A 71,791-nucleotide genomic window follows, 5' to 3' on the forward strand; every position below is an offset into this window, starting at 1 on the left:
GGGTAGACTGGCACAGAACGGGCAGCTAAACAGTTACGTCGGGCAGCGCTCTTAGCGGTAACTTCGGCGTCGTCTTTTGCGGAGCGATCACGATGCTGCTACTGCTGGTGGTGTGCATCATCTGCAGAACATATTGCACGTCTTCTTCATCACACTTGTTTTACTAAACGTACATTTTACCGTAGCACCGGTAGAATGCAATGACTGTACATTTTTCTTTTCAACGAAAGTGGTAAGCTCCCAGTCAGGATATGGCAATGCCTGCAGTATGCACTCCAACCAAATTTTATTCTTCTGTAAATTTCCTTCTCATGATCAGGGTCCTCTGCGAGTAATTGACCTAGATAAACGTACTCCTTTGCAAACTCTAGAGGCTGACTGACGATCCTGAATTCGTTTCGTTGCCAATGCGAAAGCATTGGAAAGCATTGGATATTAATGCGAAAGCAATAATATATCCAATTCAAGGCCGCTGAGCTGTCCTATGACTGTTGCGCTGCGAATAATGTTTTCGAGTTTTGCTGCGTGGTATTTTATGGAGTTTTGCTATTAAATAGGTGCAGGTTCCTTTAATGCGTAAGCATTCTTGGACGAGCACCCCAGCCCCATCACGCGAGAAGTCTGCACAATAAGCATAATTTGTGAAGATGTTTAATTGTTATAATAGTGTAAATGTAGATGATTTGTAGCTTTATAAGCGATAAGTAACAATGGGAACACCCACAGAGAATACCCACAGAGATACATAGGGCTCCGTAGAAAACGCATTGGGAAGCTTAAAGTAGTGCTAGGCCAGCTGAAATTTGGTGGGCCAACTTAAATTGGGGGTGGGCCAACATGAAATTTGTGGGCAGGCCAACTTGAACTTTGGGGGTGGACCAACTAAAAATTAAGGGTGGGGGATGGACAAACTGAAATTAGGGGTTGGGTAACACAACATATTTGGTGGGCCAACTTACATTTGGGCATGGACATGTAATTTGGACGTGGCCAAAGCTACATGCGCAGATGGGCTAAGTTGAAATTTGCAGTTAGGCAGGCTAAAATCTGTGGGTGGGCCAATTTGAAATTTGCAAGTGGGCCAACATCAATTTTGGTGGGGGCCAACTCAACATTTGGGGTTGGCAAAACTGAAATGTCGGGTTGGGCCAACTTAAAGTGTGGCAATAAAATCTGCGATAAATACTAAAGTCTAAGCATCCTTTGCCAACGGAAAGGCCATGTGTAGATGCGCATTAACTGGGAAAAGCAAGTAAGCAAACGCGAAGTCACAGCCTGCCCAAACAATGCTTACGCATTAGCAGACAATTATGAGAACTTCTGTAACCTTTTTCTTACAGTTTCTACGTTAGCATGCGAGCTGCAGACCGGAATAGTTTGGACGATATTGCTGAGAAATCAAGGACGCCGCATGACAACGACTTTCAGCACGATGAGAGACCGAGGTAGCAGCAGTGGCCACTAAGGCCGGAAGGCGCCCGCACCAGCTCAGCCCAGTGGGGGGTTAGAAGGAGAGATACGGCAGAACTAACATATCTTAACAACCGCGATAGTTCGAGAGAAATGTAATCGGTCTCTCACTCTTTTTGGCCATGCGCAGTGATGTACCCTTCTTTTTTAGGTGTATATTTGTGTTCCTTTCGGAATAAAGAATTTAGTCGTCCGTCAGCGCTGGTATGCGTTTTCCTCCTTGTCTTTCGTGTTTCTTGCGCTGTTCCCCTGTCAAGTATGTACCGACTGGCCCAAGCCTATACGCTTTTACAACCTGGACTCGTTCGCGTGCACCTACCGTGTCTGTTATCGCCGGTTCTGTGCTGTTATCGCCTGCCTGTGTTCGGCGTGTGACGTCACGACAGATAGCTGGGCGACAACAGCGTGCGCCAAGCTACTTTTACCACGTGACGTCCCTCTGAGTGTATATTATCGGCCAGTACAATAAAGAGGGGTTCTTTCCTTTCGTCACCTAGAGCACAGCTCGTCGACTGTATTCCGACACGCATACGCGGCGCACTAGTATGCAGTGTCACCACATGGTGTCAGAAGTGGGCGGTGGTCAACTATCTCGCTGAGGCCGTGGGCGGCAGCATTTCCAGAAAATGGCGAACAAGCCCGCAACGGTAATCCCTGGGCTACAGCAGCCACCGCCGCTGGACTTTGACAAAACGTCAGAGTGGCCGGCGTGGATCGACCACTTCGATGACTACCACTTCGCCACAGCACTCAACGAACGTTCAGGAGAGGCCCAGGTACGCACGCTACTTTACACAATGGGACGCCAAGCCTGCGAAGTCTTCGCTACATTTGGGCTGACCGACGAAGAAGCAAAAAGTTATGATGTCGTGAAGCAGTAGTTCGACAGTCATTTCGCGGAACATTGTGTATGAAAGTGCCTGCTTTCACAGACGCCAGCAACGGCCAGAAGAGTCGGTGGACCAGTTCGCAACCGCACTTCACGTACTGGCAGACCGCTGCGACTTCGGGGATATGAAGAAGAGGCTCATCCGTGACAGGTTTGTCGTCGGTCTTCGGGACGCGCTACTATCCGAAGCCTTGCAGATGGATCCGCAGCTGACATTGGCTACAGCGCTGGCCAAGGCTCGCCTCAACGAAACCGTGCGACAGCAGCAGCAGAGCCTTCGACCGCAAGGTGTCCACATCGGGAGCCCGCCAGAACTTCAGGACCAAGGCGTCATCGTGGACGCCGTGGGCCACCAGAAACGCCCGCAGCACAATGGGGGACGGTGCTCCTACTGCATCGGATTTTGGGGATCCGATGCAGTAGGAGCACCGTCTCCCACTGTGCCCCAAAATTCGAAGGTCGCCACGCTGGTGAGCAAGTCTATAAACGCTCAATTATTAACACTTCCACAAATTGAGGGAGATACTCATTCCAGAGTTATCAGTGTGATGTCAAAGAAACGAAGTAAAGCACACACAATAATCACAAACTTGTACAGTCCTCCTAAAAGCAAAGGGGACGATCTACCACAAATTCTCTCGGCAACAAAAGATTTAACGGGCACCAGGGATAAGGCTGGTGATAGTGGGGGATGTGGGGATGTGTAGCACACACATCTGTAGGATGTGTGTGCTAGGGTCTCGGCTAGACCGCCTAGAGCAAGACAAGGATAAGTTAGCTAAGCGGGTTGGAAAGCTAGAAAAGGAACTTAAAATCGAGCAGAAGCAGAGGAAGGAGGCAGAAGAAAAGCTAGCTAACGCAGAAATCCAGCTGAGCGCCACCATTCTGCAAAGCAATGATGAACGCATCGAGGCGAACACCGCGAACGGAGCTGGCTCCGATGAGAGTGCAGAGACAGCCGAACCCGCCACGCCGGGAAGCAGTGGCGGAAACGTCAGTGATAGTCACGAAGGGGATACCACTGACGCGGCCGGGGAAGAAAACAAAGCCAAGGGCAAGGATAAGAAAGAAGGGGAGGGCATTGTGACTTCGGGGGCAGCTTTCGGCGGTGAGGGGGAAGGAAAGCGTCGAGTTGTCTTTGTTGGGGATTCCAACATGCGTAAAGTAGAACCGGCGATAGCAGAGAAGGTAGGGACAGACGAACGAGTCCAGGTTAGCGCGCTTCGGGGAAGGCCGATTAGAGAGGTGATAGCGAAGGCCAAGGAACGCATGTGGGACACAATGGAGGAGAGACACCTAGTGATTGACGTACTGAACGGACAAGGAGCATGGATCACAAAGCAAATAGCCAAAGGGGTCACCGACCTGCGGAATGTTTCGAAGGAAGTACAAATCGCGGTGTGCACGGTGCCAGAGGTTGAAAGGCAGGGTTATAAAATTCAAAGGGCAGTTCTTGCAGTAAACAGGGAAATTTGGACTCTAGCTAAAGCAATGAATATTACGGTCATTGACATCAACCGAGAAGTGCACCGAGCAGGCCGCGAAGGCGCTTTTGTGCGTGACGGGATACATTTTAGTGAAAGTGTAGCAAAACCGGTCGGACGTCGATTCGCGGCACGAGCTGTAGCTTTTTTAGGCGGGCCCCAGGCAATCAGGAAGCAGGATTGAGTATTGAACATAGCGAAACACCAGTAAAAGGCAGGATTAGGCAACCGGGAGTCGGGAAAAGACGCAGAAAGGATAAGAATAGAGAAGGTAAAATTTGCTACATTAACATGCAGGGTGGTCGCAAGCAGGAAAAATGGCTGGAAATTCAAACGCAACTGAATGATGAAGTGATTAGCGTGTACGCTTTGACCGAAACGCATCTACGAGATTTGGAGCAGCCGCCTGTTATTGACAACTTTGTATGGGAAGGGTGCAACAGAATTACCGGGTCAAGGAAAGGTGGAGGCGTAGGCGTACTAATTTATTTTTTATTTTTATTTAGAAATACTGCAGAGTTGCTTGACTCCAAGCAGGAGTGGGCACAAGAAAAAAAAGACATCAGAGAACACAGCAACAACGGCAATAAGAACCAAATACGGAAAATTAAGACATGAAACACTGCAATTTAAACAGTACAAGAACACCTTCTTGCCAAATACAGAAAATGAGGACATGAAACACTGCAATTGAAACAGTATAAAAACACCTTCACCCACGCATTTTCTTCAAATTTGTAATAAATACGTCAACACTGGGGCTATCGACAATTTCTTTCGGCAATTTGTTCCAAGCGCTTATGGTTCTAAGAAAAAAAATGTCACAGTTTCGCCCTAAGGGCGAAGCAATGAATGCGATAGCAACACAGCAATGTCATACGAAGTAAGGTGAGCGGCTTTGGTAGCAACAACACGCAGAACTGTTGTCGACGCCATCGGCGTTTTGCCCGCGTTCGCTCAAAATGCGTGCGGCGTTGGTGACTGTTGCCGGAGCCTCTGATATAAATAGGCACTGCGTGCCGCAGCTAAACGTCGCCTCCCTTCCCTCCCCCTCCCCCACGGCCTCTCGCTCGTTGGAAGAAGGCGCGTTTGCTCTACATACATGGTGATTGTGAAGGAGAACAGAGACGCCTACTTCTGCAGCCCTTAAGCGAGCACGGCGCAGAACGCGCGTTTGTTCTCCGCCGTGCGTTCACTCCCCGTGAAAGACGCGCCCCTCGCGCCCTTTCACTCGCACATACAGCGTTCGGCGCGCGGCGACGATTTCTTCTCCAAATGACGTCATACGGAACCTCACGGCGACGGCGACGGCGACGCCGACGGCAGAAATCTGCTTTTGAGTGTCCATATAATTGCTATCGCAATAAAATGAATATTTAAAAATGTCGTTTTGAGCGCTGTATTCCTTGATCATTTTAACATTATCAAAACGAGAGCTTGTGCGCAGAGTGTGGCGGGAAGTAAAGTTGTGATTGTTAATTTGTATTAAGTTGTTATATATTAAGTACAAATATTTTAATCTGCATTCGGCACGTCTCGCTTTAAGTGTATCAAGACCAAGATAATCAATCATTTCTGTCACACTATCAGTGCGTTTATATTTGTTGCAAATGAATCGAGCCGCGGCTCTTTGAACTTTTTCTAACTTGACAACGTTTTTCTGTCTGTAAGGGTCCCATAGGCACGAAGCATACTCCAGACATGGCCGTACCAACGCTTTATATGCTGCTAATTTCACTTTCATAGGGGATTTTGAAAGTTTGCGTTGAATGAACCAGAGAGATTTGAAAGCCTTGGTGCTGATTGTATTAATATGAAGATCCCAACTCAGATTGTGTGTAATTGTAACTCCGAGATATTTAACGGCCGATGATTCCTTAAGTACAATGCCATCTACAGAATAAGAATGTCGCAAAACGGTTTTGTTCTTGCATATAGACCTACACCACGGCGCTACGTCACGAAAATGCGGTGGCGCTGTCGTCGGAATTTAGTTTCGCTTGGTAGGCACTCCGCCGCCGAGCCGCCGCCCGTGTCGCGCCTACCACAGCAGCCACATGGGTTTCGCGGGTGGTTGTGCCGTTCCATCTGTGAGGTCTTTATTCTACGATTTTACAATGAAAGAAACGCAGTATGTGGATGAGCTGAGTTGCGTCGAAATACGCAAGAGACTAAAGTTTTCATAGGTTTCCTGTTGATGAAAACAGTCGCAAGCAATGGGCCGCCGCGGTAAAAAGGGAAAGTTGGATTATGATACCAGATCATCCATTATGCGCAAAACATTTCGTAACCATTAAGCTTCTCTTTTATTTTGATTGGCGTGCATTAGCCGATCTTAGGATCGTTACGATCTTAGGATCATATACGATCTTAGGATCCTTATTAGCGTGCCATTATAATTGCTTGCCGCACTGTGGGAAAGCTAGATTAGGATTAGCCTTGAATGTAGGTCGAGCGAGCAGATGCCCCACAAAACACGTCACATTCGAATTTGTTTTCATCTCAAAGAATTGAGCCACCAGCAGTGTAAATATCCTATCACACGTTCACATACGCAGGCAGCAGGGTCACAGCTGCGTTGATTGCAGTGTGGAAGTCATAAATGCGCCTAAAGGTGTCAGTTAAATTTCGAGCGCGAAACAAAATGTACAGTGTTAGTACAGAGTTGGAGCGATCGGACGGCCGCATACAACAGCTAGCTCACATTGCGCGGGCCTACACAGGCGGCGTCGCCGTAGGGCCGGTACCTTGCCGGTCCCATCACCGAGGCGATCGCTTCTATCGCCGCTCACGGCGACGTAGAAATTGGCTACAGCTTGTTTTTAACATACAATAGTTCTTAATAGAAAAGCTATCTCGAATTTGCGCGTGTTTCGTAAAGCAGCGCCCAGTACTAAACCACTGGCGCGATCCGGAGCAACGACCCGACGGCATTTCGTCTCGCAGACGGAAACCGAAGCACCGGCCGTCTCAGCGAGGCGGCTCGGCTGGCTTGCAAGTACTAAGTTTCGTTTGTTATTCGCACCAAGGACACCGACAAAACCGATTCATTTAAGCCCACATTAATCGTGTTGTCAAAAATAAGCACACAATGATGAGCAGCAGGCCAGGCCGCAAGCGCTGTCGGCCGTCACTGCGGCGGTCAACGAGCTAGGCCTAGCGTCTCGTTCGGCCGTATCCCGATGGGGGCGAGATGCAAGAACGTGCATTGGGTGCACATTAAAGAGTCTCACGTAGTCAAACTTAATCCGGCGCCCCCATTACTGTGTGCTTCATAATGAAATCGCGGTTTTAGCTCTCCCACCCCATTAAAAAAAATTCCCCATTCGCGAGTGCAAGCGGTGGCGGCGAACGTGGGCGGAGCGAAACGTTGGGCAGAGCCTACGCGACGTCGGTATAGGGCCTAAAATATATCGACGGTGCCTACCGCTGTTTACAAACATGGTGTAGGTCTATACGGAGGACTAAGCACTTATCAGCGTTTAAGAACATGTTCCATTTCATGCACCAACATGAAACTTCAGCGAGGGCTTTCTGAAGTGTAATTTGATCAGCAACAGTTTTAACAGTGGTGTAAAGAATGCAGTCATCTGCGCTTTATCTTAACATTACTAGTGTATAACATTCACAATATCATTAATATAAATGAGGAATAAAATCGGACCCAAAACTGACCCTTGTGGCACCCCTGATGTTACTTGTGCCGTCTCCGAGCAGTACCTGTCAACTTGGACATACTGATACCTGTTTTGTAGATAAGCCCTAATGAATTCGATAAGTCTGCTATTTATTCCAATGGCGTATAGTTTCTGTAATAATTTATTATGGGGCACTTTATCAAAAGCTTTTGCATAGTCCAAAAATAAAGCATCGATATGTTCTTTGTTATTGATCGAGAGTGAAAAATCATGGCATACACTGAGCAGCTGCGTAACAGTCGACAAACCATGCCGAAAACCATGCTGAGCATCTGATAACAGTCTGTTTTCTTCGAGAATACGGTCGCCCAATTGGCGAGGTGTGAAGTGGCGAAGGGTAAACGAGACATGTAAAGAGCATTTACGGATTAGTGGTACATGGCAAGGTAAAAAGACGTGGCTGGGAGTAGCTTACCTATGGACAGGTAGTGATAGCAGAGAAAAAATAAGGAATTGGTCGATTGCATCAGAAGCGATATTAATGAGTTCAGTAACTCGGGCCAGGTGATATTAGTGGGAGATATGAACGCGCACATGGACGATTTAGACGGATGTACTGATTACAACGGCTCTCTAGTGCTGGATTTGTGTGATGAACAGAACCTTATAGTAGTTAACCGGGAGAATAAGTGTCATGGACAGGTAACGTGGCAATGCGGAAACAGGCACTCATGTATCGACTACGCCTTAGTCTCAGAAATGGTCTACGAACAACTAGACCAAATGATAATAGACGAAAATGGAAAAAATAGCCTGGGAAGCGATCATAGACGTTTAGCATTGAAGTTTGGGCGAGATACCAGCTCAGAACATGAACCAATAGCCTCAGAATATTTAAAAATGAATGACGAGAACAGAGATCGCAAACAACATAGAGAAGAAAATTGAGGCTTTTCCTACAGCAGTCTGGGAATATAAGGAACTGGTGGAGGTTATGTAGCATGAAATAAGGTGGACACGGCAAAACAATTGTTGGATTGGAAAGAGGAAACCACGTAAGTGGTGGAACAAGGAAATTAAACAAGCTATATAAGAGCGTAAAGAGGCATCTAGGGTTCATCGAGAAGCCAAAAAGTTGGGATTACAAGAAGAAGAGGTGCTCCACAGATGGAATACATACCGAGAAAAGAAAAGGGTTGCGAGTGAGCTCGTGCAAGAGAAAATTAAATGCGCAAGTCAACGTTGGGTGCATAACATTCACAAAAGAGACAAAGGCGCCCCAAATAGATTCTGGAACCATATAAAAGCACTCGGAGCTCGGAGCTCCAACTAGAAACTCAGAAACGGCTATAAGGGATGAAGACGGTAAAATCTATGAAGGCGATGATGCGCTGCGATACATCACAGACGTTATCAGGCATAACATCGGCACGAGAAAAAGCGTAGTTCAGACAACAGATTCAGCAACAACAGAGAGGCCTGAGAGATCAAAATTCAGCATAGAAAGCTTTTATTGGAAAAAGGCAGCAGAAAATGTCCCTAACAACACGGCAGCAGGACCCGATGAAATCCCAATACAGCTAATCAAAAACCTTGGTCCAAAAAGCAAGGCACTGCTGACTAATGCCATACAGCAAGTGAATAGAACAAATAATATTCCCGTTGGATGGCGTGAAAGCAAGATGAATCTCATCTACAAAGGCAAAGGAGATAAGGATAAGACGAGCTCGTACAGGCCAGTTACAGTAACGTCGGTGATATATATAATGGCAATGCAAGCCATAAAATTAGAACTGTCGATGTGGGTGGAGGAAAACGGTGTATTGAGGGAACTACAGAATGGGTTCAGGCCAGGCAGACGCTTAGAAGACAATATGTTTGTACTAACTCAGTGCATAGAGATTTCAGTAGCTCAGAAAAGACCTTTATGGATAGCATTTCTAGATATTAAAGGAGCTTATGACAACGTAGACAGGGAATTGTTGTGGGATATTCTTCAATACGAAGGCATAGATGACGATTTTGTGGAGCTGCTGAGGGAGATATATCGAGACAACCAAGTACAAGTGGCATGGGAAGGCCGAAAAGGAAATGAAATGGTGGGAATTCACCAAGGATTGAAGCAAGGATGCCCTCTGTCACCATTGTTGTTCACGCTTTACGTCAAGGGCATAGAAAGACGACTGGAAATAGCGAATTAGGTTTTGATTTATCCTACATGCGTAATGGACAAATGGTGCAACAGAAGGTCCCTGGACTGATGTACGCAGACGACATTGTGCTACTAGCGGACAATAAAAAAGATTTACAGATACTTGCGAATATCTGTGGGAACGCAGCGACAAATATATGCCTTAAGTTTAGCACAGAGAAATCAGGGATTATGATCTTTAATGAACACACGAGTAACTTCGTGGTGTCAATTCAACAGCAAGTAATACCTATAGTGACGCAATATAAGTACCTCGGCGTACACATAAACGAAGGAAAGAATTACTCAAGCAACCACCAAGATAATCTGAAAATAAAGGGGAAGCGGAATGCAGCAATAATGAAACACAGAGCACTGTGGGGCCACAATAAGTATGAGGTGGTGCGTGGAATCTGGAAAGGAGTAATGTTGCCAGCGCTAACATTTGCAAATGCCATTATATGCTTAAAATCGGATATATTGGCGGGTTTGGAAGTTAACCAAAGATCAGTAGGCCGGTTGGCTTTGGGAGCACACGGTAATACGACAAATGAGGCAGTGCAGGGTGACATGGGTTGGGCCTCTTTTGAAGTCAGAGAAGCAAAAAGCAAAATTAGTTTTGAAGAAAGGCTCAGGAACATGGATGAAAATAAATGGGCGGCTAAAGTGCACAAGTATCTCTACATGAAAAGCGTGGACACAGAATGCAGGAAGAGGTCAAGGATGTTGGCAACCAAGTACAGGATAATCGAAACTGTAAATAGACAACCAGGGGTCATCAGAAAGAAAGTGAGAGAAATAGAGACCGTGAATTGGATGCAAAGAATGGAAACGAAAAGGACAATGGAGATTTACAAGAATGAGAAGAAAGAAATTAGAAGGGAAAATCTGTACGATAACACAAAGGGCAGTGCCTTGCTATTTGAGGCTCGAGCCGGTTGCCTAAGGACGAAAACATATCGGAACAAATATTCGGAACTAGATGAGACATGTGTAAGCTGCAGTAAAGATCCAGAGACCACTCAGCACATCCTAATGGAATGCGACGGGATCCACCCAGCGAGAACCGTAGGTAACGTGCAACTCCCAGAAGCGCTTGGGTTTAAAGTGGAAGGAAACATAAACAGATCAGCCGTAGAGATCAGTAAGAGACGATTAGAGTACTGGTGGAAAAAAAGCAGGGAAAAGATGGATACGACCTGATCTCTTAAAATCATAGGCAGCGGTACAAGGTAAAATTTTGAAAAAGAATATTAATGAGAGGTATACAAAAATGCTAGCTAAAGAACATGTATAGTATACCTGATTAAATCAAGCAGGCTAGGTGACTATTTGTCGCCGCCCCGTTTCAAAGGGGATGCCAATAAATCATCATCATCATCATCAGAGGGGCACTTCTTCGCGGGTTCTCTCAGGTAAGCGAAGGCCATCGGCAATGCGTCTCGTCGCAGCGGCCACGCAGCACGCCAAACATGTCCCTGCTCCACGCCCGGCGTCATGGCTTCTTTTCAGCGGCGCGCGCGCCTTTAGGAGTCTTTTTAGTAACTGTACCACCCGTCACGAGTGACTCAGACACACAACACGCTTGGTAAGCGCACACCTCCAAATCAGAGAGCGTAAAAACGTGGGTAAAGCGATGAAACAAAGTGCGACACGACCGTTTCAAAGCGACACCACCGGCGATACTCCTCCCGGCATGCATCGCGAGAGCTGCGCAATGCGGAGGAGGTATGATAGCGCTCATGTTTGGCTGAAGCTGAAGCGCGTTTGATTACGCCCCGCATCTAGCACAACTAAAGATAATAATGAAACTACAGATCCGTAAAAAAATGACAGGACCATATATATTGTCACGAAGATAATTAATACGAACTTGCCGAAAGAGAAGAGCCTTCTTTAATGATGGCCGACACTCAAGAGAACACGCGCACATCTGCGCCTTTCGTCGTCTTCTCGCTGGCGATCTTGTGCCTGTAGTGGGCAGCTGACTTATGACGATCGGTGCCTGTAGTGGGCAGCTTACTTCGCGTCATTACTCCCCACGTGAAAAGGGACCGTCCCGGTCGCCGGTTGGAGAGGGTAAAGGGCGACAGAGGGCGTGGGAGAGAGTTGATCAGAGGGGTACTTCTTCGCGGGCGTAGTACGGCTTCATACGTACTACGTGCACAATCTCGGCTCGTGCTCACCGTCGGCTCGAGCTCATAGTAGTACTCTGAGGGACGACCTCGTAGTTCACGTCGCTGAGTCGCCTGACGATCTTGTACGGGCCAAAGTATCGGCGCAGTAATTTTTCTGACAGCCCCTGATGACGGACGGGTGTCCACACCCAAACATAGTCGCCGGGTTCGTACTGGATGTGCCTTCGGCCACTGTTGTAACGGCGGGCGTCGGTACTCTGCTGGTTGCGGATGCGGTTGCGAGCAAGCTGTCGAGCTTCTTCGGCTTTCTGGATGATGTCAGCGTTGTCACTTCTTGTTGTTCCGTTGTATACCGGGAGCATGGCGTCTAAAGGTGTTGTTACGCAGCGCCCATAAGCCAGTTCAAATGGTGTGAATCGGGTGGTTTCCTGCACAGCCGTATTGTATGCGAATGTCACGTATGGTAAAATTTGGTCCCATGACTTGTGCTCTACGTCAACGTACATGGAGACCATATCGGCCATAGTTCTGTTGAGGCGCTCGGTTAGTCCATTAGTTTGTGGGTGATATGCCGTGGTTTTCCGATGATTGGTGTGCGTCAGCGTGACGATCTCTTGCATTAAGTCAGCAGTAAACGCAGTTCCTCGATCGGTTATTAAGATGGAAGGGGCCCCATGACGTAGTACGATTCCATGGACAAAAAACATCGCGACTTCTGTAGCGGTTCCGCGGGGCACAGCTTTGGTTTCTGCGTACCTCGTTAGGTAGTCCGTTGCGACGACTATCCATTTGTTTCCTGTGGACGATGTTGGGAACGGACCGAGGAGGTCCATTCCCACCTGTTGAAACGGTGCTGGAGGAGGGTCCAGGGGTTGCAGAAGACCAGCAGGTTTCAAAGGTGGAACCTTGCGCCGTTGACAATCACGGCAGCTTCTCACGTAGCGCTGAACGGACGAGAATAGTTGTGGCCAGTAGTGACTTCTGGCGTATGCGCGCTAACGTCCTGGCGAAGCCTAAGTGTCCGGCACACGGGTCGTCATGACACGCCTGCAGTACTTCTTCGCGCAGCGAAACCGGGACGACAAGGAACGTTTCATGGCTGTTTTCGGAGTTTTTTCTTGTAGAGCACGTCGTTCCGGAGGCAGTAAGAAGTCAGACCTCGTGACATCGGTCGTGGGACAACAACGTCGGCTCCCTGAAGGTATCTAATGAGGGGAAGCAATGTACTGTCTGCACGTTGGAGGTCGGCCATCTCGATAGTGTCCACTACACCAAGAAACGGGAAATCTTGCTCTACGTCACAGGGCTTCCAAGGTATAGGTGCACGTGAGAGGCAGTCAGCGTCGCCGTGCTTCTGTCCGGATCGATATACCACTGTGACGTCGTACTCCTGAAGGCGGAGGCTCCAACGAGCGAGGCGGCCTGAAGGGTCCCTAAGACTCGCAAGCCAACACTTACTACGCGAAAAGGGCGGCCGTAAAGGTAGGGTCGGAACTTTGCCGATGGCCCAAACGACAGCTAGACACTCCTTTTCAGTCGTGGAATAGTTGACCTCCGCCTTTGTGAGACTGCTGCTCGCGTAGGCTAGTACTCGTTCGGCGCCGTCTTGCCGCTGAACGAGTATAGCACCGAGCCCCACGTTGCTGGCGTCTGTGTGGATTTTTGTGTCAGCCTTGTCGTCGAAATGCGCGAGTACGGGGGCTCTTTGCAGTCGCTTCCGCAATTCTGTAAAGGTTTCCTGTTGTTCTTCCGTCCACTCGAAGGGTACATCTTGGCGTGTGAGTCTCGTTAATGGTTCGGCGATTCTTGAAAACCCCTCGACAAAACGACGGTAGTAGGCGCAGAGACCTAAGAATCGCTGAACTGCCTTCTTGTCTGTTGGACGCGGGAACTCAGCGACGGCCGCTAGCTTCTCAGGGTCTGGCCGAACACCGCGGGGGCTGACTACGTGTCCGAGAAACTTCAGCTCCTGAAAGCCAAAATGACATTTCTCAGGCTTGATAGTCAGATTTGCTTTGCTGATTGCAAGGAGTACATTCTTGAGTCGTTCGAGATGTTCATCAAACGTTCTGGAAAACGTCACAACGTCGTCTAAGTAGACTAAGCACGTCTGCCATTTCAGTCCAGAGAGAACAGTGTCCATCATTCGCTGAAATGTGGCAGGTGCGGAACACAGGCCGAACGGGAGGACTTTAAGTTCATATAATCCATCAGGAGTCACAAATGCCGTTTTTTCGCGGTCACGCTCATTTACTTCGATCTGCCTGTACCCAGACTTAAGATCCAACGAGGTGAAAAATTGGGCGTGGTGTAGACGGTCCAGAACGTCATCGATCCGTGGCAGAGGATAAACGTCGCGCTTGGTGGCACTATTAAGCCGTCTGTAGTCTACGCAGAAGCGTAGTGTGTTGTCCTTCTTTTTAACTAAAACGACGGGTGACGCCCATGGACTTTTGGACGGCTGAATCACGTCATCATCTAACATTTCTTGAACCTGGCGCTTTATCACCTCCCTTTCCGTAGGCGCAACGCGGTAAGGATGCTGACGAACGGGGCGTGCTGAGTCGTCCGTAGGAATGCGATGCTTCGTAACGGAGGTGCGCCGTACTTTAGACTCGGTAGAGAAACAGCCAGAGAAGTCGTTGATAAGGTCCAGTAGCTGCTGTTTCTGTCGTTCCGATAAGCCCGGGTTAATCTGAATTTGATCGCTCAGGTTGGCCTCTATCGATGAATTAGAGGAAGCAGTTTCTAGCGAGGCGACATCAGTGAAGGCAGCAATTTCATGGAGGAAGGCGACAGCTGTGCCTTGCGGTAAGTGCTGATATTCGTTGCTGAAGTTTGTCAGCAGGACTAATGAGCGTCTGTGCCTGAAGCTGAACGAGGCCCCGTGCAATGCAGATGTTTCGCTCAAGCATTAATGGAATGTTTGCCTCGGCGATGCCCTCATAGCCGTCGAATGCGTCGCACGTTACCAGGGTCAGTAGGCTACTTATTCGCGGTACCGTTATGCTGTCTTCGACGATGCGCAAGGCGTTTTCGGTGGCATTCTCGTCGCCAGCGTCGCTTGCTATGGCTTTTGCCGTAGAGAACGTCACGCTCGATTTTTCCAGGTTAATTATGGCTCCATTCGCCTGTAGAAAGTCCATGCCGAGTATCAAGTCCCTCGAGCAGCTGGGCAGAATAATGAAGACCGCGACGTACGTAAATCCACGAATATTTACCCGAGCGGTGCATCTGCCCACGGGAATTATTAGATGCCCCCCAGCAGTACGGACATGCGACCCAGTCCACTGCGTAAAAACTTCCTTTAACTTTGACGCAAGCTCTCTGCTCATAATCGGAGCTGTCCGCACCAGTGTCAATTAAAGCGGTAACTTCTTCGTCGTCTATGGTAACCAGTATGTCTGACGTTACCACTTGCCTTTGGGCACTGGAGTGTGACTGAACGTCGGTGCTTTATCGTCGTTGTCGTCGTGATGGAGGATATTCGAAGCGCTCGGCGTCAGCGGTCTCACCTCCGGAGGTCGCTGGACTCAGTTTTCCGGGTTTGCAGGGCTGGGTGAACGACGCCTACGAGCGTCTCGATGAAATGAGGGACTTGGCGATCGGTATCGAGCAGGCGATGCAGAACGGGGCTCGTGCCTTCGCTGCTCGAATGAGCTGTCGCGACTCGCGATGAAGTTCTCTATCTCCATCGGGCGCTGACCAGGTCGTGGACGAGGTGCACCTGGAGGGAACCCGCGGAGGCCCACTCGTCGATAGGGGCACATCCTGTAGACATGGCCGAGCCTCTCCGCAATGAAAACATAGGGGCCTGAGGTCAGGGGCCCGCCAAACGTCGCTTTTTCTGGGCCTCGACTCCTCGATGGACGGTGGACTGCGACGCCTGAACGCTACTTCAGTCTGTTCGGAGGGGCGCATGACGTTTGAGGGGCCGTACAGCGACGGTCGTCGTACGGCGCCCGCATAAGTCATTCGGACTGGCTCCCGCTGCTGTGGTACCTCGTAGCGTTCAGGAGCTTGGGCGGCTTGCCTAATCTCGTCGCGCACTATCTCCGCCACAGAAATTCGGGCTGTCGGCGCGTCGGTTACCTGCATTTTGTGGAGCTCTTCTCTTACCACAGCCCTGATCAATTTGCGTAAGTCCTCGAGGTGGTTTTCTGATGTCATGCTAGAGGGGCTGTGTGAACGTTCCATCACGTTGCGGTTGTATTGTCTGGCACGCTGTCGAAGGGCCCTTTCCATTGCTGTCGCTTCAGCAAGGAAGTCTGCAAGTGTTATGGGCGGATTCCAAATAAGTCCAGCAAAGATCTCTTGCTTCACAGCTCGCATCAAATGTCGCACCTCCTTGTCTTCGGCCATTGAGGCATCCGCAAGTCTGAACAGCCGAGCCATGTCTTCAGTATACGTGGTGACGCTCTCGTTCGGGGCTTGGAATCTTGCCTGTATTGCCAGCTCCGCTCACTCCTTCCTGTCCATGTTGGAGTATGTGGCGACCAGCTGCTGTCGAAATTCGTGCCACGAAGTCAATGTCATTTCATGGTTATGGAACCACCTCCTCGCGGAGTCTTGGAGCTCGAAGTACACGTTGCGCAACTTGCGGTGTTCGTTCCATTCGTTGCATTCGGCGACCCGCACGAAATGGTCTAGCCAATCTTCCACGTCTTCAGGAGCTTCTCCGTGGAACACAATCGGCGTCTGCGGCTGGTTGAAGATGATCTGCGCCGGCGAAACAGCCGCAGCAGCAGGAGGCTGTGGGCTCAGGTTCATCGTCCGGATACGATCGGGCAACAGACCGTGCTCAGGTTGGAGCCCTTGAAGACGGCGGCTGGTGCGTACGTGCACAGGAGTAATCTCTCCCGGACTACTCATTGGGGATGAGTCAGGGGTACGCTGCGTCTCCGGCAATGGTATCATATACCCCGCACCTCCACCAGTAAAGTGTCACGAAGATAATTAATACGAACTTGCCGAAAGCGAACAGCCTTCTTTAATAATGGCCGACACTCAAGAGAACGCGCGCACATCTGCGCCCTTCGTCGTCTTCTCTCTGGCGATCTTGTGCCTGTAGGGGGCAGCTTACTTCGCGTCATTATCAAGACGCTTATATTCTAATGTTTCAGGATGTTGCTGTTCGTTTGTATTTCTATGTTTTCTCCCTGCTCATTTGGCCGGCCGCCATTGTGGCCTCCCACCGTGAGCGCACGTTCATCTCTCTACGAAACCTTACTGGAGCGGCTGTTGCCCGCTGTCATGTGAATGAAACGGCGTCTTTCTCGCGTGTTAGTGAGCGGACAAAATTGATGCGTGTCTGGCGTTCTCTAATGAACCCAAGATTTGCTGTAATTTAGGAAACACTCCCAATAATACGTCAAAATACAAAAAAGAAAGAAAAGAAGAAAAAGAAAGCGCGGTGGCCAAACATTCAGTTGCAGTGTACAAGTAAGTCTCATTACGAAGCATCTTTCTCGCCCTGCAGATTAATTATTCGACCTGCTCTACGCTTTGATTCTGTCGGTCGTCGAGCTTTTACAGTACTCTAGCGTGCGCCCACGTGCGACCTTCAGTGTTTGCCCGCTGTTAGTGGGTGTCGCGTTTCACGGGAATATAAAACAAAATCGAATATTGGGAGCATTGATACACAAGAAGCAATAAAAAAATATTGGGTACAAATATACATTCAATCACTATAATGCATCCGCTTTTAGTTTTTGTGCAGGTACACAAGTCTATGTTTTATACTACAACCTAAAATGCCTGCAGCGGTAGCGGTGGGCTTTCCATCACATTGAACCATAGTGATAATTCATGCCACAACATGGTTTGCCACAATAATCTCCGATGTATGTTGGCTGTTTCTGTGGCTTCCTTTTAGATTATAATGACACGTATGCAGTAGAGATCAGTGACGAATGAATTGCTGCTGCCTCTCTTGAGCATACACTCGTGCAAGATTTGAATTTCTTTTTTTTACATTGCGAAACCGAAAATCCCCACTGGTGTCAATAAAATATTTAGTGCAACCTGCCTCATTCCCTCGGCCGCACACCATATCGTATAGGTTAGACCCCGCTAAAAATACCACATCAGGATCGCAATATGACACAATAATAAGTAAACTTCCAATCCATATTGTAGGTCCCCTAAGCCACGAATGCCAATAAAGGTTACAAGACATTTGGCGTTGCAGTAGCCTTTAAAATATACGCTTCGGCACATGTAACCTCGAGCCGCGACGCAAATTCACGAAAACACAAAGATCAAATTTTTTTAGTCACCGAGTAACCTTTATGTTATAAGTTACTCGCAATTATACGTTAACATAAACGTTACCGTGCTAAGAGTGTAGCCTCGCGATAATCCCCAAATCGTTCAACCACCCTCATCGCCTACTCTGGTTCCCGGGACATGCGGGGGTACAGGGAACGAACAGGCTAACGCTTTAGCTCGAGCGTCTACTAACCGAGCGATGGCGTCCTCATTGAACCCCAACCCCTCACACTATCCCCCACAAAATCCCATCAATTTAAATGTAAAAGACATCCTTGCTCATCAGCGCGGAGTCCGCAGAAAATACCCGGCGCCTCACCCACAACTTAGCGGGGAAGAGGCCGCCGATTGGAGCAAAATACAGACCGGGGTATTCCCCCATATAAAACTGCTAAATGCCATGTATCCCACCCGCTATAGGGCCACGTGTCCTTGGTGTGGTGGCATACCTACAATAATACAATGACTGGGAGTGTACTAAGCACCCTCATAGGCCCACTAATAATATCTCAATGGAGCAGTGGGAGGCACAGATCGCCCGTTCCGACTTGGCAGAACGAAAGTCCTTAATTAGCCAGGTCATGCAGGCGGCAGAGGCCAGTGGGGCCCTGGACTGAGGTGCTCCGACCACCGCTATACTTAAAATATTTTCCAGCCAAATAAAGTTTCTATATATATACTGCATCGGTGACGCGCACCCGAGGTCGACGTGCCCAGCCAAAGCTTCCAAGTGCCACTACTGTGGTAACAAAGGACATTTTGCGAAAGCCTGCCTGAAGAAAGTTGGGTCAGCGCAAAGAAAGGTACGCGTCTCTAACTGCTGTCGAACATGGTACCGGAGAAACTTTCATTGGCGCGATTGACGCGGCCCGGAAAGCGCGCTATGTGCATGTTCTCGTAAACTCTGTGCCTATCCTTGCTAAAGTTGATTCGGGTGCAGAAGTGTCGGTTCTACCTTCTACATTTCCAGGATTGCCCACCCACCTGGATAACGCAGACGAGGTACTACAGGGGGCGGGCGGCAACAAGCTCAATTTTCTAGGCAAATTTGACGCAGAGATCGCGTGGAAAGGGAGGACTGCCCGTCAAACGTGCTATGTCGTTAGCCCTCTTCGCGATGTACTTCTCGGGCTGCCAGCCTTAGAGGCTTTAGGTATCGTTAAATTTGCCGACTCGCTTACTGCAGACAAGCAACGGTATGAGACACTTTTTCCGCGCATGGGTCGTAGTCTAGGCACTATCCCAGGGGAATACACTATCAGGCTACAACCGGGCGCAATACCACATGCGATAACCGTTCCGCGGCGAGTGCCGATTCCGCTCATGGAAAGGCTAAAGCACGAAATCGAGAGACTCGTGCGCATGGGAATAATTAGAAAAGTAGATAGCCCCACTGACTGGTGCGCGGGAATAGTACTGGTAACGAAACCGTCGGGGGAACTGAGAGTATGCGTCGACCTGACAAAGTTAAGTAAGTGCGTTGTTCGTGAGCGCTTCACGCTACCTACGGTCGATCAAGCATTACGCGGTCTGGCGGGTGCGACAAGGTTTTCGGAGCTTGACGCCTTCTCGGGGTTCCATCAAGTCCGACTTTATAAGTAGGGACTCTGAAGAACTAACTACGTTCTTGACTCCATTCGGGAGGTACTGTTTTACCAGACTACCGTTCGGAATTACGTCCGCTCCGGAGTATTTCCAGAAAAGGATGTCTGAAATCCTACGTGGCCTGCCAGGTGTTGTCAACGTCATGGATGACATTTTAGTGTTTGGTGATACGAAAGCCCAGCACGACGAACGTTTAGGTGATGTTATGTCACGCCTAGCTAGCGCAAACGTGACTTCGAACAAAGAAAAGTGCCTGTGTGGCGTTAATAAAGTGAAATTTTTGGGCCATATTCTGAATGAGAATGGAATTGAGCCTGATCCAGCCAAGGTCAGCGCTATTAAGAACCTAAACGCACAGAAAAATGTCGCCGAACTGAGAAGCTTGCTCGGTATGGCCAATCACCTAGGTCGCTGTGGTGGGAGGGTTCGAGCCGAGGCGGCCGAGGAGGCAGGCTGAAGCCCGAGGGCCGCGGAGTAAAGACACACGCTCCGAGTCCCCAGCAGAAGTGCCCCCGTTTATTCACAGCACAGCCTTTATATGCTACATCCTATAGAGGGCGCCTCATAATCGGCTTAGCACTCGCGCCCTCTACATCCCCCCTTTTGGGAAAGTAACAGAAAGCAACCCCTTGCTCTCAGGTATACAACGTAATGACAAATGTCTCATGGCACGTTCTACAAGTTCAGCCGCACCGGCGGCCTAACACAACGTCCAGACCGAGTGCGTACAACTGACCCAGGCGGTCTTGAGGGAGTAGCCTGGGCAACCGGTGGCGATGCAACTGGTAGAGGAGTAAGTGCCCTGGGAGTTGGACTGCTGCACACAGGCTCTGGGCGAGTTGGAGTCTGTGGCAGGCTTTCAGATCCTCGTGTCCGTGGACTGGAGCTGCCGAGGTCTAGACCACCTGATGACGGAGACTGCTGCGGAACCAGATGTCTCCGGTTGCGGACGAGAGCACCTGCATCCGTCTGGACCACGTAGGAGCGTGGACGCTGCGCTGGGCTAAGAACAGTGCCAGCACAATCTGTGTCGCGAATCCACACTCTCTCTCCCTCCTCCAGGGGCCGCAAATCTTGTGCAGCATGTCGACGGTCAAAATCTTGACGCTGGCGACGTCGTTGGGTAGTGTCACGCCGGTGGAAGTCGGCAGCGTTAGGTGGTTCTGGAAGCAACGCGGCCATGGGGACCGGAAGGCGAGTCCTGAGGCTGCGCCCCATGAGCAGCTGAGCAGGGCTGTACCCGGTCACGCCAGGTGCGTTGCGGTATGCCAAGAGGGCCAAAGGCCAGTCCGGAGACTTCTTGAAGAGTTCCTTAACCGTCCGCACCATACGCTCGACTTCCCCATTAGACTGCGGGTACCTGGGACTGCTGGTGACGTGGGAGAATCCGTAGCTCTGGGCGAAGACGCGGAATTCTGCCGACGAAAATTGAGGCCCATTATCGCTGACGAGGGTCTCTGGGATCCCATGCCTTGCGAAGACACTTTTGATGATGGAGATCACCGCTGTAGACGTCGTCGAGCGAAGGGACAGCACTTCAGGGTACCTCGAGTAGTAATCTACGAGGAGAAGGTAGTCGGCTTCTTCGTGATGAAATATGTCCACCCCGACTCGCTCCCAGGGACGGCTAGGCGTCACGGTAGGCAGCAGTGGCTCTGCTCGCTGGACCCGCGTGGTAGCACAGTTGGGACAGTTCTCCACCATTGTCTTGATCTGACTCCCCATGGTCGGCCACCAGACAGCTCCCCTGGCGATGGCGCGGCAACGGTTCACTCCGAGGTGTCCGTCATGGATGAGGGAGAGGACGTGCTTCCGCAGAGAAGCGGGCACCAGCAGGCGTCCACCGCAGAGGAGAAGGCCGTCACCAATACTGAACTCGGCCCGATGAGCCCAGAACTGAGCCATGCTGAGAGGCAGATTCTCTTTCCTAGGCCACCCTTGCTCACAGTACAACTTGAGCTGCGCGCACTCCCCATCTGCAGCCTGGTGAGCTCGGAAGTCGTCGAGGAGGACTGCAAATGTAGGAGGGATAGCACGGAGTGCTTCTTGAACGTACAGCTCCACCTTGTCAACAGCTGGAGTCGCTGGCAGCTGGACGACTGGGTCCCTTGAGAGTGCATCTGCGGTGGCCAGCTGTTTCCCAGGAACGTACTTGACATCAAACTGGTACTGGAGAAGGCGGATGCGGAAGCGCTGGATTCGTGGTGGCATGAGATCGAGATCCGCGGTTCCTAGGAGCTGTACTAACGGCTTATGGTCGGTCTCGAGGGTGAAACGAAGACCCCGAAGAAACTCGTCGAATCGGTTGATGGCCCAGGTGGCAGCCAGTGCCTCCTTTTCGATCTGGCTGTACCTCCGTTCCGTTTCAGTCAGCGCTCGAGAGGCGTATGCAACTGGTCGGCGCTCCCCTGATGGCTGGTCTTGAAGGAGGACAGCACCCAACCCGAAGGAACTGGCATCTGCGGAGACTGTCGTCAACAGTGCAGGGTTGTACCTTGCGAGGCAGATGTCCGACGACAGCATGCTCTTGAGCTTTTCAAATGCTGAAGCCTGCGCTGGTCCCCATGTCCAGGCTGCAAGCTTGTTCAGGAGACTTCTGATTGGCGCAGTCGTTTGAGAGAGGCCCGGGAGGAAGCGACCGACATGGTTGAGCATACCGAGAAAACGTTGGACACCATGAACGTCCTGAGGAGCTGGCATGCGCTGAATGGCGGCCACTTTCTCTGGATCCGGAGTGATGCCATTGGCACCGACGACAACGCCAAGGAACCGCACGCTGGACACGCCGAAAGTGCACTTGGCAGCGTTGAGGGTGACCCCCGCTTGTTGGAGGCGACCAAGGACTGCCTGGAGGCGTTGGTCGTGTTCTTCTGTGGTGCGGCCAAACACAAGGATGTCGTCCATAAGGTTAACAACACCAGCCAACCCTTCCAGCAGGCGAGACATCTGACGCTGGAAGTATTCCGGGGCCGATGTTATGCCGAATGGGAGGCGGCAGTAGCAATACCTGCCAAACGGAGTGATGAAAGTCGTGTACTTCTGGGAGTCGCGCGCCAGGCGTACTTGGTGGAAGCCTGAAGTTGCGTCCAACTTCGAGAAAACGCGTGCGTCACCGAGAAGTCCGAGGGTTTGGTCGACGGTCGGGAGTACGTGGCGTTCACGCAGAACGACTTGGTTGAGTTTGGTCAAATCAACGCACAGGCGGTAACCCCCCGCTGGCTTCGGGACGACGACAAGTCCCGCGCACCAGTCCGTCGGTTCGTCGACGCACCGGATCACGCCCTCCTGCTCCATCTTGTCGAGCTCCTTTTTGACTACGTCTCGTAGCGGTATCGGGATACGCCGGGCTGTGCTGAGGGCATACGGTACCGCGTCAGGCTTGATACGTATCGTGTACTCTTCCGGAAACGTGCCCAGGCCGGTGAAAAGGGCTGGAGGGACTTCACGAGGTGGTGCGTCCGGCAGAGCTGGTGCGACGGCGCCGACAAACTTGACGACCCCAAGGGCAACGATAGCGGGATAGCCGAGAAGTGGCTGCTCTTGTCCCGCAACGACGTAGAGGCGCTCGTTGACTTGCCTGCCTCTCCAAGACAGCGCCGCGTCGAAGGTGCCGAGAAGCTTCAGGGCTTGTTTCCCGGGTCCGAAAAGTTCTTCGCCTCGCGGCTTATCGAGGACGGCTGGGCAGCCGGGAAACGTGCGCGGAACCACCGAGACGTCGGCTCCAGAGTCCACTTTGAAGACGAGAGGGTTCCCGTTGACACGCACCTCAACGTACCGCCCGTTGCGGGCCACCGCCGCGACGGAGTGGAGCTCGACGGATCCGAGGCGCTTCCCTGAGCGACATACCGCCGCGAAGTGGCCTCGCTTCTTGCAGTGGTTACAGACCGCTTTGGCCGCTGGACAGTCAGACCGTCGGTGAAACTCGTGACCGCAAAATCCGCATTGCCTACTTAGGCCTAGGCCGCATTTCAAAGCCTCGCCAGCTCTGTTGCTCGAGTGCGAACCGTCGGGTCGGTCACGTGACGCAAAGTCAGCAAAGTTGCCAGAGTCCCGTCTATTGCGTCGTCCGCGTGCACGCTGCGCGGGTTTACGCGAAGTCGCCGCGTCCACGTGAGCTGCCGTAAGCGGTTGCCCAGCGGTGAGGGACAGGCGTTGTCTTTCGCGTTCGGCGTCTTCGTGCTGACGAGCTTGCACGAGTGCGTCGTCCAGGGAAAGGCTCGGAGTGCGGCACAGCTTGTCTGAAAGGCGAGAATCCGCCAAACCCACGACGAAACGGTCGCGAACAAGACGCTCTTCAACGGCAGGTGACGGGTAGTTACACTTGCGTACCATGTTCCGAAGGGCCGTGAAGAAACTGTCGACGGTTTCGCCTGGCTCTTGCGTCCGCTTGTGGAACCGAGAGCTCTCGTACACCTCGTTTACGGGGTGCACGAAGTAGCTTGTGAGCCGCCGGGTGACTTCCGCGTAGGACTTGTACGCTTCTTCATCGGACATGAGAGAACTGAGGACAATGCGTGCACGGGGGCCCATACAGTAGAGGAGAGTCCTAACCCTCGTCTCGTCCGGGGCTGCGTGCATGCCGGTGGCGAAGGCATAGTCCTCAAATTGCCGTAACCAGGGCAGCCACTCGCCGACATCGTCGAAGGGGAACGGAGCGGGACTCCGGAGACTGGCGGCAGCGAGAGCAGGAACTGGAGCGTCTTTGTTAGCCATGGCAAGTCGCGGGAACCACGCATCCCACTTCTGACACCATGTGGTGGGAGGGTTCGAGCCGAGGCGGCCGAGGAGGCAGGCTGAAGCCCGAGGGCCGCGGAGTAAAGACACACGCTCCGAGTCCCCAGCAGAAGTGCCCCCGTTTATTCACAGCACAGCCTTTATATGCTACATCCTATAGAGGGCGCCTCATAATCGGCTTAGCACTCGCGCCCTCTACAGTCGCTTTCTGCCTCACCTGGCGCAAACTAGTGCCCCGATGCGTGCCCTTTTGCACAAAGATAGCGAATGGGTCTGGGGGTGTGACCAAGCAAAAGCGCTGAACGAGCTGAAAGGGCTAATTTGTTCTGCGCAGTGTATGACCATGTACGATGCAACGCTTCCTACCACCCTTTCAGCGGACGCATCCTCTTTCGGACTGGGAGCTGTCCTTTTTCAAACGCAGAAAAACGGTCACTGTAGACCAATAGCTTTCGCGTCTCGATTCCTCACGAACACAGAACGGCGATACTCCCAGATAGAAAAAGAAGCGCTAGCACTGACGTGGGCAGCCTAAAGATTTGACGAGTACATCCGTGGCCTAAACGTTACCTTTGAAACTGATCGCGAGCCTTTAGTATCGTTACTGGGCCAGATGGCCATTGATTATATGCCCCCTCGAATTCAACGCTTCCGGCTACGCCTAATGCAAGGTATATGTAAACTCGTAGCGAAGCTTCCATAGAAGCCCATTCGTTCAAAACATGGCGGTTCTTCAGCAGCTCATGGGGCTTGGCGCCATCTGTATGTGGTGGGAACACTTCCGGCGGAACAAAAAATAAAGCGGATGCAACGCAATGTCCGGTACAATAGTGACGTCATACTGCTGGCACTGGCGCGAAAATTGACCTCAAACAGTTCGTAGGCCTGCCACAACCAAGGAATCGCGCCGATTGCCAACCGGCGCAAGTCCTTGGTGAGTCCGCACCTTGAGTCCGCTTCAAGTCAATGTCAGCTTTCCATCTTTAATGACTAAATTAATATAGACTCATGACTCGACAGTGGTGTTCAGGCATACAGCTGTTTAATTCGCCTTGGTTTTACTAGGAGGTTTCATCCTTAGCCTCAGCAGCGTACCTAATATTTATAGCGCTGTTTAGTTTATGTTTCGCAGATACGCAGGTGTCTTAAGGTGTACATTGCTTGTGTGGCTTGTGGGCTTGAATTCTAAGAAGCGAAAATAACGCGTATTCATGCGCAAGATTATGACAACATTTCAATTTTATTCACTGAAATTCATAACACAATTTTAATACACTGTACAGTCAGCACCGACTGTGGCAATAAGTAGAAAAAAGTGCGTCTACACTACGTACATCACGCGCTGATAAATTAGACTTGCCCATAGCAACATGCACAATCAACGTCTCAATAACAACTGCTTTAAAACAAGAGAAAATGCCTCGAAAATTAACTTAACCAAAATATACACACACCGGGGTCCATGTCTCAAAAAAATCGACCTTCTGCTTGTCCATCTGCTAGTAATATACCCTTTTAAAATTTTTGATCGGCAGGTATACAGGTTAGAACGAGTTCAATTGACATCCAGTATGGACATTATTTCTGTTAGTATGGTGAATTTTACAGGGTTTCAAAACAAAGCAATGTGTTTTCAACACCTTAAAAGCATTACCCAATATTCCGCCTTTGTTTCAGGATTGCAGGAAAAGAAGCACGTGAACGCGCCAGCACATATTTGCCTATCCATTGTTATGCATACAGTTGCACCTAAATTGCATCTAAGGATGTTGTAATGGAAAATGACAAGGCTGGTACACACCGATATTTAAGGCGGAAGAACAAGAGTCCCGACGAAATAAGCAGCCGAGTGGTTGCTATTAGCAAGTTACGCCGTTTTTTCTCTGATTACTGACACTTATATGCCTTTATAAAAAAGAGGGCGACATAATTGCCGACACTTAGTCACTCGCCAATCAGTCAATCAATCATCAAATGAAACATGTCCTAATGGGAATCTAAAATAAGGAGCGTGTACCAGAAAAAAAGACTATATTCTGCAGAGAGGTGTATAGACTCACTCCCGTAGTAGATTTGATATCCGCCGGCTTCCATAGCGAAAATCCAAAAGTGCTTTGCAAAAAAGTTATAACATCAAATGCACAATGACCCGAGTGAACTGGAAATCGTGTTTCATAATGTAGCAGCCGGAGGTTTTACTCCTCACTTAGTCCGCCGATGCTAAGTGGCGGTCACGGCACTATGACAACATCACGTCACGCCTTGCCACTCATCTATAAACCGAGGCTGAGTTGAAATTTGTAACCTAAATAAAGACCATGGTAAAATGGGAAGGCAGGACAGAAACGAAGAGGAAGGAATTGCCATGTATCCCTCCTTTACTACTGGGGAACTCCACCGACACATTAAAATTTCTTCTTTTTCACAAGAGGAGATCGCTACTGGTGCATCTGCGAATGTTTATTGCAAGCAGTACCGCACGAAACAGTGCAAGTCTTACTGCGCCTAAATGCCACAAAAGAATGCTACCTGGCGAGCTATAATTGCATGAGGCCACGAGGTCAGCGCTAAGAAGGATAATCCAGGATAAGAAAGAAGAAACAAGCTGTGTCGCTCTACTTCACCACCGTGAAGGGCCACCTCCACAAACCATAGCACATGGACGTCGACATTAAAGGAAGTTTTATCTTTTAGAGAAAGCATGGAAAGTGTACACAGTTTACTGCTCATAATATAGTGCCAGATATGGCGTTCTCCCATTTTACGCCTTCGAATTATGCACCAAACTTTTTTTTCTTCAAATAAGTTTGCCTTCTTTGTGAGGAGACTCACCACATTGCTCACCGCCTGGAATATACCCTGAGAAATCTCAACTGTTCAGCCTTTGCACTTGTTGCTTAGCTTGACGCTTCGTTTGTGCACATTGAAATTCAACATTTCTTTTTCGTGCAAACCAATGCAACCTGATTCAGGCAAAAAGGCAAAACAAGGCATTATAAACGTCCTCTTCACAAACGGTGAGTGTCTTTTCAACCTTCTCATGAAGACGCGTACACAACGTATGTCCTACTCTCTCCATGGAGAAAAGGCTACCGATGGCTTCCTGAAAAACATTTTCGCAGCCTTCAACAAAAGACACGAATGGAGGGGAAGGAACTCAGAGACTTCCAAAGTCAGATTCCGCAGTACCTTTTACGCTCAAATATAGTAGCACTTGGTTGGCCTCACTAAATGACGCATATTCTACCTTCAGGCTACATTTCTGGGTTGTTCTGACGCACGAATGAGACCGCAAAAATTTCGCCGCTAACCAGCCGGCAAAATAAACTAGGTTATTTTGCTGTATGTCCGAAAGTTTGTCCGAGAAAGAATCATCTGTCATGCTAAGCGAGACTGTGCTTCCGATACCAAGAGCCGGAAACAGTGCCGAAATGCCGACAGGAAGAGTTGCCAAGACTGTTGTCATGTCCTCGGCGCAGTTAGAGTTTTCAGACAACTTGAACAGGTTATTAATCAAAAGATGCCTGAAAGCGGCCTGAAACTGACGAGCTGTAGTGTTGGTGTTCGCACCTGATTTGGACCTTATCGTTGAAAAGCTGTTTTCAAGTGCGTCCTGGTTTAATCGCCTGGCGAGAACATAAGAAAATCCATAATTCATTGTGAGATGATCATAGAGCATCAAAAGAGACCGCATGGTGAAACAAAACCCGCGTATAAAGGCGGCTGCCTCGGACAACCCACTACTCGCATGTTTTCAAATACTGCAATGCATTCCGTCAGAAACTCTCTATGGACAGAGCCATTGCACATCGCAGATGCATAAGGTGTCTTTGCCGCTCTCTGTGAACTGTTCAGCAAGTCAAAGAAACGATCTATCCTTTCTACAAATCGTGCAGTATGAATTGCTTCAGCGGGCAGCTGCTGAAAAGTGACCAAGGTGTACATTGCTGCAGCACAGTGGTTGCTGAAAACTTGTGCAGCCAATTTTACAGACATCTTTGATGCAAAGGTTAGGTTAAAATGTCTGTCGTTCAGCCTTGGTATCGAACGAATCTCATGCGTGCGGTCCTTTTCATACGCCTGCCTAATGTAACTGCTCTTCACAAGGTGATCACCTATTCTGAAATCATACTTAAATAGCATGTTTCGGAGGCATTTAAGTAAGTGCGGAGCATCGAAAAGAAAAAAGAGCCTCCTTCCGTCTATGTCTGTATACGGCTCTTCGGTGGTGACTAGGCTTGCAAAAAGGGACACGTTCTGGCTTCCCTGGACACAGACTACCGCTACTGGTTGCAAGCCAGTGTCCACAAGGAACTTGCAGCATTGCAAAAGCAGGTCTTTCAAAATGCTTGCGGGTGTTCCTCGATAGGCAAAAAAATAACCAAGAGGTTGTTTCCATGGCGTTCGGATACCTTTTGCCATGAAGACAAGAGCCTTGTTGCAGAGGTTATTGCCTTGAAAACCGTTATACTCTTCCAGACCTTCAAACCTGTCATGCGAGGGGTTGTATGAAATTTCTTTTTTAATATGCATTTCATCGAAAACAATGCAACAGGCTCTGTCACTCATGGAAAAGGTAGCCGCTCGTCTCTTTATAAGGTCGAAGATTTCCGGGAAAAACCCAACCCTTAGTGGCACACGCTGAAGCCATAACTGCAAGGATCGCACTGATGGAAGCCTAAGAAGTCGCCTGCAATACCTATAAGCCTTAGGACTATGAAAGTAGAGCCCTAAGGCAAAGGATTTGTTCTGGCTTGACCATCGACGACCGAACCGGCTCACATTCTTCATCCTCAGCTGAGCTTCCAGGAGTGCAGCAACAGGTGGAGACACGTGTAAGCGGACGCTCCGGACGATTTCTTCAATCGTTAAGGCTTGACGCTTCCTCTGCAGTCTTCTTTGCAGCCTCCGGTTAAAATCCCGCTGCTTCCACAGTTTTTTCTTGAGCTCCTTGGTTTTTCTCCGAGCCTCGGACTCACTGGTACAGGGCGCTGTGGGTGTGGAAAGATGTGGGTTTTTCAAAAAGTTTGCTTCATAGATATTCAATGTATATTAGAAACCGTTAAGATGAGCATGTGATACTGGCTAATTTTTACATAGTTCTGAGCTTTGAGGCATGACCAGATTGTATTTAGCTTTTTACGAGGGCTATTTGTGTAACGCTAAGGAATGCTGATTACTGCAGCCCCAGCTGACTTTTACATCGTTGAATGAACTTGTGCGAATGATTCTGCGTATTTGAGGACAGGGGGCCCGCTTGGCAAGTCATTCTTGGCGCGTAAGCAGACATGTCTGCTGCACACTTCATGTTGTATGAATCAGTGCTCAGCACAGTGAGACCAAATAAAAGTTATTGGTTGAAGATAGAGAAATATTTAACAAAGCAGTGAAACATGACCTTATTTTAATGCCCGCCCTCTTTGGCGAGCAAAAAAGCATAACAGAAATATCTTTTCTGTTTTTACATCTTTAGTCTTAGATAAATCTGCGAGAGAATTGTTTTTCTGGATGACTTTCAATTGCTTTCATATCGTTAGCGACTTCAGGTGCAGCGCTATTGATTTTTTTAGCATTTTTGTAATACTTTACCAGTATAATAATTAAGGGAGCTCAAGACAAACAGCCGATAGCAGGCAACCGCAACAACAGATGTCTTGTAATCCTAACTGGGTGATGTCATTCGTAAGAAAATTTCCGCTTTTGCTTTTACATTTCACTTTTGTAAAATTTAAAGGGCGCGTTGGCGCCCAATATGATTTTACACGATGTAAATATACTTACATTTGCGGAAAGCCTCAGCAGCTGTGCCAGTGACAGCATTTTCGAGAAGTCTGTGCAACCGACGGAACCTGGGGAGCCGCGTCACCACTGGCCTCTTGTGCAGGAACAGCCCCCTCCAACTGCATGTAATCCTCTTGTTCTGCGGAGGAGGGAGAAAATACGGGGCATTTTAGCTTGTCCAACCTGGAGAGATAACAAAAGAGAAAAGAAGTGACGAGAGTGGCGCAGAGACCACATTCCGCCAGGAGTTACCAGCGACTTCCTGCGGAGGTGCTGCGCCTCTAAGTGAAGAACAGATGTACGTGTGATCACAGTGGTCCCTTACTGTGCTCCACCCTGCAATTTTGTTTAGGGAACCTATTGTTCCGGAACAGTGGTGTCTTCGCTCCTTATATGTGTCCTTAACATAAAAAGGCAAGGTTACCCTCTACGCGAGAGAACTCCTTCACCGAGGCGCTGCCTTCAGCAAGCCGGTAGGATGTTGGCTCAAGAACCGATGGCACCTGGGGAGCGGCGTTACCACTGCCATCTTGTGCAGGAACAGCCTCCTCCAATTGCCTTTAGCCACGGTGTGCTGCGAATGAGGGACATAATATGGTGCATTTCAGTGTGTCAAACACGCAGCAAAAAAAAAATGAAAGAAAAAAAAGGAAGAAAGAAGTGATGAGAGTGCCACAGAGAGCACATTGCGCCAGGAATTACGTGGGACTTCCTGCGGAGAGGCTGCACGTCCAAGTGGAGGACAGGCGTACGTGTGATCACATTGTCCCTTACTGTGCTCCACCCTGCAGTTTTTTTTTCGGGTACTAAGGGAACAGTCGTGTCTTCGCTCCTTATATCTGTCCTTAACATAAATAGGCAAGGAATTACCTCCTACACTAGGTGATTTCTTCACGGTGGTTGGTTGGCAGCCCATTGGCGAGACACCATCTGAGATGAACGAGCTCACGTGGCCTGACAAGTTGGACTCTGCAAACGTAATGTGGACAATTTGTTTATGCCATATGCAACTACGTGTAATGTTAAAATGAAAGTCACCTTCAATTTTGGAAGGCTGGAGATGATTCTGACCAACCTCACCACACCTGTCGCCATGGGTGTCAGATCCGGTGCCTGCCATAAAGGTGTAGTAAAATATACGTTGATTTTATGCCAAGGAATGCATTAGATCAATTCTGTCCATGTATTCCCCTTGTTCTATTAAAGATAAGCACTGTTTTACGAATGACTATAGTACATGCATGCCTATTGTCGCGCGAAAGACGGCTTGGCGATTTGCTTACTGATAAAAGGAGATATTGTAGGCTCTGCGTCGTGACGAAGTAAACCGGGCCGCAGGAATGCTGATTCATGAAAGTGCAGCGAGCACACTACTCTCGACCGTAGATGTCCCGGCGTCTTATCTAGCAGGCATGGGTTCCTACAAAATTTCACCCAGGATTCACGCATGCGAATTCAAAGTAGCATGAAGCATTATTTAGGCCAATGTCCTGGTGAATAAGGAAGAAAAAAAAGAGAAAACTAGATCAACGCAAAGCAGGGTGATGACAGCAAATGAAGAACCCATGGCAGGAAAGATGTGGCTGTAGCACAAAGTGAAAGCATGAAGTACTGCGTGTGAGAGATTAAGGCCGGTATTTTGTAGCCAGGCATTATTACTTATTCTACTCTAGTCTTATCATCCACCGCTCAGTCTGTTCCGGCTGATCCCGTTGATAACGCGAGCGGACCGTCGCTCCGACCACTGACAAAGCGCGATAAGCGCAAAAAGGCATTATTACATGAAAGGCATCGCTACAAAATATCGGCCTAGTTGTGCATCTAAGCACAGTAATAACGATTTGGAGCGTTGTTTTTATATAGAACTAAAGCGATGCGAATTTTAATTGACTGAAGCACAATATTTAAGCTATTTGACTAGGTGGTGAAGCGCTGGGGAAGTTGACACCAAAAGCTCCGAGCCAAAACTAAGGCCACAACGTAGCGCTAATTGTAAAGTAACAGAAGTTTCACACAAATTTTTCAAAGCACCACGGCATCCCTCCACACAACCCTACAGGAAGGCATTGATAGTAATAGAGTTTTGCCTCACCTTGTGGAATAGACAGGAAACCGGTGTAGTGAAACGCCAGCCGTACGGTCGTTGCTGTTGCATCCTTGCACGGCACATCGTTTCCGCGGGTATCGAGGAAAACGTTCGGCGTGAACTGTTGGTCGCATCGTCCCGTAGGACGCCGTGCCCGTTGGACGCAGTGTTCAGCACTTTCATCCACGATGAAACGCACCTCGCAACACCACGCTCAGAAAAAGTAAATTCGCGCCACAATAATTCAGAGAACGCATGCAGGAGCGAAACACCAAAGCATGCGAGGAGGCGTGTCGTAGCAGACGAACTTCACGAGCGCGCCTTTCCGTGCACTACAAGGGCTGCATGGTATGATTACGACATGCGCCCCTTCTTCAGAGGGCGCTGAGAAAAAGGTATAAAAAAAGCACTGTCATAATTTCTTTACACATTGCGCCTAATCAGAATTGATTGGGACATAAATGTCGTTTGAACAGTATAAAAAATTGCTTCGCCCTTGACAAAAAATTGTTTTTTTTTATCAGTGTTTGTTCCCTCCTCCACTAGTCGCGCTTCAATTGCAACTCCCATAACTCCCCTTGTTGATGTCGCTGGCAATAGGTTCTGAACCGCTTTTCGCCCGAAGCTTCGCGACCTATGTGAATAGGCCTTGGAGAGACTAGCAAGCACTTTATCTTGGCGAACGCTTCCTGGCAACGCTCATCCCAGCACCACGGGGCGTTCTTACGTAGCAACCTGAAAAATGGTTGCGCCACCGTTGCTAGGTTAGGAAGGAACTTGCCGTAGAAATTGACGACTCCCAGGAACGACTGCAGCTGCTGCCTGTCTTTAGGGGCTGGAGCCTTGAGGAGTGCGTCAACCTTCTCCGTCGTTGCCGAGATGCCTTGTGCGCCGATTCTGTGTCCGAGGTAGCGAAGGTCCTCTTGGAAAAACGAACACTTCTCTTTCTTGACACGAACGCCTCTTTCAAGAAGTCGTTTTAACACAGCCTTCAGATTGATGAAATGCTCTTCGTCATTTTTGTCAGTCACCAGAATGTAGTCTAGGTAGCAGCAAACCCCGTGTAAGCCCTTCATCATGGTGTCAATTATTCGTTGGAAAATCCCGGGAGCGGACGAAATTCTAAATGCGAGTCGATTAACAGCAAGCAATATTTTCTGCGTATTCAACGTGAGGTATTGTTTTGACGACTCAGACATGACCACTTGCTGATAGGCCCGGTTGAGATCAATCTTCGAGAAATACTTCCATCCCGACAAGGCTGCGAACAGGTCGTCCACCTTCGGTAATGGGTAGCGGTCGACATCAAGGCACGGGTTAACGGTCGTCTTGTAGTCTCCGCAAATTCATATGCTACCATCTTGCTTGATTACGGGTACCGCAGGCGTAGCGTATTCTGACGTCGTAACCGGTGATATAATTCCCAGTTGTTTCATTTTAGCCTATTCTGCGTCGAAAGGTTTTTGCAACGCGAACGGAACATTCCTGGCTTTCAGGAATCTCGGCTTCATATAAGGTTTAAGAAAAAGTTCAGCGCGCACTTCCGTTATCGTGCATAACTCGTCTTTGAAAAGGGGTTGGTACTTCGCCAGCAATGCGTTTAGCCTCGTTTTTACGCTGATAGCAGTAGGAGTGTCTGACCTTGTGATGTTGTTCAGGTTCCAGATTTTCGCCCACTTCAGCCGGACGACGTGCAGCCACTCCCGGCCCAGTAGAGCTGGTCCCTTGTGGTCTATGACGTACAGTGGAAGAATTGCAGAATGGTCGCCGTGCTGCACGTTGACCGAAGAGACTCCCTGGGGTCGTACCAGTGCTCCTGTGTAGGTACGAAGTTGAACTGTCGTAGGCTCCAGTACAGCCTAAGGAAAGAGCTGACGGAACTGCGTCTTTGACATGACGGAAACAGCCGCTCCCGTGTCTAGCTACATGTTCACCATGACGCCGTCGATGGTTATCTGTACGGTGACAGGGTCGCGCTGAGCTGCCGACACGCCGTTTAATCTGAGGGTCGAAGCTTTCCGTGACACATCCGTCAGCATCTTCACACTCTTCTTCATCTGCTTTTCCTTAGAAAAAGCCTTACCACTGCTTCGGCAGGCTCTCTGGATATGCCCTTTCTTTTTTTTTGTTGCAACTGAAACAGGTTGCGTCCAAGTGCGGGCATGCTTCACTCGTGTGTTTTGGCGAACCACAGCGAAAGCAGCTTTTGCATGTTTTCTGCGTCTTAACTTGCACCTTGTGCACATCGCCGACTGCGGCGTCGGTGCCGCGTGCCTCAGCAGCACTCTTCTTAGCCGCTTCCATTGCAAGAGCCCGCTTCACCGCTTTCTGGAACGTAAGCTTGCTATCTTCCGTGAAAAGCACTCGCTGAATGTCTTCTCGTAGCAGGCCGCACACGAAGCGGTCCCGAAGGGACTCGTCAAGGGCGCTTCCAAACTCGCACGTTTGCGACAGTTTACGAAGCTCGGCAACATACCTTGATAATGACTCGCCTCCTCGTTGACACCTCCGGTGAAACATGGCCCGTTCTCCAATGACGGACGGCTTCGGGGGACAGATGGTCGCTCAAAACTTTCTTGAGGTCTTCGAAACTCTTCGTGGAAGGCAGTTCTGGAGCTGTTAATGACTTCAACAACCCGTTGGTCTTCGGACCAATAATGCTCAAGAAGGCGTGTACCTTGTCGCCGTCGGGTACTCGGTTGACAATCAGGAACGACGTAAGCCGCTCTTCGTACGAAGCCCAATGGCTGGCGGACTCGTCAAAGGGTTCCAGCTGGCCCAGTTGCCCAGCGAAGCGCGTCATTGCTGGCTGGCCCCAGTCATGACGACAGTCACAGGCTCCGTACACTGCAAAAAGACAGTGTTCTTCACCGAGTGAATTACGGAAACACTTGCCTTCCCAACTGAAGAAGGACGTCTTCAAATTCCATCCCAGTCGGCAGTTGTTGTGTTGCGTGGTTCATGCGAAGGAGCAGACAAGTTTCCAGGGGCGAAGCGACGTTTATTGCCATATGTTCATCGGTGCGTGGCTGGTCGAGATAAGCCCGCGTGCAGGTTGCGGCGCACGCATTTTATTCGTTTTGCGCGCCTGCGCATTAACGACTGGGGCGATATGCCGGACACCACAGTAATCTATTTTAATTAAATATCATGCGAAGGTGTGCACTGCAGCACAAGACTACGTAATTTTGTTTTGCTCACTAATTTTAGCCGCCCTTGTATCAGACGTTCCAGACCACATTTTGCTGCAATGCCGCTAAAGCAGTGCAAGCATTAACGTACCGCAGAGACCACCTAGTGTCTTGAGAATGGCATCGAACTTCTTTCGTTATTTGCTTAACGCGTTGGACAGCAACCAAATGGGAATGTCTGAGACAAGCACGCAACACGCGTTGAACAGTCAAACACACTATTACAGCGCCGACACCTTAGCTGAAGGCGAAATCCCGCAGTTCATTGTGAAAAAAGGGCTGAAAAATCAGTCCGTGGAACATGAGTGCGCCATGAAAACGGAACAGCAATGGCGAGAAGCCAACGCCATACACGCACGTATACACACTAGCAGGCGACGCCAGGAGCAATCCACACTGAGCGTGGTGACGACTACTTGGCTCGATTTCGCAGGGAATAGTGTCCTGCAGACTCGTTTTTAAAAAAACTTGAGCAGAGCAGGACGGCCTACAGAGGACGCCACTCAAAGATCTCGGGGCGAATACCGCCCGCGACTTGGTCGGCGACCTGTCAAAACGGGTGATGGATGGTTGCGTATGATGGAGAGCCAATGGGAGTCGCTCGAGGCAGACTGGCGTCACGGCTCAAGAGATAAACCGACCCAATTGATTCCATTTCGTTCCACCTTTACCAAGGGTGGAACGAAATACCTTTACCTTTACCACGCGTCGTCAGGACTGCCGAAGAGCAGTCCGGGTACGAACAGCGACGGAGGGCGCAGCAACGTGAGTGTAATGGTCGACGGCGTGCCGATACCAATGGTGCGTCCGACGAGCGTGCCCGCGAGACGGCACGTAAGCGACGAGCAAGAACCGACGACACATCTCGTGAGTCGGAGAATGCCGCAGAAAGCCTTCGGCGCCAATGTGCCAACTTGGAAGAGTTCAAGGGCGCGTACGCCAGATTCCAAAGATACTTTAGCGATCGTCACTTCGCCTAGAGCTGCAGCGTGTGCGACCGACTGTGGTTCAACCTGACGAAGATCAGTGGCGTGAGGGACGACGAGAAGCGGCAACGTGCGTTGCCGGTGTTAAAGGGGTGCTTCCCCGCGATTGGGGGGGGGGGGGGGGGGGGCTTTCGTTTTTTCGGTGTGTACGTGTACAGAGGCTCTGCTGAAGGGTGCGGTTCCGGCGTTTCTCTACGACGAACGGTTACGTGTACCCACCTTTGCCGGCGCATCTTAAAAGTTTATATCTAAATAGAACCTACGGTGATTTCATATAGCTCCGCTAGTCAACGACCTTCACATAGTGGAATGGTCGGCGATTTTTTTTCTTTCTTTTATTGTTGTTGCATGCGATGTCAACCACAAATGTACGCCCTTCCCTTATTTATTCCCTCGGGCCCTTAAAGTCAAATAAATGAAATGAAATGAACTTTCTCCGGCATTTGACCGTCTTACACACTATCTCCTAATACCAAGACTCTCGGTTTCTAAACTGCACCGCTTTACTTTTCATGGTTCTGTAACTTTCTTTCCAAGGACGCAAGTCACTGGCACACGCTCCTGCTATTTCCAATAAGCCGGGCGCCGAATTAATCGTGCCAGGGGCTGTGTCGTGCTGGTAGGAAAAGACTAACAGACGAAACTTGCGTTTCGAGGGAACTTAGTGCGCATGTGCTAGTCTTGCTGCGTCGTTTCTCGCCATTAGAAGGCGCTGGCCGGTTGGCCAGTCGATGCTCGCGCGGTACTGTTAAAGAATCGGTCGACTGTACATTGAAAACCAGCACCCTAATGTTTCTGCTGATGGCTTTCTCTAATATTTGCACTTACTCTCAGCAGAGAGCATGATTAAGAATATTTTGTATTTTGATATACTGTATAGTAAGATAAGTTCCTGGTAACCACGCCGTCAAGATATAAAAGGCGAAAAAACAGTACGTAGCCATAATATAACAGCAAAACATATAATGTAACATGATTTTTTAAGTTAAGAATTCGGAATGTTTTCGTTGTCACTATGAACGCAAGGAGCAAATACTAAAAAATTTTGGGCAAATATTTTTTACTGGAGGAGTGGAACGGACTAACTGAGTCACTCCAAGTGTGGGAATGGCCCAACTCTTGCCATTCAAAACTGTGAAACTCCACTCTCTGGAATGGAATGGGAACGGAGTGTAAGGCTCCACACAGAAACTCTGATTTCTACTAGCAGGTGCTACGAACCTTGGGCTGCAAATCCACAACACTACGAACCCAAGAAACCTGCACGATACCTCGTCACGTCCAGGACAGGTATCACATTGCCACAATATCACGCAACATGGGCCCTAACCTACACTCCGGCAGGAGGAGAGCGAGGGCCCAGTACATAGAGAAAACATTCGAGTTCCATACCACGGCCCGTTTTGCGGACGCCGTCATGTACGGGACGAAGAATAAGGGCGCAGTGGCAGTGGTCTGCGACCGCCGAGGCTACGTCACCTCCGGTGCATCGACCCGCCGCTGCATGTCCACGGAATCCGAAGAGCTGGCCATCGCGTTAGCCATCCGCGAAGGCCAACACGCAAACTAACCACTCACGAACCTCACGGATTCCCCCGCAGGCCTGCCACAACTTCCTACAGGGAACAATCGCAAGACCTGTGGCACAAGTCCTAGCATAAATACCCAAGGAGGACATTGACGACATCACCACCCAAACCATCATCTGGATACCGGGTCATGCTACCATCACGGGTAACCTGTATGCCGACAGAGCAGCTCGAGAATTTGTACATAACCGAGCACTCATCACGCCGACTGCAGATGACCCTGACCCAGTTGACCCTGTATATTCAGCAATCCAGCAATCCTACCACAGAGGCAGTCGCTGGCGATATCCCCCACCCCATCGAAAACCGAAGACGGAGGATGCCGCTGCCTGGCGTAGGCTCCAGACAGGCACTTACACGAACCTACACATATTACATCGCCTGCACCCCACAGACTACAGGGACGAATGCCCGTGGTGCGGGGCCACACCAACCATATACCACATTACGTGGGAGTACACGCTACACAACATAGAACACCACGACACGAACACCACGAGGGAGAAATGGGAGGCACTGCTGTCCAGCTCGGCCCTCGACGACCAGCTCAAGCTGATCCAGAGGGCAGAGAAAATGGCAAGAGCCAGCGGAGCCCTCGACTACGGGCCCCGACCATTAGCGAAGACAAAACTCTGATTGTCTTTCTAATAAAGTTGATCTATCTATCTATCTACCAGCATTCCAGCTGTCACCTAAATTCAGTTCAACAATAACATAACAATGACTAACATTTTTTTCTTTTAATAATGTCTAAGGTTCAGCTGGTAGCCGTTAAGCGTTCAGCCCTTAAGCGCCTTCAAAGGATATGCGGCAAAACAGCATCCCGGTTGTCGTGATGCGTGCAATGAGCTCCCTGCGTCAAGGTGACATTCTGTAGGATAACTTTTTGCTGAAGTGGTGATCGCCAGGTACTGCTTTGCGACACTGATGACATGAACTTGTATAATCAAAATTCGCTCCTGCTGCATTCTTTTCTTCCAACTACACTAATACTAATAGTGCTATGAATCCCACTACGTGTTTGGTTCCTTATACGTTCTTGTACATTTCCTTAGCGCGGTCTACAGGGCGCCCTACCTAACGTTATCCAAGCTGTTAAATATGTGCTAGAATATATGGTTACAAAACCAACTGCATGTGTTGGCTCATCCTTCCTCTTCCGTTCAAGGCTACATTTTGTGTGATATTTCCATGTATATTCAGAAAATATTATTTAAACGCGTTTTAGTTTTATTTAATGCGCGGCATTTGACGGGAAGCCTGTTACTGCGTTGTAATACATCCCGTTTAGTAGTTAAGAGCACGCTATCGCTTACGTAATTGCTAAGGCAATTTTTACCTACACTGCCTACACAAGTGTAGCCAGGGTAGGAAATCACCTTCTTTTAAACCGTGTTGTAGAAGTGTAGCTCCGCCAACCTACTTGAAGCCATTTTTATAACAGAAGTGTAGCATGAAAACAACACTTTCTACACTACACTGCAGTTTCGATGAGTGAAGGTAGCAGACGACAAACAGGTGGGGGTTTCAACTGCGTGGTGACATTTTTTTTTTGCGACGGATGTTGCTGTCGGTATACATATATGGCGACGACAGTAAGGGTTCACTGTAAGGACGGCAGCGAAGTGATGGTGCGAGCGTGTGTCACAGGGGAAGCATAAAGAAACATATGTATACCTCTATAGAGGAAGGTGAGCTTCCAAACAGATAAAATTATGTTACTGTGGGATGGGGCGTATAGTGATGCGCTGTTTTAGACTTTGCGCTGTGTTTTACAAGCATTACAAAGTTGTCTTCGGGAGCTATGCATTCCCGATGTATTTAACTGCAGTTTACCTAAATTTCTTGCTGGAAGAAAAATAGTACATCGGCTTTAGTGCTCTGGCAAGGGTGCGCTTCTAGTGAGTGCGAAGTCTGGCGCTTTTTTTTTTTCGCTGTTGCAGAGCAAGACGCACTGTCTGCTCTGATTGGCTACAATCCCGGCAGCCAACTACGGCACCAAGCATCATAGCCTCTGTCCTGCACTACACTCGGCTGCGCGAGCGTGAACAAAGCGTAGGTAAAAATTAGCCCTACCGTTTCCTAGCTCTACTCGTAGCGCATGAAATACGAAAAGTGCCGCCGAAAAGTGCCACGTCCGTACGCCGTCACACCAACGGCCTCAAAAGTTATTGCAAGGAACCAACTCAGCTTATCACCTGACTCAGCAACCATCTGATCATTCCGTGCGCCCGACCGGTACTAGTTCGTTGCGTAGTTGCGTGTTGGTGCTTTGCCTCAAGACAGCGACACCGCTAACACTGCAGCAACAGAAAGGAAGCGCATTTCCAAGCAATTCTCGACTCTTCCTCCCATCCTCCGAGTGGAGCATAGCGCTATCCCTAGGCTACGCATCTCAAGAATAACTGCTGGGCGCCATCAGTAGTACATTGACCACTTCTGTCGGGTAGTGGCGCCGCCATCTACTTTCTCAAGTGGAGGGTAAAAGAGGAAGAACGTTGTAGAATACGGGGGTTAGCTGGCTTCGCCGAGCCTTGGCCATACGAGCTGCGGCGCAGGCGTGTATGGCCTAGTGTCTTGACGTGACAAGTGGATGCAGTCTATCATGGCTTTTTGGCACATGCCTGGTCACCGCCACGCGCTTCCCTCGAAACTGAATATCTCACGTTACTCCACGACACTGCATACCACTGTACTGCATATCTTGTTGTGACTAGTGCACTCCATTTGAAGCTCCGTGGTATCCTAGCTCTGTATCCGGGCAGCATCTTCGTTGCAACGGCTGTCTATCAAGCGGCTGAGCCCGAAGTCTGTTGCAGATGGAACGCTTCCATTTAATACACCTAACGTAATAGACACCCCTTGTGTCACCTTGTCGCATACATTATGGGGGAGTTAACCAAGAAGGGACGCACACCAACATTTTATATGTAGTGCCGAAGTTGTCTATTCGGGCAAGTAACAAGTGACCCAACTTGTCTACTAGGTCAGGCAGCAGCAAATTGTCCATTCGGGCACATACTCACGGAGGCCCGTGTCGTCTGCTCGGTCGGCACGACATCAGCCAGCATCCGCCTAGCGGCCAAAGTTAGTAGATAGCTTGGGTCACTGGTGCAATGTTAGAAACAAACAGACGCACCGCAAAGCGGGTAATGTTCCCATATATTGCTAATCGTAGTTAAAAAAAGGCGCTGGACCCTATTTGTCTCAGAGTGTGGCATTCATCGCGACGCCATCGAATTCGTTGGCCTGGTGCCCCGCTCCGGTGCTTACGGGCTCTGTGTGTGCGATGCTCGTGTCGACGGGGTCCAAAATCAGTTCCACTTTGGTGGTCGTCCTCCTCCAGGCACTGTACTGCTCGTAGAAGATGCTGAACGAAAAAGAGAGAGAGAAAGAGTGAGTACACGTTTGCAAGCTGTGTCCGCGCAACTGTCCAGGACAGAGCACCATTTGGTGGGAAAACGGGAAAGCTTTGATTCCTTTTACAACGTTAATCCCACATGACTGTACAATGTAACAAACATCAGGACTGTACAAGCCGAAACTGCACCAGCCGGTATTTACAAGTGAAACTCCCATGTGCCATCCCGCATATAGAATATGCCCGAACTGATCGGTAGAGAACACAATAGTAAAAAGTATGCGTCACCTACCGAACAGGTGCTATTGCTGCGAAGCTACTCAAAAGGTTACCTTCTCAAACAATCTATATTTCGATTCCGTGCTAAACTCGTGGGCTCAGAGACAGGAATATGGTGGCATGAATCAGAGAACCATCATCATTCTGTTGTTTATGTCCACTGCAAGGCGAAGGCCTCTCCCACTGATCTCCAATTACCAATTTCTTGCGCAAGCTTGCACCATCTTATGCTTGCAAATCTCCTAATGTCATCACAGCATTAACTTCTCTACCATCATCAACTGCACTTTCCTTCTTTTGACACCAATTCTCTCTTCGATCTCATTGAGTTAGAATGAGATGAGAAAGTAATCGATCATAGATCATCTTCCAGTTGGGATTAAAGGAAAAAATTTTGTTTAGCAGCTCATGTAGTCCGTACGGCCGGTACCCGGTAATCTTTTGGAGTAACAGAATGGTTGTCAAGAGAGGGGAAGCGCAGTTGAAGATGGCAGATGATTACGTCACGTTATGTTACTGTAAAATTTGCATGGATAATTTCGGCTAGGCTGACGTAAGGCTGCGATAACTGGAGATCGCTGGGAAGTGGTTGCAACTTTGTCCTGAAGTAGATATAGTCAAACCTCCTTAAACAAAACTGGTTATATTGGTGTAATAAATATAACGAAGTCATCATAATTTCTATCGAACTTGTAGAAATCCTTGTATTTGAAATCTTGGTTTAATAAGGAGAAAATTTTCTTCAAATAGATATAACAAACCACTTTGTTTAGCTCAGAAAAGTTATAGTTCAGAAAAGTTAGGCAAAAATCTGGCAGCGCATGACGCTGCTCGTAAGGAGTCTGAATCAGCAGTTCAAAACTCCCTCGACGACGACGCGGCAGAGAACATTTTCGTGGTTTTTCGGCGGAGCACAGTGGTATTTTTCGTCGGCATACAAAGCGGTTACTAAGAACGCATCCCCGCCTTTCCGGGTTTCGAGGGTCAAACCTGAAGGCGCACAGTCGTTGCAACAAAGTGTTGGATGTAACAGCGTAAAGCCTGTTTCAAATGCAAGCATTGAGCGAATGGAGCGAACAGCGGCACGGCGCTGCGAAGCTTTTCGCGAGGTTTCGTTTGAAGCCCGTAGGCTAAATTTTACTTCATAGATAAAAACATCACGTGCAACACCGGATAAAGAGTGTGGCATAATGAAAACATATCAAACCACATCAAAAAATATATATATCAAAGGCAAGTAAGAAATATAAAAGTTGAAGGTAAGAGATACCAATGAGTCGCGCTGGTCCTGAAGCGCATAGGAGACGCCCCCCCCCCCCCCCCCAGATGGTAATCCATTTAAAAAACCAGCATGGCTATCAAGAGAAAAAAAAAACCAGTCCGAGATGACAGAAAATTAAACCTAGAGAAAAGCTGCAAGGCTTAGAATACAGGGTTGCTTGAAGCAGGGCAAGAATTGCTGTTTATTAGGGGTGTGCGAACATTCGGTACTTTCGAATAACGAATTGAATAGTGTCCTAGGAATTGGATTCCTTATTCGAATCGAACAGTCACTATTCGTAAATGAGGATATTTTTTAAATACATTTCGAATATTTCAAAACGTCAACTTCCCCAAAATACACATGATATTGCAGCAAAAGTACGGCAAATTTTCACCTGCGAGGGTGTTGTGTAGACATAAAACATGAGAACTTGCGTACTGGAGCAGGCTACGCCACTTCATCATCATCATCATCAGCCTATATTTTATGTCCACTGCAGGACGAAGGCCTCTCCCTGCGATCTCCAATTACCCCTGTCTTGCGCTAGCGTATTCCAACTTGCGCCAGCAAATTTCCTAACTTCATCATCCCATCTGGTTTTCTGCCGACCTCGACTGCGCTTCCCTTCTCTTGGTATCCATTCTGTAACCCTAATGGTCCAACGGTTATCCATCCTACGCATTACATGGCCTGCCCAGCTCCATTTCTTCCGCTTAATGTCAACTAGAATATCGGCTATCCCCGTTTGTTCTCTGATCCACACCGCTCTCTTCCTGTCTCTTAATGTTAGTGCTAACATTTTTCGTTCCATCGCTCTTTGCGTGGTCCTTAACTTGTTCTCGAGCTTCTTTGTTAACCTCCAAGTTTCTGCCCCATATGTTAGCACTGGTAGAATGCAATGATTGTAAACTTTTCTTTTCAACGACAGTGGTAAGCTCCCAGTCAGGATTTGGTAATGCCTGCCGTATGCACTCCAACCCAATTTTATTCTTCTGTAAATTTCTTTTTCGTGATCAGGGTCCCCTGTGAGTAATTGACCTACATAAACGTACTCCTTTACAGACTCTAGAGGCTGACTGGCGATCCTGAATTTTTGTTCCCTTGCCAGGCTATTGAACATTATCTTTGTCTTCTGCATATTCATCTTCAACCCAATTCATACACTTTCTCGATTAAGGCCCTCAATCATTTGCTGTAATTCGTCTGCATTGTTGCTGAATAGGACAATGTCATCTGCAAACCGAACGTTGCTGAGATATTCGCCGTTGATCCTCAATCCTAAGCCTTCCCAGTCTAAGAGCTTGAACACATCTTCTAAGCATGCAGTGAATAGCATTGGAGAGATTGTGTCTCCTTGCCTGACTCCTTTCTTGATAGGTAACTTTCTACTTTCCTTGTGGAGAACCAAGGTAGCTGTGGAATCCTTGTAGATGTTTGCTAAGATATTCACGTATGCCTCCTGTACTCCTTGATTACGCAATGCCTCTATGACTGTTGGTACCTCTAATAATTCGAATGCCTTTTCATAATCTATGAAGGCCATATACAGAGGTTGATTGTACTCCACAGATTTCTCGATTACCTGATTGATGACATGGATATGATCTATCGTAGAATATCCCTTCCTGAAGCCAGCCTGTTCTCTTGGTTGGCTGAAGTCAAGTGTTGCCCTGATTCTATTGAAAATTATCTTGGAGAATATTTTATACAATACTGAAAGCAAACTAATGGGTCTATAATTCTTCAATTCTTTAACGTCTCCCTTCTTGTGGATTAGTATAATGTTGGCGTTCTTCTAGCTCTCTGGTACACTTGAAGTTGTGAGGCGTTGCGTATAAAGGGCCGCAAGCTTTTCAAGCATGATATCTCCTCCATCTTTGATTAAATCTACTGTTATTCCATCTTCTCCAGCAGCTTTTCCCCTGGTCATGTCTTTCAAGGCCCTTCTAACTTCATCGCTAGTTATAGAAGGAGCCTCTGTATCCGGTTCATCACTATTTCGAATGAAAGTAGCTTGGCTGTCTTGGGCACTGTACAGGTCAGTGTAGAATTCTTCCGCTGCTTTTACTATGTCATCGAAATTGCTGATGATATTACCATGCTTATCTTTCAGTGCATACATCTTGCCTTGTCCTATGCCAAGCTTTCTTCTTACTGATTTAATGCTGCGTCCATATTTTACGGCTTCCTCAATCGTTCCCACATTATAATTTCGAATATCCCTTACTTTCTTCTTGTTGATCAGTTTTGACAGTTCAGCGAATTCTATCTGATCTCTTGAGTTGGACATTTTCATGTTTTGTCGTTTCTTTATTAGGTCCTTTGTTTCTTGGGAGAGCTTACCTACTGGTTGCCTTGGTGCCTTACTTACCACTTCATTTGCTGCTTCTGAGATCAGCCTAGTTACGGTTTCATTCATTACCTCTTTGTTGTCCTCATCTTCGTGTTCTAAAGCTGCATATTTGTTAGCTAGCACCAGCCTGAATTGGTCTGCTTTTACCCTTACTGCTTCTAGGTTGGCCTGTTTCCTCTTGACTAATTTCACTCTTTCTTTCTGCAAATTGAGAGAAATCTAGACCTCACTAACCTATGGTCACTGCACTTTACCTTGCCTAACACTTCTACATCCTGCAATATGCTTGAATCGGCAGAGAGTATGAAATCTATTTCATTCCTTGTTTCTCCATTAGGGCTTTTTCAGGTCCACTTCCTGTTGCTGCGCTTCCTGAAGAAGGTATTCATTATTTGGAGCCTATTCCTTTCCGCGAATTCTACTAACATCTCTCCTCTTGCATTCCTAGAATCGATGCCGTAGTTGCCAATTGCTTGCTCGCCAACCTGCTTTTTCCCCACTTTTGCATTGAGGTCGCCCATGATTACAGTATACTGAGTTTGCACCTTTCTCATTGCTTATTCAACATCTTCATAAAACTGTTCTATTTCTTCATCATCGTGACTAGAGGTTGGGGCGTAGGCTTGTACTACCTTCATTTTGTACCTCCTATTCAGGTGTATTACGACGACTGCTACCCTCTCGTTAATGCTGTAGAATTCATCAATGTTGCCCGCTATGTTGTTATGGACTAGAAGTCCTACTCCGGATTCTCTCTTATCTGGAAGACCTCTGTAGCAGAGGACGTGGCCGTTAGTCAGCACTGTGTAAGCCTCACCAGTTCTTCTAACCTCACTAAGGACAATAATATCCCAGGCAATGCCTGATATTTCTTCAAATAGTCCTGCTAAGCTAGCCTCACTCGAGAGGGTGCGCGTGTTGAACGTTGCCAGGTTCAGTTTTCATTGGTGGCCTGTACCCAGAGATTCTTAGCACCCTCTGCCGCGTAGCAGGTCTGACCGCCGCCTTGGTCAGGTGCTCCGCAGCCACTGGGGACTGAGGGCCATGGGTTAATTGTCGGAGTCATGAGGGAGGTAGTGGGCGAGTACTGCACCAGGGAGGCCAATTCCTGTTCTGGTGAGGGAGTGACTTTGATGAAGCTTAGTGGATCTTCCTAGTTTGGTTGCACCTGAACTAGTATAGCCCCACTAGCTGTAGGTAGTATATTTTTTTTCTTGCTGGTGTGAGGCACCACTTCATGTTTGAAAATGTGGTGGACTGGAGTAGGATTCGAACTTACGACCTTCAGGTTTGAGGCCGAGTATTCTACCTCTGCTCCACGCCACTTAGGTAGCCGTATTTTGCACGCTGTACAGCGATCATTCGCACTCTCTGAAGAGTCCTGTGCATGCGAAGGAACTACTTGTTTGCTCCTATAATGCTTCATTAGTGCTTTTAATAAACAACGCTTCATAACTTACTATGAAATGACAGAAACCTGCTAACTTAAAGAATACCGGGATGTGATCACCTTATATTAATTGCGATAGCGGCTATTCATTATTCGAAAGCTATTCGAAAAGTATTCGATATTCGATTCGATTCTGGCGCTATTCGACTTGTATTTGATTCGGTCCCAAAAATCAATATTCGCACACCCCTACTGTTTATCTACACTCCACTGGTAAGGGATGTCATATTGTGCGAAAACAATGCTCAACGTGCATCTACATACATCAGGCGCGCGGCCTCCACTATGGTCCAGAAGATGGTGAGGGAGAAGAGCATGACGATGATGAGTAGGTAGATGATCCAGCCCTGCCTGCCCAGGATCCTGCTGGCGTACATCCAGGCGAGTACCATGACAATGACGTCACCCGTGCCCATCGCGGCATTGGTCGCTATCTGGCACACGTCTTTCCAGTCGCGGGCGTCTCTGACGAAGTGCCACAACGGCTGCAGCAGAAAGTGGCGCGATTACTACTGCGCACCCCGGCTAGCTTGGCACGTAACTAGACCAGGAGCGAAATAATAACGCACGCAGTCACAGAAGCGGAACTCTCGAATGACAAGGAATCGGGGGTATGCGAAATTGTTAGAGTGCGCTCCTCCACATACCTCGTCCGACCAACGCAGATGGCGGACCTCAGGCTAGAATCGTAAATAAGTTGTCAACGTGCTGCCCGGTGATATCATTCCTGCCGCCTTGTGTCTCCGCACCATCCAAACTTTCATAACGCGTGTCTCACCTTTAACTGCGCTACCAACGAGAACACTGTCACATTGGTAGGAAGTTAGACAAGCGGAAAAGCCTGCTTACGGAATTTCGCATATCCCCTATTGCCGTCATACGCCACGAAATGCCGCAATGCCAAGCATGTCCATGTTCAGGCCCATTCCTGAATAGAAGTCATCGATTAAGCTTTGTGTGAAATGAACACAGTTGAAATGAGCACTGTGTATAGCACATCGGGCTAACGTGCTGGAGGTAACTGGTTTAATCGCGCCATAGCAGGCGTATTTTTTTTCTTTTGCTGCGATAGCAATTATATGGACACTCCAAGCGCATTTCTGCCGTCGGCGTCGCCGTCGTCGCCGTCAGGTTCCGTATAAAGTCCAATGGCGATAAAATGCGCGACTGAAAGCGTACGAGGGTGCGGCTCAATGTAGTGCACGCGAAGGAGGAAGGCCGGCCGGAAGCGCGCGTCCTTCTTTCGCACGCAAGGCACGGGGGCGAGGCGACGGCGAGAGAGAGGGTGGGTGGGTGCGTTCTGCTGCGTCGGCTGCGGCTCACAGCACGGCCGCGAGGGCACCGTATCTTGAAAGCGATCTGCGAATGTGGGCGAAGTGCGCCCGCGAGGGCCTTATCTTTAAAGCGATATGCGATCGGAACAAAGTGCATGCGCCGAGTGCCGGTAGCTTCATATGCGCTGTGCTTTCAGCGTTTAGTTAGCGTTGAAGCAGGACGAGAGACAGCGCGAAGGTCAATTTGCGGGCTGCTTCTGGCGCGCTATCTCACTCCGGTGCTTTCACAGCAAGTTTCCGCGGTCATCGAGCGAGATGTGTTCATGTTTACCTGTGCGAGCGTGACACCGTGCTTGTCTATTTAGTTAGTAAGCGAATGTTTACAACTTTATACGGTCCGTTAAACTACTATCCTTGTTTCTACTAATTTGCTATCGCAATCGATGCTTTGCCTTCCGGGCGAAACTGCGACTTTTTTTTTCAGTGAAGACACCCGTAACGTGGTGCGACAGAAACTTTACTACCCGCCGCAAGGTGCCTGGAATGAAGGAAACAATGATGATTATAATTGTATTTGGCATCTCCTTTGAAACGTGACTGTCACAAATGGTCACCTTGCCTGCTTGAGCTAATAGGTAATTTATACAGGCTTATCAGTCTAGCATTTTGCACTAGATACCCTTAATCTATTTCTCTCCTCCGTAAACCATTTGTCAACCTTGTACTTATGCCTGTAGCTGATCCGGTCCTATCAATCTCTTTCCTGCTATAAGAGTTTGCTATAGGTGTCTCTTGCTTCTATCGACTACTGACCAGTGAATGCTTCCAACCACTTTGAATCCTAGTGCATGCTATGGGACGCCAACGTTTCTTGTTGGCCATATGCCATAAAATTTCATTACGATGTGCGGAGTCGTTTCCGGACTTTTGTTGCGGCAGACACATTTATTATTCTGTTGAAAATAATTGCTCCGGAATATTTTTGTCTTCAGGCCGGCAGCTCAGGCTTCCAACAGCATTTGTAGCACTACCTACCTTAGAATGAATACCTTTAAAACGACCGGCTCGAACAAAAAATTCTGCAACAATGGAGTTTCGCAACTGGCTACAGGCCTTGCCTTTCAAAGTGGCATCGGTCAAAAATCTAAGGTTTCACGGAAACGCGTCTGGCAGGAAAATCACATATTGAATAAACACGGAGTGATGCAATGACCAAAATAGAACTGAAAGCTACCAAAAATACACAACCAAGAGGTTCCTATGCGGGCTATTGCAATAAATAAATTTATTGAAAAGCCACGAAACATTTTCCCTGCTGTTGATGGCGTTATGGTCTCAATCGATGTTAAATCGTTATTCAGAAACGTTTCAGTAGAGCTGGCCATAAGGGTTTGCACGGCCGCCCCCATCACTGACGGATCGCTGCCCGACAGGTCTCAAATTGACGTTGCGGACCAGTCCCGACTCCTAAGGTTATGTTTGTCGAATACTCAATTTATCTTCCAACATAATTTTTACTTGCAAATCTGTGGCACAGCTGCATATATATTTGTTTCTGCTGCCAGTCTTGCCATGCAGGGCGTAGAACATCGGGCTCTCGCATATTTTACACCTTCTCCAAAGGTCTTTCCAAGATATATAGATCACTGCTTCTGCATAATTCACCACGATGCTGTCTCTGCGTTCACTACTCATCTGAATAGTGTGGAAAAGGCAATACATTCAACGTCGTGCATGAAGCAAACAGTTGTCTACCATTTCTTGACGTTATTGTCAAGCACGCTAACAATGGCCTGTCATTCCACGTCTACACAAAGTCTAGACATACAGGCCACTACTTGCATTTTAACTCGGTGCTGCCGCAATCACACAAAATGTATGTTGCTGCTACACGGTTCAGTGAGCAAAAACTGTTTTCACAAGATAGGAAGACTGCGCGCGTGATGTTGCGAACCTTTGTGAAGATTTGAAAACCTGTGGCTGCCCTTCACCTTTTCTGTCCTCAGTGCAGAAGAAACTTCCGCACCCAGCAAGACATCGTTCTACATCGCCTCTTAGGGAGCGAGCTGCCCTTCTATATTTCCCAAGCACAAGTGAGACCATCGCTCGAATCATGCGCTGATAATACTTCAAAATTGCGCATGTGCTAGAACGCAAACTAAGCAACGTTTTAGTCAACGTAAAAAAGTGGCTGCCACGTAATAATTTCTCCGGTGTAGTTTACGTCATATCTTTCGGTGATTCCGAGTATATCGGTGAGACAACTAATTAAAAGATACCAGTGAAACAGCACGAGCACGAGGTCCGAAAACGGCTCGTAGCCTCGAGTACCCTTGCTCAACATGCTGAGTCTAGAGGACACATTATTGACTGGACACGTGGTTTAGGCATCGAAAAGAAGCTCACGTATCACCTGCATCTAGAATACCTGGATATTGAGACCATGGCGCACAACCTGAATAGAAATGATGGGATACTTCCTCTTGTAGCTTTAAGTACGCAGTAGCCAACTTGACGGAATACCTGTTTATTGCTATGTGCAATACAGCGGAAAAGAACCCCAAGGCACTTACGTGGGTGTCTTAGATAGCTATACAGAGCAAGTAATCAGTGACATCAGAGAGCCACAAACACGCACGTGCGTCCCATCTTAGATACAACAATGCAAGACCTCAGTGACGTCCGAGTGCCACTAACACACGTTCTATCTAAGGGGTGATGACAAGACACTTCCGACGATGTATACTCGCTGCTTGCGTCATATGCAAAAACGTGCTTAAAAAATTATGCTGTGTCTCTGTCACTGATTTTATTGTGACCAAGGCTTCCGTAGGGCCAAAGCATTATCAGCCAAAGCGCTATCACATTTCAGGTCTTTTTTGGTGGGTAGACCACTCCGCGTGCTTTCACAATCATGGGTGAACTAAGGAAAGTGTAAATGTCTGGTACAAACGTGTTGTTAAGCAACTTGCTTTGACATGGATGGCAAACGGCGCCAGAGCACCCGAATGACATGTCTTGATGCCTGTGTGTGTGTGCGCGTGTGTGCGTGCGTGTGCGTGTGCGTGTGCGTGTGCGTGTGCGTGCGTGCGCGTGTGCGTGCGTGCGTCGTGTGCGTGCGTGCTGTGTGGTGTGTGTGTGTGTGTGTGTGTGTGTGTGTGTGTGTGTGTGTGTGTGTGTGTGTGTGTGTGTGTGTGTGTGTGTGTGTGTGTGTGTGTGGTGTGTGTGTGTGTGTGTGTGTGTGTGGTGTGTGTGTGGTGTGTGTGTGTGTGTGTGTGTGTGTGTGGTGTGTGTGTGTGTGTGTGTGTGTGTGGTGTGTGTGTGTGTGTGTGGTGTGTGTGTGTGTGTGTGTGTGTGTGTGTGTGTGTGTGTGTGTGTGTGTGGTGTGTGTGTGTGTGTGTGTGTGGTGTGTGTGTGTGTGTGTGTGTGTGTGTGTGTGTGTGTGGTGGTGTGTGTGTGTGTGTGTGTGGTGTGTGGTGTGTGTGTGTGGTGTGTGTGTGTGTGGTGTGTGTGTGTGTGTGTGTGTGTGTGTGTGTGTGTGGTGTGTGTGTGTGTGTGTGTGTGTGTGTGTGTGTGTGGGTGTGTGTGTGTGTGTGTGTGTGTGTGTGTGTGTGTGTGTGTGTGTGTGGTGTGGTGTGTGTGTGTGTGTGTGTGTGTTGGTATTCGTGGCTTCGTCGACCAAATGGTGTACGCATACGCTCCCTTTTCCTGTGAATCTAATCCTGGCTGTAGGCTTCGGCGTTGCTATTATCAATTCTCGCATATCAGTTTTCTCCTGAGAGCACGAAATCCTGAAGAATCCTTTTCATGACCTCAATCAGATTTATACACGGTACAGGAAAAAAGTAACCGATTGCAATTACAGTTACTTCATTCAAAAATGTAATTGATTACAGTTACCAATTACTGCACTATGAAAGTAACTTAGGAGTTATTCAAAAGTAATCGATTACTTCCGCGTTACTTTCCTCCGAACTCTTAATAACCTTACACAGTTGCAGTAGACATAACTCGCAGGCTTGCCACTTTCCGAGAGTCCTGTGCAGCCATTCACACATTGCTTACCTTTACAAACGATTGTTCTTCGAAAATTTCGTTGGTCATCTCGGTTTTTGTAATAAAGAAGTCAGCAGCGACACAACTGGTGGGATGTGTGGGCTGGGGTGTAGGGCGGTGTTCTAACGTATGGACATCCTGCACACAATATCGTCGTTACGAAGCATCTGGGCCCTCTGTAAAACGCAGCGCTTCAGTGTTGCGGGGACTGAATAGTTGGGCTCATGAATAGCTGAAAAAAATTGTCCGTGTGTAGAGCGCCCGCCTCGGCTCCGGGAGGTTGTGGGTTCGATTTCCACCGCCGCCGGGCACTCACTGGTTCAAATGGGTACAAGCGTGCCCCGGCCTGGCGTTCGGCTTCCTTCAGGGGTGATACGCTTGGGAAAGGAGCCTGCGCCCTGAATTCCCGTCGAAACCAACGTGAGCATGGAAAATCATGGTACAATATTACGAAACATGTTATGGATTACAAGTAATCAATTACGTGTAATTAGTTACGTACACGTCTAACCTCAATGGATAGCCCTATGTAATTGCCACGCGACCCCATTCTGAAGGGAAAACGTTGACAGCTGAGTATGTGGGTGCGACGAGACAGGAAACAAGCAGGAGTAAATGGCCTCACGGCCGGATAGGAGCGGTGACCACTAAAATATAAATAATTCACAGAGAAACTCCACTAGAGTTGCCTAAGCACGTGTAAGCAGTGTGCCACTTGCTCATCTTCACGCAGCGCGCTGTCATTATCAATCTTGTCAAACTTGATCCGACCAGCATAAAGACTTATTGAGCTTTACCGCTTGTTATTAACTTTATCGGACTACATCCGATTATTATCAACCCTTATCGGTCGTCACCGACCTGCGACAGTTAATGCCCAGCGAAGCTCTTGCAAAACCACCACTACAACTGCCGAGGGGGGTATGCAATGCTTTATTGATGGTTGGGATACTTGTTTTGAGCTTGTTCTTTATTGAAACGTATGCTGTTCCGTGTGTTGTATGGGTGATTTCAATGAATTTATGCACTGTTCGCTTTAATTTATGCAATGCTGAGCGCATGTAACCTCAACCTTACTGGAGTATGAGCCACTGCACGTTTTGCTTGCTAACGGGGGTATGAGTAATAACTCATACCCCCGTCTTACGTCTTACGTGACGGACGGACATGATTCTTTGTTGGGTAGGCTTATGCATTTAAAAATTAAAATTACTTTGCACCTATTGAAGGTGGAAAGTATTGACGGTGGTCTCCCCACCGATTGAAGCACTAGCGCCATCAACTAAATTTCTTGTCGGTTCAAGTTTTTATGAAACACTGCACACATGCAGGTGGAAGTCGGTAAGGGCCGGATTGACCGAAGCGGCATACTTTCGCCGTTAGAAAAATTCCGACGGTCTCTTACGTTATTTTATCTGTTATGTTATCTTATGTTAAGACGACTTGAAGGCGAAAGCCCAAGTGCCGATGCATTAAAGACGTACACATGACGTACACTTCTTCCTTAATTCGCTTAGTTTACTTTGCTTAGTCATCTCGCCTAATTCGCGTACTTATCCTCTGAATTCGCTTACTTCGCTTAGTCATCCCTCTTAATTCCAAAGCTCGAGAGTTCGACTCCCACCCAAGGTCTTGGGTTCGAGTGTCTTAAATAAATCTATCTGAATGAACTCAGATATTCACGCCTCAGATTATTCCACGCCTTCCTCATGAGTCACATAGTTTATGTGGCAGCCATGCACAATTGGTATAACTCCAAAAAGAAAAAACTTAACACGCTCATCAGAAAGAGTATCAAAAGAGTACTAGGCATTCCGTTACGGGCGAGCACGGACCTCCTTATGCAACTAGGAGTGCATAACACTTTTGACGAGATAATTGAGGTCCAGGAGTCGGCCCAACTGGCCCGTCTATCCTGCACCCCGGATAGAAAGAAGATCCTGGCGATTCTTGGGATCAACCTTATACTAATGGCAGAACGGAAATATCAAATCTCAGAAGATCAAAGGAATAATATACGAGTCGCACAGTTTCCCCGTAATGTTCATCCTCAACACAACGTAGGCAGACGCAGGGCAAGAGCCCTCGCTCTCCTCAAGAGTACCAAAGACGATCCCCACTCAGCATGTTTTGTCGATGCAGCCCAATATTGACAGTCGTCTAACTTCGACACTGCCATCGTTGATCACAACGGACAGATAGTGAATGCAGCTTCCCTGAAGTGCTCAACTCCATCAAGAGCGGAGCAGGTCGCAATTGCTATGGCACTCTAGACAGCAGCAAAACACAAATCTTCACTGATTCGAGATCGGCAGTCAGGGCTTTCGCTTCAGGGTCCATTGCTGAGGAGGCTCACAAGATTCTCAATAGCAAGATCATCTCTACGCACACCATCACGTGGTTGCCGGCGCACCCCGGCCCCCAGCTTGACTCCTTGCCCAATCTCAATGACATCGCCCACTCCCAAGCGCGCGCACTAACCCACCGCGCGGGAGCAGGGGCGAGCTCAGAGGCCCGGGTTCTCGAGTTTCGGGACACTCTCATTACATTCAACGAAATCACTAAGCACTATAACCTGGGTAGGAGGACTTATCCTCCACCTCATAGAAAACTGGCTAGACCTCTGTCGTCCACTTTACGCAATGCTTCAGACTAAGTCCTATCCCAACCTGGCCCTTTTCATTCGATCACTCCAGAGGCTTTTAGCTCTACTTGCCCCGACTGTGCGACTGTTAGCAATCTACAACACATGCTCTGGCGATGCCCCTCGTTACAGGGGCCCAATCGCATCACGGAAGAAGAATGGAGCTCTGCCATCCAGAGCTCAGAACTGTGACGACAAACTTGGGCTGTCCAGAAAGCCCACGATGCCGCTGTTAGGCTCGGCCTACCCGTCCCCACGTGGGAGCGGCCCGCAGCTCTGCCCTAGGGCAGGGCTTCTCAGGACCTATTTAATAAAGTTCTTTGTCTGTGTGAATGAACTGTGCCTTAATTAACTTCGCCTTCATTCACACCAAACGTCGTGGGTTCGAAGGTCTGAATACTATCTTAATTATCTGGGCCTTAATTAAGTTCGCCTTAATTACCATCCAAGGTGGTGGTTCCGACTCCCACCAAAGGTCGAGGGTGTGACTCAGACCAAAGGTCGTGGGTTCTTAGCCTTTTTGTACCTTTCGTGTCCATGCATTTTCGTTCAGGGTCGACTGACTTATAAGTGATATAAGGTTTTCGCCTTAATAAACGAGTTTTGCTACAAGAGCAGCGTATAGCTCCTAGCATTGACTATGCAACGCGGTCGGATTATTTGAAAGGTGGAGTTAGCCAAGGTCGAATTACGTGAATCGACTGTAATTGTAAAGTTCTTTTTAAGCAGGTGCACGTGGTTTGCAATTAAGCAGGTGCACGTGGTTTGCAATGTGTGCGGCAAAAGATGTTTAATTTCGGCTTGGTTCTGAAAATAAAGTTCGTTGTGGACACCAGCACAGTGCGTGTTGTATGTGCATCTCTTTGCGTCCTTTTTTTGCGCTAAAACTCGACTAGACTCGATGAACCAAGAAGGCCACATCGCAACCCTGACAGCTTACAAGACCCTTCTTTAATCCTTACGAGCTGCTGGAGGAAAAATTCAAACTATACCATTGGAATGCAGCCGCACTGTACAGGAGTCGTGCAGTTCACTTTACTGTTACGTCCCATTTATTGTAAGGTTTCCGTACACATTTCTTCAATCAACCCGAAAACTTTATTCGATCCACAAGTCTGTTCTTTTGTGGAAGACGAGGGCTCCAAAAAAAGTCGATCGATTCAATTTAGAAACTTCAAGCCCCTGTTTACATGGCATACAGTGAGATCTTGGAAATAGAAAATGTTTGTACACGTTGTATAATGATAAGCCACTAACGCATTCCTGAAAATAAATTCACCTTTCCTTTATACAATTTTAGCAATGAAAAAATTTCTAAAACTGGAATAAAATTTTACAGAATGTGTAGCTTTCACACAAAAGAAATTCTTCAATCCTTCGCAACAAGAAATGCCTCAATTCTACAGTTCCCAGTTGTTTCTAAATTGTTTCCGGATTGATGAAGTTCGTTTAACAGCTTTGGAAGCGTGTGATGAAGACTTTGTTTTGTTAACATAAGGGGTGTAAAGGGTATTTTCCAGATATCATCACTGCGTCAATTATAAGACCTTGTGAGTGGCGTCAACTTTGAAAATGTACGTAGAAGTCCGCCTGAATCGTATTTACACTTTCTGGCCAAATTTTGAGGGTACAAGTTATGCACAGATACAACATTGTATTTTATAAATAGAGACTTTGTGTGCGCAGTTTTATCAACGCATGCAATGTGACGAAGTGCTTTCTTTTGTAAAATAAGCAGCTGGTTCAGGTTCGTGAACGTGGTTGTGCCCCAGACTAAACAGCAATAACTTAAATGGAAAAAATAGTGCGTAACAAATATGAATATTGACAGCTGCTGGTAAGTGTAACTTGAATTTCGGCAGAATTCCTACTGCCTTTGCTATCTGCGTAGCAACATGGTTAACATGGATGTCCCAAGAGAGATGAATTTGAAAAAGTACACAAAGTGACTTTATTGAGTCAACAATTTCTGTACGTGAATTCCCTAAGATAAGACTGTCGAGGTGTGAAGATAACAGATTTTGTTTTAGTTTTGTTAACTTCAAGAGAATTCACTACGCTCCACTTGTGTAAATCGCGGAGAGCTTCATTAATACTACTTTGAAGAGTTTCATAACAATGACTGCGAAAAAAATGGTTGTATCACCAGCATAAGTTATGTACTCTGCGCGGTGGTTATCTTGTCTAATATCATCTATATAGAAATTAAATAGACGCGGTCCAAGTATGCTCCCTTGGGGGACACCTGAGGTAATTGCTTTGTACGGAGATAAATTTCCCTGAATGCAAAGACATTGCTTTCTACGTTGCAGGTAAGATGTTATAAGCGCGAGCGGTGTGGCTATAATTCCGTATAATTCAAGTTTTTTAGTAAGTGTTAAGTGGTTTAGATGGTGGAACGCCTTCGAGAAGTCGATGTATATACCAACTATCAGGCGTTTTTCATCGAAGGCTTTGAGAATGAGTTCGTTTTGCATGACACAAGTTCTGTAGACCTGCCTTTGCTGAATGCGAATTGGTTGGGGCTAATAAAATTGTACTTGTTGGAAAACCCAGTTATTCTATTCTACATTATCTTTGCTCAACCTTTGGAGAACACGGGCTGCATGGATATTGGCATGTATTTGATGAGTTGTTTCATTCTCCACTTTTGAATATCGTAATAACCTTTGCCACTTGCATTTTCTTCGGAAAACACCTGTCGAGAGAGCAAGATTATAAATATACGTGAGCTGTGGCAATATGAAGTCAAGAACGTACTTTAAAAGCCTCATTTTAATGTGGTCAATATCGCATGTTAAGCTGTTCCTAAGAGATCTGTACACGTTATTTATTTCACTCTCAGTTGTGGGATCCATATAGTATATGCTCGTAGAATTTCTCGAGAACCCATTTTCTGGCTCCGGAGAATGAGAGCTAGTGACTAGATTTACGAAGTAATGATAAAATTCTTCAGATAATTCAGCTCCTTGTTTAAGTTGATTGTTCAGCGTTATTTCACGAGCCTCTGCATTTTTAAATGCCCGATTTAGTAGCTCAATAATTTTGTTCCGCATTAACCCCAATGTCTGTTTTCTCCCGATATCGAAGTAACTGTACAGATAGCTTCGCTTTGTAATCCGTAATAAGGCGTTACTTTTGTTTCTATGTGTCCGAAATATCTCCCAGTCATCAATGTTACGCGTTTGGAGGAACCCGTTAAAAAGCTTACCTTTCTTTTTAATCATCTTAAGGCATTCCTTATTTATCCAGGGTTTGCGCGCTTTTTGTGTGTGTGTATGATTTATGGAAATGACTTCTAGTATGCATCAAGAAATAGGCGCAAAAATTCGTCATATGCGTCATCAGAGGTGTGAGACATGCATACGGCATCCCTTTTTATTTTTATAAGGTTATTGCAAAAGTTCTCCAATGTTTCTTTCTTTTCGCTAATATCCTGAATTTCCTTGCTTTGTGGAAATGTCGTACGGTGTCGATTCGTAAAAAGACGAGTACGTTTTCCGCTATTCGCCACTACAATTGATCATGGCGCCCTTACCGCTCGCTTACGGCGCACCCTGATGCGTGTGTCGCAGGTCTTGCACTTGTCGGTTTCCCACTCGCGCAAGCAGGTCTCCAGGCAAACCTTGTGCGTGAACGCTATGGAACCCTTGCAGGCGCAGGGTTCCAGCAGGGGCCCGTTCTCCTCGTCCGCCTCGCCGTAGCAGATGCGGCACATGGGACCAGCAGAGTCCTCGAGCAGCGCAGGCGCCACGCCCTGACCCTTCGTCTCGACCGTCGCTTCTTGCTCGACGCCCTTCTGGGACGCGTGGCCGTCTGCCATGCCTGTCAATCAGCCGCACTTGTCTATAGAGTCTCACACCAGGATTGGGACAGTGAAGTGGAGCCCTAGCTTTGTTGAAAAGAACTAGCGGTGCTGCGCAAACCGTTCTTGGCTTGCCTGTACGAGTATTCGCGTTGCGGCTCTTTTTTGTTCTTTTCGCAGCTTCCACTGTGCTGCTGGATAGCTATGACCGCTGGATACATGATAACAGATTCCACAAAACACTGCTTCAATTCATACGCAACACTGGCCTCACACCACACATGTGTAATACACATATACACATCCATAGAATTATGCCATAAAGGGCCCCTCACCAGGTCTGGCCATATTGAGCGGACAAGCGCAGTGCATACAATGCGCGCTAACGATCGTGCCTGCTAAGTATTACATCCCTACGCGCCGCGGAAAGACCTTAAATATGAAACCGAACGCCATTTGTCCTTCTCCTCACGGGCGCCGCACTCCAAGCCGGAGGGTTGACGTATACAGCAAGTGTGACTACGTACATGTTTCTGTGCTGTGACGTCAGTCATAGTGACAAGTTACTTCGAAACTTATTCAAAGCGACATCTCTTATTTGTGTAATCCGGTCTTTCAAATGAAGAATTAAAGTTTAGAGACATAATAAAACACACAAACCGAATGTCTGCTTGTTTTTGTTTTACTCCGCACCGTAGCAAGAGAGATGTACTTCCGTTTCGTCGGCTTGTTCCCACGTGGAGTCGCGTGCGCAGACAACGAAACTATGTAATTTTCTACTGTGTTCCAGTGCGCGATCATGCTCTGTGATCCGCTTGCGTCTGCCTCAGTGTTCGTGCAGCACTGACTTATACCGCTAGTCAGGTGTTCTCGTGCACAGTGCGCAAAATCGTGCGCTGAGCGAAACGAGACAAACGCAACAGCTCGCGCTCGAGGCTGTCACCGGAAGTGCGTCGTGCTGTAAAAAAGCGAGAAAGAAAAAAAAAAGAGGCGGGATCCGTGATGTATGCGTCACGCGATTCTTCGGCTCCGGCATGGGAGAAAGCAGGGAAGAAATTTCGCTTGGGGATGCTAAACGGGGCAAATGGACAGAGTGTCTGTGTTGGCCGTGAAGCTCGCCTCCTGAAATCATGGCTTCGCCGCACTGAAATATTTCTACGTCGGCTATTATTGAACAAATATGAAGAAAATTATTGCGCTAGAACGCTTCCTAGAGGGCACGTAACAGCTTCCAGCGCATAACCAAAATTTGCTATGTGGCCTGGTGAGGGGTCCTTTAAGGGCAAGTCGTTATCGCAATAAAAAAAAAGGTAAACGTATGTGGATAAAACGAAGTTTTTGACCGTGTTAGCCGTACAACTATATTGTGGCCTCGATAACGTCAGTCCATGCTCCCTATAACTTTGTTTGAGGCATAATTGAATTCTGGGTTTTAGGTACCAAAACCACGATTTGATTATGAGGCACGCCGCAGTGGGGGACTCCGGATTAATTTTGATCGTTCTAACGTGCCCCCAATTCACGGCACACGGGTGTTTTGTAGCGTTAGCTACACTGGCCTAGCCAAGCCCGTTTCGCGCGGCACATCAAGAGCGGTGCTGCGCATGCGCAAGGATCAGTGATGTCCAGTGGCGTAGCCAGAAATTTTTTTCGGGGGGGGGCTCAAGTTGCAACGCGGCCTCCTCCTTATAAAAGTTGTCGAGGCATCAAATACATCAATAATAACTGCATTGCCATTGCCAATGCCATTGTATATTAGGTGCTGAAAACGAGTTATTTAACGCTACGCACAGTCAAGACAAGTAAATTATGTGTTTGTTTCGTAAAAGAATAGCTTCGTATGTCCCAAAAATTGTGGCAGTAATAGCTGATATCAGTGATTCCGCGTTTTTTTTTTGTTTCTGGTCTATCTAATAAGCAAAAAAAATATCACGTGAACTTTAGAACTATATCAGTTCGAAACCAGCAAAGCAGTGCATGCAGCTGGTATGAAAAACTTAAAGGCCATAAAATGAACGAGTTGACAAATATTTTGATGAATCTTTGTCATTTAACAACCTCGTTTACATTTTTGTACATATGCAACGGTCAGGGAAAAACCTCAATGACGCTGTCCTTCGTTGCAACGGATTGCGCAGCAGCAGATGTTACCGGTCGTATATTGTAATTGCACCGAAATTATAGTTGCAACAACGAGTACATATAAAAAGCAGAAGTTCCGCAAAATATACATTAGAAATGCGAAGAGAGAATGGAATATACAAATGGCAAGAAAGTGTCGCGTGAAACCAAGTTCACTGCTTGTATACACAAAACCTCGCAACAAGATATTTAAATATACGTATAAGTCTGCAATAAATCTACGTATCTAAGGAAACGTCATTCTATATAATGCGTCAAACAAGACAAATAAACATGTTGCGCAGTCACAGACAGTAAACTTCACGCATACGAGTATAAAGACAGACGATCCCAACCTTTAATAATCAAATTCTGATTCTGATTCTGATCCAGACAAGAACAAAACTATGATCTCAGAAATTGTGATATGCATTTGGGCCATGCTGCGATCGCGACAGCACCATGTGGCTAGAATAAGAGAAAAAGAATGCAGAAATCAATATGAAAATGCATGTTTTAACTGCCTGCACAGCGGCAACAATTATTCTGCACCCCAAGTCAAAGAAGGCTATTGCTTCGTTTAAAAAAAGAAGTAAATCCATGTAGCTAAAAAGGAAAGAAAAGGACAAACGAAAGCCACAGATGATGCGGCAAGTTGATTTACCCAACATCCGAGTGCGTTTTGGGGAAACGCCGCGTGTTCCGGGCTTTCAATGAGCAAGGTTTGTCAAAATTGGTTATTGATGTCCCCGTAATTTTTGTATTCCCAGGATAATTTTGATTATCATGCTAACTGTTACAACAAATGGTGAAAATTTCTGTGGTTTTAAAAGCTAATGAACAGTCATACGTTTTCATAATTACGAGCTTATATAGGAACGTGAAGGAACACATATTTTTACAGGCATTGATTTTTGCTGCTTCGCTATCTAAACGATAAACTTTACTCGGCGGGGAGGTTTAGTGAAGCGTTCAGTAACTTCCGACACGTTGATGGCGACGTCTCTGTCGGCGTATAGAAGCGCCAGCATAACCATGCGTTCCTCATTGTAAAGCGCAAGTGGTTTTTTTAGTAATCTCATGTTTGAAAATATCTCTGCGCTGGCAGTGACACTGGAAGGGCGACTAGAATATGCAGCAGTTTGTACTAGAGCACTGCACGGGCCGATTTTTTCAGCCCGGACCCGGCCCGGGCCCGTTATTACGTTGGGCTGCCCGCATGAGCCCGAACAAAACTTTCATGGCGAGACCCGGGCCCGGCCCGGGCCCGGAAATAATCTACGTTACCCGCCTGGCCCGGCCCGCCACCCCTTTACCTCAGGCCCGAACCCGGCCCGATACCGAAAAATACATGTTTGTCAGAGTTCAGACGCCCGAGAATAACTCGCTGCACGTTACATGCACACCACGAGAAAGCCCGGCCCGGGCCCGGGTCAAAAAGCACACGCCGTTCCCGAGCCCGGCCCGAGCCCGGCCCGAGCCCGTGAAAAAACTGCTCTACCTGGCCCGGCCCGGGCTTTCGGGTAAGCCCGAGCCCGTGCAGTGCTCTAGTTTGTACACATGTACATATAACCTGCAGTCTCCATGAGAGAGGGCATCTATTCCCGTGCAGAAACCTAAAAACACTTCGATATCGTTTCCTCAGCACCACGCTCGACAAGGTAGACAGCCATCCTCTTACGGAAGCCACAATTCTTGGTCCCTGGTCCCAGCCGACGTCGGAACGAACTGCTTTAAAAGCGCTATTACGCTTTTTAAAAGAAACAGGACTTAGTGAAAAACTATAGAATGTGCGGACTGATACGTTTCTTCTAGTTTTCTTTTTAATCTTCTTTTGTTTTCTAATATTTTCTGCCCTTACCCCATCCCCCTGTGCAAAGTAGCCAATCGGACCCTTAACCTGATTAACCTCTTTGCCTTTCACCTCTTATTTTCCTTCCTTTCTTCATTCGATATCGTTGACATCCTTGTTTACGTACCTTGCACAAACAGTAAGCTGTTCGATTCTAGCAATATCCGTCGTTTCGTCACCAAGTACGGAGAAGCAGCCTGCAGCGTTCACTTTTGCATCTAGGCTTTCTTTGGTAATTTCACCACAAATTTCTATAATTTGGATTGGTACATCTGGTTTAAATACGAGGCATTACTGGGGCAACTTTCCAAATGGTTCTTCAGATGTGTATCTCCACAATCAGCTTGCATGCGAAGAAGCGTTCTGGAAATACCAGTAAATTCAGCGGGGGCTTTACTTAAATCCATAGGACCAGTGTCCCTATCGCCACGGAGAGCAAGACCTTGCCGCCCGCAAAAAAGAACTGTCTCAAATTAAATAGGCCGTTGAGTTTCTTCTGTTTTCTCTTATTTTACTTTGCCCGCCCTGGTCCAGCTTATTGATCACATTGGACGCGCTTTCTGAAAATGTTTGGAGAAAATTATCAGATGCCAGCTGACAGTCGCGGTGATATTTAATATTTTCCTCTGCGTGCAAGATTGCGAGCACGTGCTTCCATTTCTGGAACGGCTTAGACACGCGCGTTCGAGTGCGTGCATGTTGGCCCAAGTTTATAAAAACATTAAACCCAGAAAGTTCCAGAATTAAAAATCAGAAGCACGCCTTTGGAAATGTCAGTGCACTTTCGCGTCAAAAGTGTATGAGAACTTTATACTCATGAAGTTTCGGAATTGAAATCCATGCGCTCCGTAGATTCCGGTGCCGCTGCGAGATGCCGCGACGCGCCCGCTCGCTATTGAAAATCCCTTGAAACTTTGTGCTCGGCTGGGGCTCCTTACGTTATGTGACTCTAGTTGCATGGGCGTTTGCACGAAATCCAGCCCGAGTTCGCAATTTTCGCGCCGAAATGTCCTTTCGAGTGTCAAAAAGACATTGTAGACAAAATCCACAATAATTTCCGGCGCCGGTGGTTGTTTTGGTCGGCGGTGCATGACAGCACGAAAAAATTTCGGGGGGGGCTGAAGCCCCATCAGCCCCCCCCCTGGCTACGCGCCTGGTGATGTCACACGGCTTGCGCGCCGGAGCCACCGGAGCCGGCACCTCTCGCGCACTCCGCCGCCGCCGCGCGCGACTCACCGCCGCCGGTGTGCGCATTCCAGAGGAGTGACGTCGTAGCCGTGGTAGACGCACTGGCGCCGGCGCGCGCTCGCTGTGGAGTCGCCGTCTGACACTGCGCTGGAGCCGCTGCGCTTCTGACTGGCGTGTGCCAGTGTGGTATAGCCACAGGGAAGGAGAGCGCAAATGCTGCTCAACAGCGCAGAAGAACGGAGAAGCTTGACTCATCGGATCCCGAAGTAGTTGCCTGGCAATTAGCGGAAGAGCGTAGGAGACAACCAGGAAAGCTAAGAATAATCAGCTGAACCTTTGCTAACGCTACGTATATCCTGGCATAGCCGAACTAAGCCACTGCAACTTTTTGAATTTCGCCCCCGTCGAAATGCGGTTGCCCCGGCCGGGATTTATACCAAGACCTCGTGCTTAGCAGTGCAACACGTCACTATCACGTCATTCACGTTTTTTGTCATTTTGTGGAGGCCCTGGCTAGCAAGGACGACCACAGGCACCCGGCGATAAACTTTTCTGAACTGACTGCAACACCAGATCCCGTAGGCTATAAGCGAGCGGGGGAATCGTATGTTGTGTGCGACGCTGCGCGTTCACGCTGCCGTCTAGCCATCCTTAATTTAGAAGTGGGTGTTTTCATGTTCTGCCTGCTTACAGTTAACCGTGCAAGCCGCTGATGCCAATTACCACCGCTTTGCTTATCCTGTTCGAGCAAGCTATTAAACGGGTGCGCGTCTATTGCTGTTCAAAGCGACATCTCTTTTCTGTAGTAGTGTTTGAAGAGTTTGGCGTCTGCAGGTCTTGTGGGAATCGGAAACAGCCGCAACCCCACCTGACCAGTGCCCGGCGCCTATAAACAAAGATAGTCTGCACCCTCCACGAAACCCATGCTAGCCTTCTATGTTGCCCAGTGCCCTTTTCTCGGGGGCGATAATAAAAGATGGCCTTCCAAAAGGGGGATCCATTGCAAAGAATAATAAAGGAAACCTTGCCACCTACTTGGAGAGATTTAGATGCAGGTCTTAGAAGCTAGTACTTGGCGTGATTCGTGTGCTCGCACCTGTCGACTTCTTTTTCTTCTCGGCAGAAAGCTTTCATGACGATGTCCCTTTGAATGTTGCGGCAAATAACTAGTTAGGAGCATTGCTGAAAATTAGATGTAAATAACGAATGTCACAGGTTAAAGAAAAACGAAGTTTAAACAAAAATTCCCAACCCTTACGTCAGTAGCGCACCCAGGATCTCTGCCAGGGGGGGGGGGGGGGGGGTTGACAGTTTGCCAATACCATCTAAACAGCAATAATTTCGATTTCTTCACGGGAAATTGTCCAAAAATGCGCTTTTTGCGAGTGTGCAGACGATTGCGCGTCTTACATCTTAGTTGCAGTACTCAAATGCGTAAGGAAAGAAAAGGGGTTAAACAAAAGGGTGGGTTAAGTCGGCCTCAGGGGGGGGTTACAACCCCCGAATCCCCCCCCCCCTTCGGTGCGCCACTGCCTTACGTCTATTGAACACTCCGAAACTGCTGTCTTTCGGAGCTTCTGTGCTTGGACCCTCACACAGGAATGTATGCATTGCCATAGAGAAATTCATTATTTAATCAAACCAATTTCATTGGTAAGCATATTATTCCATTTATCATTACCTTATTGCCTCTTGTACTAGCATGTATACTTTTTATATATTTTTTGTCCACTGAATCCATAGAGTTTCTCACTATATTACCTAGAGGGAAAACTGGCGCTGCTGCGCTGTGGTATCCATGGGAATGCCGGTTTATTGTGACTTCGGATTGGCATCGTTCTTGGAGTGCCAGAATGCCTTGAATACGCGCCTGGCTAGCACCGTTCCGTCTGTCACAATGATTCATTTCCTGCTAAAACAGCACGTAGAAAGCTGCTTTAGCTTTATTATTACACAAAAACATGTTTTGTTTAATTTTGAGGACTTACTATTGGATGCACAATTATATGAAACGTAAAGAGTATCAGCTGGCCGCTTAAGTTGGAGGGCAGACGACAACATTATCGCTCGCTTTGAAATAATTTGTCGTCTGTTCTTGCTTTTCTTTGCTTGATTCTGCATTGTAGGTGAGTAAACTTTACTGAGAGGTGTAATATGGGTGAATGAAAGACTTTTATGTAGATTTTACTTTAAGAACGCTTTATTTGTGTAGCCATATCCACGTTTTAGACGAAGCGTCGTTCAACACCAGCGAACACAAGCTTTGCAGACAAATATCCCGTCATTCCCATGAGGGCACGGCGCTCTTTAAGAAACTCGCATAGACGGTGGCGCCAGTTTACCCTCTAGGTGTTATAGTGAGAAACTCTATGATTCTATGACTGAATTGTCTTAGAGTGCACTTAGCAAATATATAAAATCTGCCCGACTCTTGACCGATCCCCGTGAGCGGGTATGAGCCAAAGATAATAAGGTTTCACTCACTCACGTTATACGTAAGAGTTGTAAGCAAGTAAGTAAAGCAAGAATAAGTAAATTCTTTGCTTCTCTCTTTTCTTTATTATAGATAATTGCTACCATGCCGTCTCTTGTCTGCTCAGTTCAATTTCGTTCTACAAGCGTTGACTTGGCTGAATATTGTATTTCACCCACGTCGAAAGGCAACACTACTGAGATCCTGCTGTCGCCGTAAAGTTTCGCCCGACAAACAAGAATCTTCGCAAAGGTACAGTTTTACCCCTTGTCATATTCTCCGTTCCTCTGACGCTGGCTAGCGAGCCATCAATTAATTCAATACGCTTACCCCAATTACTTAAGCATATTTAGAAAAAACAAATCAAGCCCAGAGCCTTTGATGTCGTTATCGCAGCACTGTTTACTACGATGTCAGCCCTACAAAAGGTGAGACGTCCTGTCCTACAAGCAAGTTTTACGAAAAGGAAAAAAATCGCCGACGATCCCTAATGCGAAATTTGAGCGCTGCTCTATGCGTGTTTTCATTTCGAAATATATTGAGGCATCGCACCGATCACCGCACCAACTGGCAGAGCCACGACGCGCGGCGCTATATTATATAGACGGGCCACACAGGCAGTTATCGCTTCCCGGGAACTGCAGCTTATGCAACCGCAATCTTTGCCAGGAAACGCTTCCGGCGAATGCTACGCGCGAAGGCGAGCTTTCGAGTTCTTTTTTTCCCTCACGACCGGCGCCGCCGCTGCCGCGGTGATGTGGATTTATCGGCATCCCATTTGAAACGGGGCGGTAACAATTTGTCGGCACGGACGGACGGAAAAAAACTTTATTGATAGAAGCACCTGCGAGGTTGCCGGCCCGGGCTCAGGCCACCCGGGCATTATGTGCGATGAGGCATAGCCTTTCCACCGCTGTCCGGGCCCGCTGGATTGCCCTTAGTTGGTCGTGTAGATCCGAGCTAGCCAGAGCGCTTAGCCATCGCTCCTCGAGAAGGTCCGGTTCTCTGTTGTCCTGTCTGTATATGGGTCTGATCTCTGTGCCTTTCCGTATGACGTGTGCCATCTGTGCGTGTTCGTGCTTGCAGAGCTAGCAGCTCACTTCTGGGTATTGTCTGGAATTTACTCATATAAGTGTACAGGGTTTCTGAAGGCTCTGGTTTTCAACCTTCTCCAATCGGTTTCTTGAGATCTGTCTAGTTGTTTGTGCGGTTGTGGGTGTGCTTCTCTTTGTTATAGTGTGTCAGTATGTCGTGATACGTGACAAGTCTGTCCCTGTCGTCCTGTATTGTTACTTCGTCGTCGTCGCCTCAGCCGCAGTTCTCACCCCCTCCGCGGAGGTGTCGTGCCGTCACTCTCCAAGCCATGGTGGGTCAGTTCTCGCGCGGCTCGGTGGGCCTTCTCGTTGAGGTTGGGTGGGGTCACCTACTGCGCTTTACTTAATCAGGTAGGCCATCCATGCTTTTCATTCTAGAGTTTCTGTATAAACCTTAATGTTTTTTTTTTGTTCAGAACTTCTCTACCTACCTTGTACCGCTACCTATGCCTGTAACAGATTCGGTCGTATCAATCTCTTCCCTGGTTTTTGTCCATCAATACTCTAAACATCCCTTGCTTATCTCGACTGCTGACCGGTTGATTATTCCGTCTACCTAACCCCAAGCGCTTCTGGAAGGTGTACGTTACCTACGGGTAGAGTGTACTATACTACTGGTCTAACTGGGTGAATCCCTTCGCATTCCATTAGGATATGCCGAGTGGTCTCTGGATCTTTATTGCAGCATGCACATGCCTCATCTAGTTCCGAATACTTGCTCCGGTATGTCTTGGTCCTTAGGCAACCGGCTCGAGCCTCAAATAGCGAGGCACTTCCCTTCGTGTTATCGTACAGTATTTCCCTTCCAATTTCTTTCTTCTCATTCTTGTAAATCTCCGTGGTCTTCAAAAGGGTTCATGTGACAGTAATGCGCTAGCATTAGCCTTCTCCTGTCTTGCCCCTTCTGCACGCTCCCCTTTTGCGCGGAATGAAGAGATGGGCTAGACGCTCGTTCGCATAGCCTCGACAATATTCCGTCGACGATCTGACCACTCGTACCCCTGGTATATAAGGTGTCCATTGCTGCCTTTAACCACGCAGCACACAAAGCACGAACGCAGCCACTAACGCGACTCTCCGAACGCACCACACCGTCCAGCTGAATTGCCCGGGAGCAAACTGACCGCCGAGCGCCAAATGTGCGGGGCCGCTTTCGAGCGCGCCGCACCGCTGCCCCCCTCCAGGAGGGTGGTACAAGCTGTCTTTCCCAGGCCTCCCCAGCAGTTTGTGCTAAAGCTTGAGCTCGAGCGTATTAGGTGCTAATACGAACGCGCGCCGTTAGGTGCGCTGTCCACCGAAGTATCGTTTAAAGCATCGTTCCGCTGCTTCTTGCAGGTCGGCATTGCAATCGCTCGGCAAATAACATATTAACACGCACAAGTAACACAGATAATGCATTGGCATGAAGTTCGAGCACTGTGCGGTTAACCAAAGTTAATTATTGGACAAAACATTTGACCACACCCTTTTTTTTTATGAGCGAGCAAGCGTTTTGGTCCGGGCAAAAAAAATAATGCGAAAAAATTACACAGATATCGCAGTGACACAAGGTAACACAGTAAATATATACGCGAACCGTTTCGACAGCGCCTCTGTAATATTTTAGTGCCGTTTTCTTCTTATAAGGAGCAGGACGTCCCGATTCCGGCAAATGCTTTCCTTACGTGTCTATGGCAATTAAATGTGCGGATATTTACAATAAATAAAGTTTTTGACAGCGCCAATGTTTCATTTTTTCACTGTTTCTTCCTTTTTTTTGTAAAGCGTGTTGAGGTTTTGGCAATTGTATATATATATATATATATATATTTTTTTTTCAATATACTCAGACGATACTCTTGGTCATGCAGAAATGCATTCGTGAAAAAAGGTGCCACTATATAAAATAACAACAGTAGATAGATGCGCTGTAAAAAAAGAACAAGCAAGAAGAGCACATTTTTTGGGGAGAACTAATCCCACCGGATTGACTCGTGAATATTCTTCGACTGGTTGCGTGTAAGGCTAGGTCGTTCTTGGTCGCGTATGCGAAGTTCCGCGGCATGGTTCTTAAAAGACACACACGAAGAAAGCACAATCGCATACACGCACCATCTGGTTAGTGTAATCGTGTTTAAATTCTTCGTGTGTCATAATTGTCAGAACGTGCACCCGCCACACAATGTAGGCAGACGCAGGGACCGAGCGCGTATTTCGCTTTCCGCGAATGAGTCCACACGCGAGAGAGAAAAAAAGGAGGGCGAGGAGAGTGACGCGACGTTTTTTTTTCGACGAAGACGACGACGCTCGAACGCAATCATATTGTTACAGGAAGAAAGCAGGCCCACGATTGTAGAAGAATGTATATTTACAAGCGAAGTAGCTGTAGATGTAGAGCCTTGGAGTTACTGGCACATACCCACTCTGGGGGATTGGCCAAGAACCGGGTAGTTTGAAATAACAATCAGAAAGGAGATGTATAAAACAATACAAACATAAATGTGGGAATATATACGCATCTGCGAATGAATAATTAGAATATATCAAATGACTTGAATAGAATAAAGGAATAAATGATGACTAAAAAAAGAAGTAGTCATCAAATTTGTAAAAATATTTCGGAACCCGAAGCCCTGATTTTGTCATATAAATCTTACTGACCCTGTAACGTAATTCTGGATGGCATCGACAACCTTCCCGTCGCTGTGCCCAAGGGTAGAGGCCCTCAATGATAAAATTTTGAACATTTAATTCATATCTAAGAAGGCGGAACGGTGTTTCTAAGGTTCTTTTTCGCAATTCAGAATATCTTTGACAGACAATAAGAAAATGATCTGATGTTTCATGTTGTCCGCAATAGGGACAGTTAGGTGAGGGAACCAGACCAGCTCTGTGAAGGTAAAAATTTAAAGATGGAATTCTGCAGCATAGTCTAGTGATTGCGACTTCAAGTGATCGCATTTTACAGAGTTTGCTATTCCAATAATGCGACAAGTGCTGCAAATATGACGAGTTTGTTAAAAAAGGGGCGTCAAACTCACGCAGCATCATTTTTCTCCGAGATCTAGCCCCTATGATGAAAGCTGAAATCGGTAGGATATGAATTACCGGGCCATTCAGGGACGCTTTCGCCAACGAATCTGCCATTTCGTTTAGAAATAGGCCCTAATGCCCTGCTACCCACACCAATCTAACCAAAGCTGAGTGAGGGGGCACTAACGATCTGAAAGCTCGCAAAACCTGGGAATTATTGGAAGCTGTGAGGGAGGAGCACAGAGATGAAGAATCCGTCACGACCACTGTGGAACGTGTTGATGTATTGAGTTTACGGAGGGCTTGAACGACAGCTAAAAATTCCGCTAGAAAGATCGGTACGAAGTCTGGGAGGCGAAGAGAGAACGACCAATCAAGAATAGGAGAAAATATTCCAATTCCACACTTTTCTTCATTTTGAGAAGCGTCAGTGGCAATAACTGTCTCGATCGAAACGTGCAAAAAGTAATCATTTAATATTGAGCTTAGCATGCGGTAAGATAATGCCTTTGCATTTTTAGGAAAAATATCATCATACTGAATTTTAATGGAATTGGTGTTGTAAACAACAGGACTCACCTCACAAATTTGTATGTTTAATTGATCTAGGAGAGTTTGAATAAAAATAATTTGTGGTGTGTGGAATCGCGGCCAGTACAAGCCGAAAAACAAGTCCGGCTGGGAGATAAAAACTGTTTGTGAACGCCTTAGCTGCGAGTCGGCCTAGTTGGAACAGATTCATTTTCTCAAAATTTTTGCGCGCAAATAAACGAACGCCTTATAGGGGATTCATATAGTCTTAAATAAGACTGCACAGCTAATAATCGAAACCTCGTAACAAGAGATGGCATCCTAGCTTGCAGATGTAAAACTTCATTTGCTACAAATTTAGGTAGCCCTAAACATTGTCGCAAGGCCTGCCTCTCCAGAAGAACCAGGGGGCGAAGTTTATATGCAGGAGCTCCAGAGTACAGCACGCATCCAAATTCCAATACCGGTCGAACATACATGCGGTATATTGTTAAAAGCGTTGCTCTTCGCATTCCTGATCGACTATTGCTCAGCCTACGCAGCAAGCCAACCGCATAAACACCTTTTGTTGCAATATAGTCAATGTGTGCCTTCCAAGACAGTGAACCGTCATATATCACGCCAAGATACTTGACTGTCTCTACTTGTGGGATTATATTTAGATGATAAGAGAGAGAAATATATATGGGGTCCTTTAATGGAAACGCTAGCACTGAGAATTTGTTAACGTTGAGACAGAGATGCATCGCATCAAGCCATCTTTCTATAGCAGACAAGTATGTCTGTAATGCTTGATAAAGTTTGTGGATGTCATTTGCCGATGTAAAAAACACTATGTCATCAGCGTACACATAAGTATGTACATCATCATGACATGGGATGGAACCCATTAGAATATTAAGTAAGACTGGAGAAAGTACTGCCCCTTGTGGAACGCCTCTTGACTGCGCGTACCTAGCCGAAGAAATGCCGCTTTGGAAGC

The 71,791-nt window shown here is 47.8% G+C and overlaps 2 protein-coding genes and 2 pseudogenes across 2 annotated transcripts; all 4 read right to left on the reverse strand.

Moving 5' to 3' along the window:
- Positions 1–20,368: 20,368 nt before the first annotated feature.
- On the reverse strand, positions 20,369–21,014 carry LOC125944591 (uncharacterized; annotated as a pseudogene).
- A 6,274-nt stretch (positions 21,015–27,288) lies between these two features.
- On the reverse strand, positions 27,289–28,244 carry LOC119444343 (uncharacterized; annotated as a pseudogene).
- Positions 28,245–28,326: 82 nt separating this feature from the next.
- On the reverse strand, positions 28,327–31,649 carry LOC125944227 (uncharacterized). Its single transcript, XM_049664552.1, has 5 exons — positions 31,529–31,649; positions 31,071–31,169; positions 29,119–29,410; positions 28,832–28,908; positions 28,327–28,340 (listed from the first exon to the last, which is right to left on the reverse strand). Exons 1-5 carry the CDS (start codon positions 31,647–31,649, stop codon positions 28,327–28,329), a joined length of 603 nt encoding a protein of 200 aa, XP_049520509.1.
- Positions 31,650–41,259: 9,610 nt separating this feature from the next.
- LOC119444344 (E3 ubiquitin-protein ligase MARCHF2-like) lies at positions 41,260–58,556 on the reverse strand. The gene is made up of 3 exons (XM_037708754.1): positions 58,290–58,556; positions 47,024–47,244; positions 41,260–41,422 (listed from the first exon to the last, which is right to left on the reverse strand). The coding sequence occupies exons 1-3, from the start codon at positions 58,554–58,556 to the stop codon at positions 41,260–41,262; spliced, it is 651 nt and encodes a 216-aa protein (XP_037564682.1).
- Between the last annotated feature and the right edge of the window lie 13,235 nt (positions 58,557–71,791).

The sequence above is a fragment of the Dermacentor silvarum genome, chromosome 3 (assembly GCF_013339745.2).
Source record: "Dermacentor silvarum isolate Dsil-2018 chromosome 3, BIME_Dsil_1.4, whole genome shotgun sequence".
Classification (NCBI taxonomy): Eukaryota; Metazoa; Arthropoda; class Arachnida; order Ixodida; family Ixodidae; genus Dermacentor; species Dermacentor silvarum.

Coding starts and splice junctions, on each gene's coding strand:
- LOC119444344 (XM_037708754.1), bottom strand. CDS start 58,556: ATGGCAGACGGCCACGCGTCCCAGAAGGGCGTCGAGCAAGAAGCGACG. Junction 47,245..58,289: donor CCTGCGACACACGCATCAGG/GTGCGCCGTAAG, acceptor TTTCTGCTGCAG/CCGTTGTGGCACTTCGTCAG. Junction 41,423..47,023: donor GTGGAGGCCGCGCGCCTGAT/GTATGTAGATGC, acceptor TTTTTCGTTCAG/CATCTTCTACGAGCAGTACA.
- LOC125944227 (XM_049664552.1), bottom strand. CDS start 31,649: ATGCGTGAATCCTGGGTGAAATTTTGTAGGAACCCATGCCTGCTAGAT. Junction 31,170..31,528: donor ATCAGCATTCCTGCGGCCCG/GTTTACTTCGTC, acceptor TTACGTTTGCAG/AGTCCAACTTGTCAGGCCAC. Junction 29,411..31,070: donor GAAATCACCTAGTGTAGGAG/GTAATTCCTTGC, acceptor CCACACCCACAG/CGCCCTGTACCAGTGAGTCC.